The sequence below is a fragment of the Triticum urartu genome, chromosome 6A (genome assembly GCF_056163025.1).
Source record: "Triticum urartu cultivar PI428250 chromosome 6A, HENAU_Tu73, whole genome shotgun sequence".
NCBI classification, from domain to species: Eukaryota; Viridiplantae; Streptophyta; class Magnoliopsida; order Poales; family Poaceae; genus Triticum; species Triticum urartu.
Genome location: NC_141878.1, coordinates 49231370 through 49302123, shown reverse-complemented (window position 1 = coordinate 49302123; position 70754 = coordinate 49231370). Strand labels below are relative to the sequence as shown.

The following is a 70754-nucleotide window of genomic DNA, read 5'->3' as shown; positions in this document are numbered from 1 at the left end:
CAGAGAAGATTCAAATATTGTTCATAGATAGACTTGATCATAAACCCACAATTCATCGGTCTCAACAAACACACCGTAAAAACAAGATTACATCGAACAGATCTCCACAAGAGAGGGGGGAGAACATTGTATTGAGATCCAAAAAGAGAGAAGAAGCCATCTAGCTACTAACTATGGACCCGTAGGTCTGAGGTGAACTACTCACACTTCATCGGAGGGGCTATGGTGTTGATGTAGAAGCCCTCCGTGATCGATGCCCCCTCCGACGGAGCTCTGGAACAGGCCCCAAGATGGCATCTCGTGGATACAGAAAGTTTCGGTGGTGGAACTAGGGTTTCGGCTCCGTATCTCATCGTTTGGGGGTACGTAGGTATATATAGGAGGAAGGAGTATGTCGGTGGAGCAACAGGGGGCCCACGAGGGTGGAGGGCGCGCCTGGGGGGTAGGCGCGCCCCCTACCTTGTGGCTTCCTCTTTTGTGTCTTGACGTAGGGTCCAAGTCTCCTGGGTCTTGTTCGTTGAGAAAATCACGTTCCCGAAGGTTTCATTCCATTTGGACTCCGTTTGATATTCCTTTTCTTCGAAACCCTAAAACAGGCAAAAAAATAGCAATTCTGGGCTGGGCCTCCGGTTAATAGGTTAGTCCCAAAAATATTATAAAAGTGGATAATAAAGCCCAATAATGTCCAAAACAGTAGGTAATATAGCATGGAGCAATCAAAAATTATAGATACGTTGGAGACGTATCAACCGCAAGTCAACATCTCGCACATGCCATTTCCTCGGACGATCCTTGGTCAGTTGGTCCTCGAAGAAACAGAACTGCGTATCACTGTCTACTTCTGAAGCTGAGTACATTGTTGCTGGTTCTTGCTGTGCTCAACTACTATGGATGAAGCAAACTCTCAAGGACTACGGCATCAACGTGAAGAATGTGCCACTCTACTATGACAATGAGAGTGCCATCAAGATTGCTCATAACCCAGTTCAGCACTCGAAGACAAAGCACATTCAGATTTGTCATCATTTTCTTCATGATCATGTGTTGAAGGGTGACATCTCTATTGAGCATGTGAAGAAAACATAACCCATTACATTGTCTTCCTTGTCCAACGTCAACTCTTTAGCATGTCATATTTTAATTAGTGCTCACAATAATAAAAGATGTCCAAGATAGTATATTTATATGTGAAGACCTCTCTTTCTTTATTACTTCCTATTAATTGCAACGATGACCAAAACTATGTTTGTCAACTCTCAACAACTTTTATTCATAATACTCTTTATATGTGAGCTCATTACTCTCCATAAGATCTTTATGATCTCTTTTATTTCTTTTTATTCTTTTCTCTTTTCTTTTATTCACTCAAGATCATGGCAAAATAATCAAGCCCTTGACTCAACATTAATCTTTATTATATAGCTCACGGACTTGATTACATAGAGGGATCATAAAGCAAAACTCAAAACTAGATCATAATAAAAACTTTTATTCTACTAGATCAAGATATTACTAAAAGGACCGAACTAAGAAAAACGGTAAAGATAAAAGTGATGGTGATACGATACCGGGGCACTCCCCCAAGCTTGGCAGTTGCCAAGGGGAGTGCCCATACCCGATGATCAGTTCTTCTTTGTTGGTGAAGAAGGTGATGGTTTTGTTGATGGCGTAGGCTTCCTCCTTAATTTGCGCTTGAGGACAGAATTTTGGTCCCTTAGGTCCTCGATCTCCTGCTCCAGGCTCAGTATCTTTTTGCATAGTTCCTGCTTGTTTTCCTGCAAGAGGCGAAAAGGGATAAACTCAATCTTAGGTTTCTTTACTCTATCCGAGAGGCTTGACTTTTTGAACTCCACATGCATGTCCCTAGGTGGAGGTAATGGGACTTCATCTTCTTTTGAGCTCGTCTCCTCCCTTCCCTTGGGTTCATAGTCCTCTTCTTATTCCGTAGTCCAACCACAATGCTCCACATTCCCATAGACCTTAGGATCTGCAAGGTAGTCAGCCACATAGCTTTCTCCTTCCGAATCCTGGGACGACATGTTGCTCTAATCTGCAGCAGGACAGCTCGAAACAAAGACATAGGATATTTGCGTGATATAGGAGTCAAAACCTTTGGGAGATTATATAATGAATTTTTACCGACCAAAATACGTAACGTGCAAGAAAACGGAGTCCGGAGAGCACACGAGGTGCCCACAAGGCAGGGGGCGCGCCCTCCACCCTTGTGGAGCCCTCGTGTCCTTCCCAGGCTGCTTCTTATTTTTCTATTTTTCTAAATATTCCAAAACGGAGAAAAATTGCCATTAGAACTATTTTGGAGTCGGTTTACTTACCGTACCACATACCTATTCCTTTTCGGACTCTGAAATGTTCTGGAAAGTGTCCCTTATGTATTCCTCCGGGGTTACGGTTTCAATAACATTGGTTTCAACAGTTATAGGATTACCTGAGATATAATGTTTGATTCTTTGACCGTTCACCACCTTCGGATTTGTGCCTTCGAAGTTGTTGATTTTTATGGCACCGGAACGATAGACCTCCTCGATAACGTAAGGACCTTCCCATTTAGAGAGAAGATTTCCTACAAAAAATCTTAAACGGGAGTTGTATAGCAATACATAATCACCTACATTAAACTCATGCTTTTGTATTCTTTTGTCATGCCATCTTTTAACTTTTTCTTTAAACAATTTGGCATTCTCAGGCTTGGGTTCTCCATTCATCAAGTGAGCTAATGTCAAATAGCCTCATCTCACCGGCAAGTTTAAAATCATAGTTGAGCTCTTTAATAGCCCAATATGCCTTATGTTCTAGTTCGAGAGGTAAGTGACATGCTTTTCCATAAACCATTTTATACGGAGACATACCCATAGGATTTTTATATGCAGTTCTATAGGCCCCTAATGCATCATCAAGTTTCTTGGACCAATTCTTTCTAGATATATTAACAGTCTTTTACAAAATTAATTTGAGTTCTCATTACTCAATTCTACTTGACCACTAGACTGTGGGTGATAAGGAGATGCAATTCTATGATTAACATCATACTTAGCAAGCATTTTACGGAAAGTGCCATGAATAAAATGTGAACCACCATCAGTCATTAAATATCTAGGGACTCCAAACCTCGGAAAAACAACTTATTTAAGCATCTTAATAGAGGTCTTATGATCAGCACTACTAGTTGGAATAGCTTCTACCCACTTAGTAACGTAATCAACAGCAACTAAAATATGTGTATACCCATTAGAGGCAGGAAAATGTCCCATATAATCAAAGCCCCAAACATCAAATGGTTATGGTTCAATAACAAGTGAATAATTCATAGGAATTTCTTGACGTCTACTAATATTACCAATTCTTTGACATTCATCACAAGATACAACAAACTTACGGGCATCCTTGGAGAGAGTAGGCCAATAAAAACCGGATTGCAATACCTTATGTGCAGTTCTATCTCCAGCGTGGTGTCCTCCATAAGCTTCGGAGTGACACTTGCGTAGGATCTGTTCCTGTTCATGCTCGGGTACACAACGTCTAATAACACCATCTACTCCTTATTTATAAAGGTGTGGGTCATCCCAGAAGTAATGTCGTCAATCATAGAAAAACTTTTTCTTTTGCTGGTATGTGAAACTAGGTGGTATAAACTTAGCAACAATGTAATTAGCATAATCAGCATACCATGGAGCAGTGTGAGAAGCATTTATGACATTTAATTGTTCATCAGGAAAGCTATCATCAATAGGTAGTGGGTCATCAAGAACATTTTCTAACCTAGACAAGTTATCTGCAACGGGGTTCTCAGCTCCCTTTCTATCAATAATATGCAAATCAAATTCTTGTAGCAAGAGAACCCATCTAATAAGTCTAGGTTTAGCATCTTTCTTTTCCATAAGATATTTAATAGCAACATGATCCGTGTGAATAGTTACTTTAGAATCAACAATATAAGGTCTGAACTTATCACAAGCAAATACAACTGATAAGAATTCTTTTTTAGTAGTAGCATAATTTCTCTGGGCATTGTCTAGAGTTTTACTATCATATTGAATAACATTTAATTTCTTATCAACTCTTTGCCCTAGAACAACACCTACAGCATAATCAGTAGCATCACACATAATTTCAAAAGGTAAATTCTAATCAGGTGGCTGAACAATAGGTGCAGAGATCAATGCTTTCTTAAGTATTTCAAATGCTTCTACACAATCATTATCAAAGATGAATGGTATATCTTTTTGTAATAAATTAGTCAGAGGCCGAGAAATTTTTGAGAAATCCCTAATGAACCTCCTATAAAAACCGGCATGACCAAGGAAACTTCTTATACCTTTGATGTCCTTGGGACACGACATCTTTTCAATAGCATCAACTTTAGCTTTATCAACTTTAATGCCTCTTTCAGAAATTTTGTGCCCCAAGACAATACCTTCATTAACCATAAAGTGGAATTTCTCCCAATTCAAGACAAGGTTAGTTTCTTCACATCTCCGCAAAACTCAATCAAGGTTGCTTAAGCAATCATCAAAAGAGGATCCATAAACGGAGAAATCATCCATGAATACCTCACATATCTTTTCACAAAAATCAAAAAATATAGCCATCATGCATCTTTGAAAGGTAGCAGGTGCATTACATAAACCAAAAGGCATACGTCTGTAAGCAAAAGTACCGAAAGGGCAAGTAAAAGTGGTCTTAGATTGATCATCAGGTGATACAGGTATTTGAGAGAAACCAGAATAACCATCTAGAAAGCAAAAATGTGTATGTTTGGATAATCTTTCTAGCATTTGATCAATAAAAGGTAAGGGTAATGATCTTTTTAGTAGCCTCATTTAATTTGCGGGAATCAAATACCATCCTATAACCTGTAATAATTCTTTGCGGAATCAATTCATCTTTATCATTAGGAACGACAGTAATACCTCCCTTCTTAGGAACACAATGGACAGGACTTACCCACTGACTATCAGCAACGAGATAAATTATACCTGCCTCAAGGAGCTTTAGTATTTCTTTTCTTACCACTTCTTTCATCTTAGGATTCAGCCGTCGTTGGTGATCAATAACTGGTTTGGCCTCTTTCTCCAAATTTATTTTGTGTTTACATAGAGTGGGACTAATGCCCTTAAGATCATCAAGAGTATATCCAATAGCAGCACGGTGCTTCTTCAGAGTTTTCAATAATTTTCTTCCTCCTTCTCTGAAAGGTTAGCACTAATAATAACATGATATATCTTATTTTCATTAAGATAAGCATATTTAAGAGTATCAGGCAATGGTTTAAGCTCAAACACGGGATCACCCTTGGGTGGAGGAGGATCCCCTAGGATTTCAACAGGCAAGTTGTGTTTCAGAATAGGTCCCTGTTTAAAGAACACTTCATCTATTTCCCTTCTTTCATTCATAAACATATCATTTTCATGGTCTAGCAAATATTGTTCTAAAGGATCACTAGGAGGTACGACAATAGAACCAAGACCAATAATTTCATCTTTACTAGGCAATTCCTCTTCACGGTGTTGTCTACGAAATTTAGAAAAGTTGAACTCATGAGACATATCACCTAAACCAATAGTAACAACATCCTTTTTGCAGTCTATCCTAGCATTAATAGTGTTTAAGAAGGGTCTACCAAATATAATGGGACAAAGCTATCTTGTGGGGAACCAAGAACAAGAAAATCAGCAGGGTATTTAGTTTTCCCACACAATACTTCAACATCTCTAACAATCCCAATTGGTGAAATAGTATCTCTATTGGCAAGTTTAATTGTGACATCAATATCTTCTAACTCAGCAGGTGCAATATCATGTATAATTTCTCTGTATAAGTCAATAGGTATTGCACTAGCACTAGCACCCATATCACACAAGCCATGATAACAATGATCTCCTATTTTAACAGAAATAACAGGCATGCCTACCACAGGTCTATGTTTATCTTTAGCACAAGGTTTAGCAATTCTAGCAGTTTCATCACAGAAATAAATAACATGCCCATCAATATTATCAGCCAAGAGATCCTTAACAATAGCAATATTAGGTTCAACTTTAACTTGCTCAGGAGGTGTATAGGTTCTAATATTGCTTTTACGAACCACAATTGAAGCTTTAGCATGATCTTTTATCCTAACAGGAAAAGGTGGTTTCTCAACATAAGCAGTAGGAACAATAGGATCATTATAAGTGATAGTCTTTTCTTCAACTTTAATAGGTGCAGCTACTTTTACTTCTACGGGATGATGATATTTAAACCACTTCTCCTTAGGGAGATCAACATGAGTAGCAAAAGATTCACAGAAAGAAGCTACTATCTCAGAGTCAAGTCCATATTTAGTGCTAAATTTACGGAAAACATCGGTATCCATAAAAGATTTAACACAATCAAACTTAGGTGGCATACCTGAATCCTTACCTTCGTCGAGATCCCAATCTTCAGAGTTGCGTTTAATTATTTCCAATAAATCCCATTTGAATTCAATAGTCTTCATCATAAAAGAGCCAGCACAAGAAGTATCAAGCATGGTGCGATTGTTATCAGAAAGCCGAGCATAAATTTTTTGGATAATCATTTCTCTTGAGAGCTCATGATTGGGGCATGGATATAACATTGATTTAAGCCTCCCCCAAGCTTGAGCGATGCTTTCTCCTCCTCGAGGCCAAAAATTATATATATATATAATTGCGATCACGATGAACAAGATGCATAGGATAAAACTTCTGATGAAATTCCAATTTCAATTGTTTGTGGTTCCATGATCCCGTATCATCACATAGCCTATACCATGTCAATGCATCTCCCTCCAAAGATAAAGGGAAGACCTTCTTCTTGATAACATCATCGGGCATACCTGCAAGCTTAAATAATCCACAAACTTCATCCACATATATTAGGTGCTCATCAGGATGTAATGTTCCATCTCCTGCAAAAGGATTAGCTAGTAGTTTTTCTATCATACCCGAAGTAATTTCAAAGTAGACATTTTCATTTTCAGTAGGTTGAGTAGGTTGAGGAGCAAATCTTTGCTCTACTGGTCGGGGTGAAGATACCCCGAACAAGCCCCTCAAAGGATTACTTTCCATAGTAACAAGTGACAGTAAATTTCAGCACACTATATAAATTTTTCCTTACCAAATTCCACCTACCAAAGGCGCTTCACTCCCCGGCAACGGCGCCAGAAAAGATTCTTGATGACCCACAAGTATAGGGGATCTATCGTAGTCCTTTCGATAAGTAAGAGTGTCGAACCCAATGAGGAGCAGAAGGAAATGATAAGCGGTTTTCAGCAAGGTATTCTCTGCAAGCACTGAAATTATAGGTAATAGATAGTTTTGTGATAAGATAATTTGTAACGAGCAACAAGTAACAAAAGTAAATAAAGTGCAGAAAGGTGGCCCAATACTTTTTGTAGCAAAGGACAAGCCCGGGCAAACTCTTATATAGAGAAAAGCGCTCCCGAGGACACATGAGAATTATCGTCAAGCTAGTTTTCAGCACGTTCATATGGTTCGCGTTCGGTACTTTGATAATTTGATATGTGGGTGGACCGGTGCTTGGGTGCTGCCATTACTTGGACAAACATCCCACTTATGATTAACCTTATTGCAAGCATCTGCAACTACAACAAAAGTATTAAGGTAAATCTAACCATAGCATGAAACATATGCATCCAAATCAGCCCCTTACGAAGCAACCCATAAACTAGGGTTTTAAGCTTCTGTCACTCTAGCAACCCATCATCTACTTATTACTTCCCAATGCCTTCCTCTAGGCCCAAATAATGGTGAAGTGTCATGTGACGCCCGGGTAATCAAGCTACAGTAACCCTCTGGTAATGATGCCACGTCACCTCGATTATCGTTGATAATGTCACGTTAGTTCAAAACCGATCCGAATTCAAATTTGAATTTAAGTCTAACAATAAAAGTTTTCAAACATTAAAATAAAAATGTTTGGTTTGTACTAAATATTACAAAGGTAATTATGGTGCAACAAACCCATTTTTATAAAATGCCTAAGTAATTTAAAATGATTTAAAAACAGAAAAGAAAATAAATAAAAGAAAGAAAAAACAAAAGAGAAAAAAAGGAAAAGGATCCCCCCAGGCCAGCCGACCCAACAGGCTGGCCCATTCGGCCACACCGACCGGTCCAACCTCTCCCCTCCATAACCCCCCACCGGGGGGGAAACCTTAACCCATCCACCCCGTCACCCCCACTCACCACGCCTCTCCTCTCCCCTTCCCGATCCGATCTGGATCGGGGACGAGCCCACTCCCCCCCCCACCTCGCGACGCCAGCGCCCCAACCCAGTCGCCGGGCACCCCATCACCTCAACCCCGCGTTGGCCCCCCTCCTCTCTCCCGATCTGGGTCGGGATCTAGAGGAGGCCACCGCCGCCCGGAACCCCCTTCGCCGGACCACCTCGCCGGCCTGCTCCTCCACGACGACGCCGTCCTCGTCCCCCTCCACGACGGCCCTCCCCGACCTCCACCGAGCACATGCCCCGTTCCCTGCTCCTCGATGTGAGCTCCGCCTCGCTCCGGCCTCTTCTCTCTCCCTCGCTCCCTCGCCCCGCGCTCACTGCGTCGACGGCCGCGCCCCGGCGCCCCTGGACGCGCCCTAGCCGTCCACGCGCACGCGTCCGCGCACCCGCGCTGGTCTTGCCCCGCCCATGGCCGCGCCCCCGCGCTCCCTCTCGTCCTCTCCCCGCACCCGGCCACGCCCGATGTGTGCTCGTCGCGCAGGCACAAGCCCGTGCCGCCCGTGGCCCCCTGTCGACGCCCTGCGCCCCGTGCGCCCACGCCGGCGCCGTCCGCTGCTGCCGGCCCGCGTACGCCCCCCTGCTTCCCTGTCGTCCCGCGACCCCCCGCACCGGGCGGGTTCTGTCCCAGCTCCCGTGCACCGTCGCCATCCCCGTCCTCTGCCCGTTGGCGTCCGGCCTCGCCGTGGCCACCGGCCTCCCCTGCCATGACGACCTGTCGGGTCCGCCGCCCCGCGGCCCCCTAGGCATGTGCCCGCTCGGGCTATGCCTTGCGCCCGACGCCCGTTAGCAGCCACTAGCACCCAAAACCCGCAAGGCCCCTGTGGGCCAATGACATGGGGGCCCAACCCCAGAACGTTAAAAAAAGGGAATTAAATAAATAAATAAGTTAATAATGAAAATAATTAATTAATTAACTTAATTAATTCTAATTAAATTAACCAAATAAGATTAATTAACCTAATGATTAGTTAACCTAATTAACTACTGTTAATTAGCTAATTAATTAGTATGATAGTTGGGCCCACCCACTAATTAATTTTGATTAGATTAATTAAACTGTTTAATTAAAATGTGTCACTGACCAGTGGGACCCACTGGTCAGGTTGACCAAGTCAACTCTGTTGACTGCTGATGTCAGCATGACATCATGCTGATGTCATTAGTTCATTTTCGAATTAATTAATTAATTAATTAATTAAATTCCAGAAATTAATAAAATCTTTAGAAAATCATATCTTTTAATCCGTAACTCGGATGAAAATACTTTCTACATGAAAGTTGCTCAGAACGACGAGATGAATCCGAATATGCAGCCCGTTCGTCCGCCACGCACCCCTAACATATCAAACTCGCAACTTTCCCCCTCCGGCTCCTCTGCCCGAAAACGCGAAACACCGGGGATACTTTCCCGGATGTTTCCCTCCTTCACCGGTATCACCTCATACCGCTTTAGGGCACCTCTAACACCGATAGTGTCATGTCATGCATCGTTATGCATCTGTTTGCTCAAATATTTATTGTTTCTTCCCCCTCTTCTCTCGCTAGACACCGAGACCGACGCCGCTGCTACCCAGTACGACTACGGAGTTGTCGACCCCTCTCTCTTGCCAGAGCAACCAAGCAAGCCCCCCCTTTTGATCACCAGATATCGCCTACTCTTCTCTATACTGCTTGCATTAGAGTAGTGTAGCATGTTACAACTTTCCGTTATTCCTATCCTGATGCATAGCCTATCCTTGCTACTACTGTTGTTACCATTACCTGCTATCCTACTGCTTAGTATAGGATGTTAGTGTTCCATCAGTGGCCCTACACTCTTGTCCGTCTGCCATGCTATACTACTGGGTCGTGATCACTTCGGGAGGTGATCACGGGCATATACAATATACTTTACACAGTTACATTACCTGTGATATTGTTCGGAGATGGGGCTGAAGGGGCAGGTGGTTCCACCCAGGTAGTGGTGGGCCTGGGTTCCCGACGGCCCCCGACTGTTACTTTGTGGCGGAGCGATAGGGCAGGTTGAGACCACCTAGGAGAGAGGTGGGCCTGGCCCTGGTCGGTGTTCGCGGATACTTAACACGTTTAACGAGATCTTGGTATTTGATCTGAGTCTGGCTACTGGCCTATACGCACTAACCATCTACGCGGGGACAGTTATGGGCACTCGACGTCGTGGTATCAGCCGAAGCCTTCGTGACGTCAGCGACTGAGTGGCGCGCGCCAGATTGGACCGTAGGCCTGCTCTTGTATTAAGGGGGCTAGTTCTGCTTTCGGCCGTGTACGCAACGTGCAGGTGTGCAATGGGCGATGGGCCCAGACCCCTGCGCCATAGGATTTAGACCGGCGTGCTGACCTCTCTGTTGTGCCTAGGTAGGGCTGCGATGTGTTGATCTTCCGAGGCCGGGCATGACCCAGGAAAGTGTGTCCGGCCAAATGGGATCGAGCGTGTTGGGTTATGTGGTGCACCCCTGCAGGGAAGTTAATCTATTCGAATAGCCGTGATCTTCGGTAACAGGACGACTTGGAGTTGTACCTTGACCTTATGACAACTAGAACCGGATACTTAATAAAACACACCCTTCCAAGTGCCAGATACAGCCGGTGATCGCTCTCTCACAGGGCGACGAGGGGAGGATCATCGGTTAGGATTATGCTATACGATGCTACTTGATGCTACTTGGTGAACTTACCATCTACTCTCTCCTACATGCTGCAAGATGGAGGTGGCCAGAAGCGTAGTCTTCGACAGGATTAGTTATCCCCCTCTTATTCTGGCATTCTGCAGTTCAGTCCACATATGATACCCTTATTCCATTTGATACCCATGCATATGTAGTGTAGCTCCTTGCTTGCGAGTACTTTGGATGAGTACTCACGGTTGCTTTCTCCCCCTTTTTCCCCCTTTCCCTTTCTTTCTGGTTGTCGCAACCAGATGCTGGAGTCCAGGAGCCAGACGCCACCGTTGATGACGAATACTACTACTCGGGAGGTGCCTACTACTACGTGCAGCCCGCTGTCGACGACCAAGAGTAGTTTAGGAGGATCCCAGGCAGGAGGCATGCGCCTCTTTCGATCTGTATCCCAGTTTGTGCTAGCCTTCTTAAGGCAAACTTGTTTAACTTATGTCTGTACTCAGATATTGTTGCTTCTGTTGACTCGTCTATGATCGAGCTCTTGTATTCGAGCCTTCGAGGCCCTGGCTTGTAATATGATGCTTGGATGACTTTTTTTTATTTGTAGAGTTGTGTTGTGATATCTTCCCATGAGTCCCTGATCTTGATCGTACACGTTTGCGTGTATGATTAGTGTACGGTCAAATTGGGGGCGTCACATGTCATGTAGTCGACGTTCACATAACACCACTAGAGGAGAGACAACATACATCTCATCAAAATATCGAATGAATACCAAATTCACATGACTACTAATAGCAAGACTTCTCCCATGTCCTCAGGAACAAACGTAACTACTCACAAAGCATATTCATGTTCATAATCAGAGGGGTATTAATGTGCATATAGGATCTGAACATATGATCTTCCACCAAGTAAACCAACTAGCATCAACTACAAGGAGTAATCAACACTACTAGCAACCCACAGATACCAATCCCGGACTTGGAGACAAGAATTGGATACAAGAGATGAACTAGGATTTTGAGAGGAGATGGTGCTACCTCTTTAGCACTGCGTTGGTTTTTCCCGAAGAGGAAGGGATGATGCAGCAAAGTAGCGTAAGTATTTCCCTCAGTTTTTGAGAACCAAGGTATCAATCTAGTAGGAGGCTACGCGCAAGTCCCCCGTACTTGCACAAAACAAATAAATCCTCGCAACCAACGCAAATAGGGGTTGTCAATCCCTATGAGGCCACTTACGAGAGTGAGATCTGATAGATATGATAAAGATAATATTTTTGGTATTTTTATGATAAAGATGCAAAGTAAAATAAAGGAAAAGTAAATAGCAAAGTAGTAGGAGAACAATATGATGAAGATAGACCCGGGGGCCATAGGTTTCACTAGTGGCTTCCCTCGAGAGCATAAGTATTCTACGGTGGGTGAACAAATTACTGTTGAGCAATTGACAGAATTGAGCATAATTATGAGAATATCTAGGGATGATCATGTATATAGGCATCACGTCCGAAACAAGTAGACCGACTCCTGCCTACATCTACTACTATTACTCAACTCATCGACCGCTATCCAGCATGCATCTAGAGTATTAAGTTAAAGACAGAGTAACGCCTTAAGCAAGATGACATGATGTAGAGGGATAGACTCATGCAATATGAAGAAAACCCCATCTTGTTATCCTCGATAGCAACAATACAATACGTGCCTTGCTGCCCTTACTGTCACCGGGAAAGGACACCGCAAGATTGAACTCAAAGCTAAGCACTTCTCCCATTGCAAGAAATATCAATCTAGTAGGCCAAACCAAGCTGATAATTCGAAGAGACTTGCCAAGATAACCAATCATACATAAAAGAATTCAGAGAAGATTCAAATATTATTCATAGATAGACTTGATCATAAACCCACAATTCATCGGTCTCAACAAACACACCGCAAAAAGAAGATTGCATCGAATAGATCTCCACAATAGAGGGGGAGAACATTGTATTGAGATCCAAAAAGAGAGAAGAAGCCATCTAGCTACTAACTATGGACCCGTAGGTCTGAGATAAACTACTCACACTTCATCGGAGGGGCTATGGCGTTGATGTAGAAGCCCTCTGTGATCGATGCCCCCTCCGGCGGAGCTCCGGAACAGGCCCCAAGATGGGATCTCGTGGATACAGAAAGTTACGGCGGTGGAATTAGGGTGTTGGCTCCTGTTCTGATCGTTTGGGGGTACGTGGATATATATAGGAGGAAGAAGTACGTCGGTGGAGCAATAGGGGGCCCACGAGGGTGGGGCGCGCCTGGTAGGGTAGGGCGCGCCCCCTACCTCGTGGCCTCCTGTTACATGCCTTGATGTAGGGTCCAAGTCTCCTGAGTTGTACTCGATGAGTAAATCACGTTCCCGAAGGTTTCATTCCGTTTGGACTCCGTTTGATATTCCTTTTCTTCGAAACCCTAAAACAGGCAAAAACAGCAATTCTAGGTTGGGCCTCCGGTTAATAGGTTAGTCCCGAAAATAATATAAAAGTGTATAATAAAGCCCAATAATGTTTAAAACAGTAGATAATATAGCATGGAGCAATCAAAAATTATAGATACGTTGGAGACGTATCAAGCATCCCCAAGCTTAATTCCTGCTCATCCTCAAGTAGGTAAATGATAAAAACAGAATTTTTGATGCGGAGTGCTACTTGGCATAATTTTTAATGTAATTCTTCTTAATTGTGGTATGAATATTCAGATCCGAAAGATTCAAGACAAAAGTTCATATTGACATAAAAATAATAATATTTCAAGCATACTAACTAAGCAATTATGTCTTCTCAAAATAACATGGCCAAAGAAAGTTATCCCTACAAAATCATATAGTCTGGCTATGCTCCATCTTCACCACACAAAATATTTAAATCATGCACAACCCCGATGACAAGCCAAGCAATTGTTTCATACTTTTGACATTCTCAAAACTTTTTCAATTTTCATGCAATACATGAGCGTGAGCCATGGATATAGCAATATAGGTGGAATAGAGTGGTGGTTGTGGAGAAGACAAAAAGGGAGAAGATAGTCTCACATCAACTAGGCGTATCAACGGGCTATGGAGATGCCCATCAATAGATATCAATGTGAATGAGTAGGGATTGTCATGCAACGAATGCACTAGAGCTATAAGTATATGAAAGCTCAAAAAGAAACTAAGTGGGTGTGCATCCAACTTGCTTGCTCATGAAGACCTGGGGCATTTTGAGGAAGCCCATCATTGGAATATACAAGCCAAGTTCTATAATGAAAAATTCCCACTAGTATATGAAAGTGATAACATGAGAGACTCTCTACTATGAAGATCATGGTGCTACTTTGAAGCACAAGTGTGGTAAAAGGATAGTTGCATTGCCCCTTCTCTCTTTTTCTCTCATTTTTTTTATTTGGGCCTTTTCTCTTTTTTTATGGCCTCTTTTCTTTTATTTTTCGTCCGGAGTCTCATCCCGACTTGTGGGGGAATCATAGTCTCCATCATCCTTTCCTCACTGTGACAATGCTCTAAAAATGATGATCATCACACTTTTATTTTTCTTACAACTCAAGAATTACAACTCGATTCTTAGAACAAAATATGACTCTATATGAATGCCTCCAGCGGTGTACCGAGATATGCAATGATGCATGAGTGACATGTATGAAAGAATTATGAACGGTGGCCTTGCCACAAATACGATGTCGACTACATGATCATGCTAACCAATATGACAATGATGGAGTGTATCATAATAAATGGAATGGTGGAAAGTTGCATGGCAATATATCTCGGAATGGCTATGGAAATGCCATAATAGGTAGGTATGGTGGCTGTTTTGAGGAAGGTATATGGTGGGTGTATGATACCGGCGAAAGGTGCGCGGTATTAGAGAGGCTAGCAAAGGTGGAAGGGTGAGAGTGCGTATAATCCATGGACTCAACATTAGTCATAAAGAACTCATATACTTATTGCAAAAATCTACAAGTTATCAAAGCAAAGTATTAGGCGCATGCCCCTAGGGGATAGATTGGTAGGAAAAGACCATCGCTCGTCCCCGACCGCCACTCATAAGGAAGACAATCAAAAAATAAATCATGCTCCGACTTCATCACATAACGGTTCACCATACGTGCATGCTACGGGAATCACAAACCTCAACACAAGTATTTCTCAAATTCACGACTACTCAACTAGCACAACTTTAATATCACCATCTTCATATCTCAAAAACAATTATCAAATATCAAACTTATCATAGTATTCAACACACTCATAAGAAAGTTTTATTATTAATCTTGTATACCAAGCATATTAGGATTTTTAAGCAAATTACCATGCTATTTAAGACTCTCAAAATAATCTAAGTGAAGCATGAGAGAACAATAGTTTCTATAAAAAAAATCCACCACCGTGCTCTAAAAGATATAAGTGAAGCACTAGAGCAAAATTATATGACTCAAAAGATATAAGCGATAGAGTATTCTAACAAATTGCAAATTATGTATGGCTATCTCAAAAGGTGTGTACAGCAAGGATGATTGTGGTAAACTAACAAATAAATACTCAAATAATACAAGATGCTCCAAGAAAAACACATATCATGTGGCGAATAAAAATATAGCTCCAAGTAAAGTTACCGATAGAAGTAGACGAAAGAGGGGATGCCTTCCGGGGCATCCCCAAGCTTTGGATTTTAGGTGTCCTTAGATTATCTTGGGGGTGCCATGGGCATCCCAAAGCTTAGGCTCTTGCCACTCCTTGTTCCATAATCCATCAAATCTTTACCCAAAACTTGAAAACTTCACAACACAAAACTTAAAGTACAAAATCTCGTGAGCTCCGTTAGCGAAAGAAAACAAAAGACCACTTCAAGGTACTGTAATGAACTCATTATTTATTTATATTGGTGTTATACCTACTGTATTACAACTTCTCTATGGTTTATAAACTATTTTACTAGCCATAGATTCATCAAAATAAGCAAACAACACACGAAAAACAGAATCTGTCAAAAACAGAACAGTCTGTAGTAATCTGTAGCTAGCGCAAGATCTGGAACCCCAAAAATTCTAAAATAAATTTCTGGACGTGAGGAATTTACCTATTAATCATATGCAAAAATAATTAACTAAATATAACTTCCCAAATAAAAATGGCAGCAGTTCTCGTGAGCGCTAAAGTTTCTGTTTTTTACAGCAAGTTCAACAAGACTTTCCCCAAGTCCTCCCAACGGTTCTACTTGGCACAAACACTAATTAAACACAAAAAAACAACCAAAACAGAGTCTAGATAATTTATTTATTACTAAACAGGATCAAAAAGCAAGTAATAAAAATAAAATTGGGTTGCCTCCCAACAAGCGTTATCGTTTAACGCCCCTAGCTAGGCATAACAAGCAAGAATAGATCTAGGTATTGCCATATTTGGTAGGAAATTCTTCAATGAGGCATCTACCATCTTTAGGAATTTCTTTATTTTTATTGATTATCAAACTTTTAGGCACAAGATCGAAAAATTCATTTGTAGCAAATGGTTCCTTAATGATAGCAAAAAGATTGGGATGAACACTTATAGATTTGAGATCCGCATTTTCCTTACTAGAAGATTCACCCTTATTTTTAGGAACGTACATAAGCTTGGTAATTTTAGCGGAAGGACTTGGAGTATTCTTTACGGAAGAAAAAGCGGTTCCCGTGTTGGTAATAATATTCTCGAGTTTATCGATCCTAACGGAATCGTGATTTATTTTCTCATTAACTATGGGTTCCTTTTCTTTAATATCGTTCAAAGTAACTCCTACTTTAGATCCATATTGAGAGATTCGGCTGTGGATCTTTTTATCCAAATTTTCAATTAACTCTACGGTAGCAACTTTATTTTCAATAATCTCAAGCCTTTGCATTACATTCTCCAAAGTCAATATAGTTCCATTAACCAAGAGAGGGGGTGAGGCAAATAAATCTAACATAGCATTATAAGAATCAAAAGTATGGCTACCCAAAAAGTTCCCTCCGGTAATAGTATCAAGAACATAACGGTGCCAAGGAGTAATGCCTACATAAAAATTGCGAAGGAGAATGGTAGTAGATTGCTTCCTAGTAGATCTATTTTGAGTATTGCAAATTCTATACCAAGCATCTTTTAGATTTTCACCCTCCCTTTGCTTAAAATTTAGAATTTCATTCTCGAGAGACAACGGAGAAGATAAGGGACTAGCCATAACGACAAGCAAACAAACTAACACACAAGCAAACAAAGAGGCAAAACGGGCAAAAAGAGGCAAATAGAGAAAGAGAGGGAGGATAGAGAGAGAGGGCGAATAAAACAGCAAGGGTGAAGTGGGGGAGAGGAAAACGAGAGGCAAATGGCAAATAATGTAATGCGGGAGATAAGGGTATGTGATGGGTACTTGGTATGTTGACTTTTGCAAAGACCTCCCCGGCAACGGCGCCAGAAATCCTTCTTGCTACCTCTTTTAGCACTGCGTTGGTTTTCCTCGAAGAGGAAGGGATGATGCAGCAAAGTAGCATAAGTATTTCCCTCAGTTTTTGAGAACCAAGGTATCAATCCAGTATGATGCTATGCGCAAGTCCCTCGTACCTGCACAAAACAAATAAATCCTCGCAACCAACGCAAATAGGGGTTGTCAATCCCTATGAGGCCACTTACGAGAGTGAGATCTGATAGATATGATAAAGATAATATTTTTGGTATTTTTATGATAAAGATGCAAAGTAAAATAAAGGCAAAGTAAATAGCAAAGTAGTAGGAGAACAATATGTTGAAGATAGACCCGAGGGCCATAGGTTTCACTAGTGGCTTCTCTCGAGAGCATAAGTATTCTACGGTGGGTGAACAAATTACTGTTGAGCAATTGACAGAATTGAGCATAATTATGAGAATATCTAAGCATGATCATGTATATAGGCATCACATCCGAAACAAGTAGACTGACTCCTGCCTGCATCTACTACTATTACTCCACTCATCGACCGCTATCCAGCATGCATCTAGAGTATTAAGTTAAAAACAGAGTAACGCCTTAAGCAAGATGACATGATGTAGAGGGATAGACTCATGCAATATGAAGAAAACCCCATCTTGTTATCCTCGATGGCAACAATACAATACGTGCCTTGCTGCCCTTACTGTCACCGGGAAAGGACACCGCAAGATTGAACCCAAAGCTAAGCACTTCTCCCATTGCAAGAAATATCAATCTAGTAGGCCAAACCAAACTGATAATTCGAAGAGACTTGCATAGATAACCAATCATACATAAAAGAATTCAGAGAAGATTCAAATATTATTCATAGATAGACTTGATCATAAACCCACAATTCATCGATCTCAATAAACACACCGCAAAAAGAAGATTACATCGAATAGATCTCCACAAGAGAGGGGGAGAACATTGTATTGAGATCCAAAAAGAGAGAAGAAGCCATCTAGCTACTAACTATGGACCCGTAGGTCTGATAGAAACTACTCGCACTTCATCAGAGGGGCTATGGCGTTGATGTAAAAGCCCTCCGTGATCGATGCCCCCTCCGGCGGAGCTCCGGAACAGGCCCCAAGATGGGATCTCGTGGATACAGAAAGTTACGGCGGTGGAATTAGGGTTTTGGCTCCTGTTCTGATCGTTTGGGGGTACGTGGATATATAGGAGGAAGAAGTACATCGGTGGAGCAACAGGGGGCCCACGAGGGTGGGGCGCGCCCCCCTACCTCATGGCCTCCTGTTACGTGCCTTGACATAGGGTCCAAGTCTCCTGAGTTGTATTCGATGAGAAATCACGTCATTCCGTTTGGACTCCGTTTGATATTCCTTTTCTTCGAAACCCTAAAACAGGCAAAAAAACAACAATTCTGGGCTGGGCCTCCGGTTAATAGGTTAGTCCCAAAAATAATATAAAAGTGGATAATAAAGCCCAATAATGTTTAAAACAGTAGATAATATAGCATGGAGCAATCAAAAATTATAGATACATTGGAGACGTATCAGATGGTGCTGGTGAAGATGTTGATGGAGATTGACCCCCTCCCGATGAGAGGATTGTTGGTGATGACGATGGCAATGATTTTCCCCTCCCGGAGGGAATTTTCCCCGGCAGAACAGCTCTGCCGGAGCCCTAGATTGGTTCCGCCAAGGTTCCGCCTCATGGCGGCGGAGTCTCATCCCGAAAGCTCGCTTATGATTTTTTTTCTCGGACGAAAGACACCATATAGCAGAAGATGGGCATCGGAGGGCCACCAGGGAGCCCACGAGGCAGAGCGCCCAGGGGGGTAGGGTGCGCCCCCCACCCTCGTGGCTGGTGAGTGGCCCCCCTCTGGTACTTCTTGCGCTCCGTATTTTTTATATATTCTAGAAATAACTTCCGTGAAGTTTTAGGACTTTTGGAGCTGTGCAGAATAGGTCTATAATATTTGCTCCTTTTCCAGCCCAGAATCCCAGCTGCCGGCATTCTCCCTCTTTATGTAAACCTTGTAAAATAAGAGAGAATAGGCATAAGTATTGTGACATAATGTGTAATAACAGCCCATAATGCAATCAATATCAATATAAAAGCATGATGCAAAATGGACGTATCAATTTGCCTATATGATGAGTGAAAAATATCAAATGTCTATGATGGGAGAATTGAAATTCTTCTTAGGTCTTCAGATTTGTCAACAGCGCGATGGCATATTCATATCTCAGGAGAAATACCTCAAGGATGTACTAAGGAAATTCGACATGCAAGATTGCAAAGGAGTCAAAATCCCTATGCCCACAAATGACCATCTATGCACTAATGAAAATGGTATTGACTTCGATCAAAAGGTATACTGCTCCATGATTGGTTCTTTATTGTACCTATGTGCCTCTAGGCCAGATATTATGCTTACTGTTTGCATGTGTGCCCGATTTCAAGCTACATCGAAGGAATCACACCATAAGGTTGTGAAGCATATTCTTCGATATCTAGCTCACGCACCAACACTTGGATTATGGTACCCCAAGGGCTCGGCTTTTGATCTCATTGGATATTCAGACTCTGACTATGCTGGTGATCGTGTGGACCGCAAGTCAACATCTGGCACATGCCATTTCCTCGGACGATCCTTGGTCTGTTGGTCCTGGAAGAAACAGAACTGCGTATCACTGTCTACTGCTGAAGCTGAGTACATTGCTGCTGGTTCTTGCTATGCTCAACTAATATGGATGAAGCAAACTCTCAAGGACTACGGCGTCAACGTGAAGAATGTGCCACTCTACTGTGACAATGAGAGTGTCATCAAGATTGCTCATAACCCAGTTCAGCACTCGAAGACAAAGCACATTCAGATTCATTATCATTTTCTTCGTGATCATGTGTTGAAGGGCGACATTTCTATTGAGCATGTGAAGACTGAAGAACAGCTAGCCGATATCTTCACTAAGTCCTTGATGAGAAGAGATTTAGTAAGTTGCGGTGTGAGCTAAATATCCTAGAATCTTCGAATGTTCTTTGAAAAGGACACTCATCCTAACACTTATGCTAAATTGATGACTTAGATGTGCAACACATGAAGAAACGTTTTTCTTCAATCAATGAAGACTAACACTCTAAGTGTGAATAAATTAATGAAGAATTTGATTCTCAGAACCCTACGACAATTGTATGCGGTGTCTGAAATCATCATTCTTACACGGTGGGTCACGCCACCACCAAATGTTGAGAATCTTCAATTTGAGTTTTTTTCAGTGGTTCCAATTCTTCAACTTTGCATTGTCTTCACCTTTTCCGTCGTTTTTCTTCATTGGCTATATATATATATATAGGGTCGCGCTATTCGTCACCCTGGGTGAGAAATAGTTATTCTTCACCCCCTCGATTTTACCATCAATGCACCATAATTTTACATTCCGTAAGTTTTGTCTTATTTCCGACGAAAAAAGGGATCGTAAGAAAATATATAATCGCCGTAAAAAATATTTTATGTTATGTAAAATTACAAACGTAAAAACATAGTCTAAAATACACATAAACTGCAAATTTTCTTGTCTTATGACCTATATTTTTTATTTTCTTATGTCAAATTTTACGTAGTGAATCAATAGAAATGTACTATTTGAATTCCAAACGTAATTTAATTATGAAATGATCATAAGATTATCTCGGGTGAAGAATAACTTATTTTGCAACCCTGGATGATAAATAGTAACACTATATATATATATATATATATATATATGAGTTTATGTCCTCTACAACATTCACTTATAGCTATTTCTTTGTATTGCCTTTTCTGCTATGTGAATGTGATCGGACCCTTCTCCCTCTATGCTATACTCAACCCAATATATTCACAAATTCTTCATGTGCGTTCTATTTGAAACTCTTTCAAAATCTTCACTGTGTTCTTGTCAGCTGAAGAATTTGCGAACGGAACTTTTAACTTATCCTATCTAAATTTTTGGCTTTGCCGCTCAAATCGTTCCATATCCCACGACAACACTTATCTATTCACCCACAATCTCACACGATCTCCACTTCTCAGTACGTGGGTGACACATGTCAAGCGAATGAGAAGGGTCAGGGGCACATTCGTCCAATTTCTTAGGGCGAACAGTTTTTTCACCATGGATATAAATACCCCTTCCCTTCCTCACTTCACTTTTACTCCGCTCGTTCTCACTCCAGCTCAAGCTTCTCAAACCCTAGCGCCACCGCTACTTCATCGTCTCTGGTGAGGAAGAGCTTCACTACCTCGACCTCGTCGCCGTCGTACTCGCGCCGGCTGCAGATTTCTTCACTCCGCCGCCGCCGTAGCTGTCTTCCTCTGCCAAGTTAGGGCGTGGAAGATCTGAACTGACGAACTTCACATCTACACCTCTCAGTTCGTCGTGTTCTTCGTCCAGGGTAATTAAAAGTTACTTTACTACCCTCCTTGATTCGACAAATTTCTACAAAATCTTCAAAGGTGTTTATTCTTCAAATTCGTCACACACTGAACACCTCACATGTCATATGTTCTTGATTCATTTCTCTAAGCTATATTTTTCTTCAAGATTCCTCAATTGTGTGGATTTTCGATCTATACAACTCTGGAATCTAAGACAAAGAACGCTTAGTGAAATTCTTCAAGACTCATCTAGTCAAATTCCTCAAACTTGTTCTTTTTGAAAAACCTCTGAGAACGCATATGACCTCTCCATATTCCTCGCAACTATACTCTGTTCACAGGTACTCATGTCAGCTGCTGAATCACTAGGTTCTCATCAACTTAACTCATTTGCAGCGTTCCTCGAAGAAAAATTGCATACATCTTCAGAGAATTCCATTGTTCAAATTCCTCATCTGAAGAAAATGGCTGATGGAAAGAAGCCACAGAAAGGAGGAAAGAGGCCTGAGGTCAACACAGCGTTTGAAATCCCTGATGATATTTATGCTGGGTACTGCACACCCCCTGAGGAGGACAAAAATCAGCGCAAGGTGCGCATTCAAAAGATTGAGAGGAGATGGCCAGATGGGCAAGAGAGTGGAGGGAGTACAGGTATGTTACTCGCAAGTACATGAAGAAATTCGCTCTCAATCCTCCATGCCCAAGACCTCCATTGGCACCTGGCCAAGAAGCAGATCCCACCAGCCTCAAGCGCGGTGAGGATTATCCTCATGAATGGGCCAAGCGCCAGGCCAAGCTAGCCAAAGTAGCTAAGGAAGCAGTGAGGAAATTTAATGAAGATTCTGATGTTGCTGCTATCACTGCTGAGGCCTCTGCAAGCAAGCCAAAGAAGGCCATGCCAAAGAAGCCTTCTCACAAGCTAAGTGCTTCACCCTCAATGCCCTCACGGCCAAGTTCCTCAGCAATGCCCTCACGGCCAGACTCTTCAAAGCCCTCACGGCCAACTCCTCATGCTGCTCCCGCTCCAAAGTCCTCAGGTCCTCCGCCAAAGTCCTCAACTGCTCCGATCAAATCCTCAGTACCTGCGCATCTTGCCATGTGCCAAAGGACGACAGGCATCTCTATTGCCTCAGGAGCTTCTGCTAGTTCCTCAGTTGCACCAAATTCCTCAAGAGGCCCCTCTCTGCTGAAGAAAAAGGCCACTGCTGGACGAGGTTCTCGCCCAAGTCCTCACAAGAGGCAAGTCGCCTTCCAAGTGTCGTCCGATGAAGATGAAGCTGATGATGATGAACTTGCAGAAATCATCAGAGATAGGCAAGTCGGGGCCGCTAGAGCCAAGGGCACAAGTGTGCCTCTGCTTTTGGATCCAAAGTTGATCCTTGAGTACATTGATCTATGGGACAAGGACCCCAATACTCCTATGCCTGATTTCAAGCTGACTCCTGGCCAAAGTTATATGTTGACTCACTTCATTCAGGAAGAAAAATGGAAGTTTGAGAAGGCCAGGCAGATCAAGAAAGCGCAGTACAAGAAGGAGCGCTTCCTGAAGAAGAACGTTGTCTCTATGACAACTGAAGAACTTGTCACAATTCAATCAGAGATCAAGAAACTCAATGATGAATTTGACGCATACCGTTTTGACTGGCTTGGAGCCAAAGTCAGGTTTGTGAAATTGACTGAAAAGTTCACTTCCACTGTTGCAGCCCCAAAGCAACAAGAAAATCCTCAGGTTGAAGCATCTGCTCAGCCCACTGAAGAAAATGCCGGCACCGCTGATGACACTCAGGCTGCTGAAGAAAATGCTAATTTCAGGGCTGATGACTGCATTCCAGCCACTGAAGAAACTGCCAGGGCAACCACTAGTGTTGTGCATGAAGAAAGTGAAGACGTCAGGGCAACTGCATCAGTTGCGCCTGAAGAAATTCAACCAAATTCCTCTGCTCCTCCTGCGCCTACACCAACTCCGCTCCTTCCATCTGCATCAGATGTGAAGAAGACCAAGGCTGCAGAGCATGCAGCTGTGAAGAAAATGAAGGCATCAACTTCATCAGATTCTTCAGCCCCGAAGAAGATGAAGCCATTGACTAGCTCATTTGACAACCCAATTGATGCAGTTCCTATCTCAACCATGACATCAAAGGACCTTGTTCCTTTTGATGAAGAATATGTGATTCCAAGTGAATTAGATGATGACATTCCCTCAGCTGCTTCATCAGAACAGCTTGATGAAGAAATTGAAGTTGATGCAATCCCTTCAACACCAATTGTCTCCTCGCCCATGCCTCAGTTTACTGCTGAAGAGGCCGGCGTTGAAGAAGAAGATGCAGATGTGGACATTGGAAGCACTACTCCGGTGATGAATGATGACTTTTGGGAAAGTCAGCACCCCAACTCTCCTCTGTTCACACCTCTTCAACAAATTCCTCAGTCCCCTGTAGCTACTGAAGTACAAATGGGATCTGAAGAACCTCGTGCAACTCCGTCCATCCATGAAGAAATTCTAGCCACTAGTGCTGATGAAAATGTAAATGAAGAATTGAAGTCCCAGGCTGCCACTGAAGATGCATGTGGAACCTAAGATCGAGATCCCTGAGGTTGTGATGCAATTGACTGACACTCCTCACCCCAAGCCAAAGGATCCCTTCTCGAAGAAGCAAAAAATCAAGGCTGATGACTTCTTTGGCGAGCATGTATTCTTCACTGAGTACAATCCTTATGACTCTGCTCGTCTTAGGAGGAAGCACTTCTGGACTGCCAGCCAGGCCAATTTCTATTCTTCACTACTCTTCAACAAGGACAAAATCTTCTATCATGAGCATATTCCTCATGTGGACATGGAATCATTGCCTTGTTTCACTCCTGTGCTCGGTGTGCTCCATGACGCAGGCCTCCTTAACTTATGCTCTCACATTGTTGATTGGAATGAAGAGCTCATTCTTCAGTTCTATGCGACACTGCACATCACCGGGGATCCTGAAGACTCCAACACCTGGGTCTTGGACTGGATGACCGATAATACTCATTCTAAGGCATCGGCCTCTGAATTGCTTCACGCTGATGACCCACAAGTATAGGGGATCTATCGTAGTCCTTTCGATAAGTAAGAGTGTCGAACCCAACGAGGAGCAGAAGGAAATGATAAGCGGTTTCCAGCAAGGTATTCTCTGCAAGTACTGAAACAAGTGGTAACAGATAGTTTTGTGATAGGATAATTTGTAACGAGCAACAAGTAACAAAAGTAAATAAAGTACAGCAAGGTGGCCCAATCCTTTTTGTAGCAAAGGACAAGCCTGGACAAACTCTTATATAGAGAAAAGCGCTCCCGAGGACACATGGGAATATCATCAAGCTAGTTTTCATCACGCTCATATGATTCGCGTTCGGTACTTTGATAATTTGGTATGTGGGTGGACCGGTGCTTGGCTACTATCCTTACTTGGACAAGCATCCCACTTATGATTAACCTCTATTGCAAGCATCTGCAACTACAACAAAAGTATTAAGGTAAACCTAACCATAGCATGAAACATATGGATCCAAATCAGCCCCTTACGAAGCAACGCATAAATTAGGGTTTAAGCTTCTGTCACTCTAGCAACCCATCATCTACTTATCACTTCCCAATGCCTTCCTCTAGGTCCAAATAATGGTGAAGTGTCATGTAGTCGACGTTCACATAACAACACTAGAGGAGAGACAACATACATCTCATCAAAATATCGAACGAATACCAAATTCACATGACTACTAATAGCAAGACTTCTCCCATGTCCTCAGGAACAAACGTAACTACTCACAAAGCATAAACATGTTCATAATTAGAGGGGTATTAATATGCATATAGGATCTGAACATATGATCTTCCACCAAATAAACCAACTAGCATCAACTACAAGGAGTAATTAACACTACTAGCAACCCACAGGTACCAATCCCGGACTTGGAGACAAGAATTGGATACAAGAGATGAACTAGGATTTTGAGAGGAGATGGTGCTGATGAAGATATTGATGAAGATTGTCCTCTCCCGATGAGAGGAGCGTTGGTGATGACGATGGCGATGATTTCCCCCTCCGGGAGGGAAGTTTCCCCAGCAGAACAGCTCTGCCAGAGCCCTAGATTGGTTCCACCAAGATTCCGCCTCGTGGCGGCGGAGTTTTGTCCGAGAAGATGGCTTGTTATTTTTTTCCCATCGAAAGACTTCATATAGCAAAAGATGGCCACCGGAGAGCCACCAGGGGGGCCCACGAGGTAGGGGGCGCGCCCCCACCCTCCTGGGCAGGGTGTGGCCCCCCTGGTGAATCTCTTCCGCTGAGTATTTTTTATATATTCTGAAAACGTCTTCCGTGAAGTTTCAGGACTTTTGGAGCTGTGCAGAATATGTCTCTAATATTTGCTCCTTTTCCAGCCCAGAATCCCAGCTGCCGGCATTCTCCCTCTTTATGTAAACCTTGTAAAATAAGAGAGAATAGGCATAAGTATTGTGACGTAATGTGTAATAACAGCCCATAATGCAATAAATATCGATATAAAAGCATGATGCAAAATGGACGTATCACACGCCCTGCCCATCAGTCCACCCAGTGAAGGAGCTCGCTGCCTGTACCAAGAACCTAAACTCACCGCTCATTACATGCAAGTGTTAATGAAGCCTCTGAAGCCCAGTCAAGCCCCAAGGACCAAATTCCTCGTAAAGGACTTACTCTATGTGCCCAGAACAGTCTATCGTATTCTGACGAGGACAATGAATCCCATCAAAGGCCACGACTCATCTGATGAGAAAATAGTTGGCATCATGAAGAATCTGCTATTCAACATCATTCATAGCATTCCTATCAATTATTATGATTTCTTCATGAGGACTCTGGCAAATTTTGCACTCTCTCCGTTTGAGTTGAAGCCTTATGCTCCTTAGATTATGAGATTTCTCAGAATAAGGTCTTCACTCAACTACAAGGCTGATTTTCAGAATCACCTCAGCTACCTGCCTCCGATTGAAGTCCTCGAGCAGACCTGTACCTCAGCTGATGAAAAGGGCAATGCACCTCTGGTCATTGATGAAGGCATTCGTCCATTGGATGGTCAGTTTCGCAAAGCTGCATCTTACTCCACCAATGATGACTCTGCCACTCATGATTCTGCTGCAAATGCACCCAAGTCTACTCCTCAAGCCACGGCTCCATGTGTGATGACTGACCATGAGTTGCTTCTTAGTCTTCACCAGAAGGTGGATCGAAACCATAAATGGGTTAAGCGTCAGTTTGGTTCTATTCTTCACAACATGACTGCTACACATAATGCAGTGAAGAAAAACCATTACTACCTCCATGAAGTTTTTGGTCGCACCTGGGCTGTCCTATCACATCTGTATGGTGAAGAAGATCTGAAGAAAATGGGTCTCAAGGAAGATTTTGACTGGTCTGCACCTCCATCGAAGAAATTCAGGAAGGTCAAGGTTCCTTCTTTGGTGACCAGCTCATATTCTTCATCGCGCGAAACCGACGAGTATGAAGACTTGGACGACACTGCGGCAGGCCCTACAACAACAAATGACCCCAACAACGCTGGCGCTCCTCCGTCAACTTGATATTCTTCAGGGGCGTTAGTCCTCATTTTTCGATCCTTTTGGTCATTCGATGACAAAGGGGGAGAAATTTGAGTTAGTCTTCAAGCGGGTCTACCTATATGGGCGTTTTTTTTTCTAAATTACAACTCTCGTTCTTTTGAAGACTTTGCTGGATCGAGTTGTAATCTTAAACTCTATGGTGGCGTGATACTTTTGTTGTGTTTTCCTGCATGCTTATTCCTCGTTAATATTAATGCAAGCATGCTGAATTACATCAGTCACCATATTTCATCATGCATTTCAATTTCTTCATATTATACGTTAAATGCGTGTATGCATTACAAGATATAGGGGGAGATCTCCATGATTCTACTCTTCAAAGTGTGCATTGCTTCAAAAGCAAATTCCTCACTATGCACATCTTTAGGGGGAGTTCTTCTATATCTTGCAATCAAATCCCTCAATTCCAGTATTTACACGTCATATGTTTATCCCCGTTGAAAACTTCACCTATATTGTCATCAATCACCAAAAAGAGGGAGATTGTAAGTGCATCTAGTGCCCCTTAGTGATTTTGGTGTATTGAAGACTTATAGGTTAAGGGACTGATGCGTTTGTGAGTCTACACAGGTCTATAAGTCTATGAGGAGTTTGATATTTACAGAGAAAGTCGACCCCTAAAAATAAAGTTCTTCGATTGAAGACTTTGAAAGTGAAGAAATTGGTGTAATCCTGAAGACTTGGTATTCATTCGAGAAACATGGAGCATGAAGACTTTTGTTTTCGTAGTTTCATTTTCTCTTTCTTGAGTCATAGGAAACACCGTACTGTTAAAGCGGGTCAAGGAAATACTAAGGAAAAATTTCCATGTGATGCTCAACTCAAATCCTACACCTACCAATCCCTTTGAGTGAAGCCATTGGAAATCTCATACAGTTCAGTCATATTCTTCAGTAATAGAGACGAAGTTCTTCTGGTCTCTGAGGAATTTGTTCTGACTGAGGAGTTAGGAATTCGCTAGTGCGGATTGCCTACACAGTGAGGAACATGATAGCCCTGAGGAATTTGATACTCAAAATTCTGACCGTTGTTGTGCTATGAGCCAGCTGTCCCAAAGTATCTACCCACCTAACGGTCATACCATTGAAGGGCATCTATGTCTTATCATGTCGGGCTGCTCCCTAGGCTATAAATAGCTGCCCCCTATCCTCCGAGGACTTTGAGTGCTCCGAGAGAAACTGACACTTGTCACTTTCAGTTACAACCACTAGCTGGTTGGCTGCTCCGAGAGAAACTGACACTTGTCATTTGAGAGCATCCCATCCTCCAAGGACTTTGAGTGAAAATCATCAAGTGAGGAAAACCCAAACACCTACAAACCCAAAGTGATTGAGCATCACTGAAGAGATTGATCCTGCGTGGATCCGATGCTTGTTACCTTTGAAGACTGTGCATCTTTCAGACGGTTAGGCGTCATGGTCTAGAGCATCCAAGAGGAAATTGTGGATCACCGAGTGACCAAGCCTGTGAAGGTTTGGAAGTCACCTGAAGACTTACCACGAGTGATTGGGCGAGGTCTGTGTGACCTTAGCTCAAGGGGAATACGGTGAGGACTGAGTGTCCTGAGCTGCGTGTTCAGGACTGGGTGTCCGGGACTGTGTGTCCTCGGGTTTAAATACCTAGCCGCCCTAACCAGACGTACAACTGTCACAGCAGTTGGAACTGGTCTACCAAATCATTGTCTTCACCAAGCTACCTGGTTCCATTTTCTCAACCCTTCCATTTCCTCATTTCTGTGTTGTGTGCTTGTTCATGTCTGTTTGAAGACTTTGACTGAAGACTTTCTCTATTTCCTCAGTTCAATTTCTTCAGTCTGTTTGTCTTATCCTGTGTTTACGCTTTCTGTACTATGTGCTTGTTTTCATTTCATCATGAAGACCATGCTCATGCACTGTTATGTTTACTTCTGAGTACTTATTCCGCTGCAAGTAGTTCTTCACTCAGGAATTTCCTCACCCTGAAATTCCTCAGTAAAGAATTCATAAAAATCGCCTATTCACCCCCCCCCCCCTAGTCGATATAACGCACTTTCACGTATGCAACTAGGGCATGTAGAGGGGCGATGAGTTGACGGGGGAGGCAAAAGCATGACAATCGAGCGACCGTGGAGTAGCTGATCATTGCCTAAAATGACGATGATTTTTTTAATGAAATTCGACAAGAAGGCTTGTTATTTACAAATAAAAGTGTTGTACTATTCTTTCTAAACAACAAACTCTTTTGGAACAAGGGTCATCCTTCCGATTTTGCAATTGCAGCAAGTCTCTTATTGCAATGATGGGTGGTGAGCCGGAAATGCTCTACAACAAGGGCCCTTTCGTTCGTTCGTTCTATAATTTGATTTTCAATTGAATGAACTATAATTTGATTTTCAATTGAATGAACTACGAGAAATGACTTCAAACCTACACGTTTTTTTTACTTTTTTTTAACACAATACAACATATATGCTCACATACACAGCACATATGCATCTGTTTTTTCTTTTAAACGAAAGGGCTCAGGATGACAAAAATCTTCTCAATTTCTGTAGTTGGTGGAGTAATATACTAAATTTTGCCATATTAGTTTCGTTTTTAACCAGTTGATGACTACTTGTAGATATCGGTTGAAGAGAATTGGCGTGACAGCTTTGAAATCTTTTACCAACCAAAAAAGGTACAAGGTCATGGAAAAATACGACAGGCCGCTAGAAGAGTCACCATGGTGCACGACGGCTTTGACTGGCCCGTGACAAAAGAGTGGTCATAAGACAGTCATTGGGTTCATGGCAAAGTTCAACCCGGCTACGTACGCCGTGAGATTTTGTGTCGCGTTGAATAAATAAACCCAAAAAATTTGGGTACTCTGCACTCGGCACGAAAGCTTTCTCCATGTAGGCTCCACACTGCAATGCTGCCTGCCTACCCGGCACAGTTTCATACGTACTGCAATAAAGCCATTGCCGTAGATTTTCGTAATACTAGACTAGATAGAAAAAGCAAAGAGCTGCCGAAAGATATATAGCACCGCCGATGACCAGAAGACGCCTGTCAAAATCGGCTGCCGGACTGCTAACACGAGCGTATCTGAAACACGTCAACCGCAAAATGGCAGCTCCCTTCCTGCACCGCGCAGCTCAAACAAACCACCGGAGCCAGACGCGGTGCATCTCCAAAAGCGTGACGGACGCCGGCACACACGCCCACGCCAACAAAAGAAGAGGTTCGTTTCTCGTGTGGGCGGAATCTGGAAAAGAGCAAAGGTGAGGTTCTCGAACGGGCGGGCGTCGCCGGAGTCGCTTTCGAGATTCGGACGAGCAACGGGGCGCCATGACAGCAACACAACATGCTGGTAGGCATCGGCGCAGCAAAAGATGGAATTGGAATTGGAATCGGGTGTGGTGCAGGCCGCCTTCGGTGACGGCTTTGCTCGTGGCTGCCACCGGCCGCCGCCAGGGCCGTTGCTGTCAGTCTCGTGATGCCCACGCTTCACATTTCTTGGCGTTGAAAAGAGTTCAGGCCAGCAGGGGTTACAATAATAGCCTCATCCGCTTGTTCATGATTAAGGCCCCGTTGACGGGGATGGACTCTTGAGCTACCGGTCCTTGCTGACGAACTCCGTCTTCAGCGTCTCCTCCAGCTGGGAGAACAGCGATGTGAAGGTACCTGCAGAGAGAATACCGATGGTTTAGTGTCGTCGTCAATTTTCACCACAATAAAATCAGTTGGACCTTTGTTCATCGCCCGCGATCCACAGAAGCCATCAGTGCAATATGCATGACAGTTTTATCATAAGAAAGTGTTGTCCGCTCGTGCTCACAGCCGGAGCCACTGCTAGATTTGGATTCCAGAGGTCATGATTGGTGCAGGAATGAGTAAAATGAAATGCAGGTGCACCAGGAAGCATCGTGTAACCTATGCTGCCTTCATGCGGCCTGAATATGAGAAGTGACATCTTATTCGCCTCTGAGATCAGATCACCGATATGATCCTGTATGCCTGAATTTTTTCAATGGCAACGGCGGTCAATAACGAAGGAAACACCTCCAAAACCAACACGCCATGCATATGATCCGGGTCTACAGGCTCTGCCTCCTGCAGACCAGCCGCCCAACCTCTCACAATGGTCACTAGCACGTCCAATTGTCATCTATCATGTCTCCGTCGTGCCTTTAGCCACTACCAGCTGTCCAGAGCCAGCTAGGCATCAGTACCACTGCTACTGGATAGACAACTACTGCCAGGACAGTGCCATCACTACAGGAACCAACATAACTTTGCAAAGTAGCACATGCTAATGCTACAGCATTTTCCATGTCAGACTGTCACTTTGGTAGTTTGTTCGTTTTTGGCTTTGTGGGGTGTTTGTCCAGAAACTCCACACTACTCGGTAAATATCTCGGCTTGTGTGGTAAACTTGTATCGGGAACTCTCTGTCGTAACACAACGGAATCTAGGCTTGCACTTATGGAAGTGGTAAAAACTGAAACATAGAAACTATATATTCCCTCTGTCCAAATTACTAGTCGCAAAAATGGGTAGAAATGGATTTATCTAGAACTACGACAAGTAATTTCAGACGGAGGGAGTATAAGGTAAAGATAATATAAGCATGCGATGTATTGAAGCAACCCAAAAGGTGTCTGCATGTTTGTCTGAGAAAAGTGATATTTTTCACATAAAGAACAAAGGGTACCTGACAGTGACTTGTTCAATAATGAACCTTTGATTAACAGTGTGCCAGGCATCTGTTCAAACACCTACGTAGAAGTAAATTTATAAATTGTTTGTCAGGCAAAGTAGATATAGGTAGCATATGAGTAGTATACGATATGTAATCGACATACCGAAATACGGAAGGATGCTCCTGTAACAATGCTATGCACCTTTGTAGAGTTGTCTTCAACAGAACCAGGAAGGTCATCACAATCCAATGCTGCAGCCTGAGTCTGCTCATCTGGCAATGTAACCTAAACAGATATTTCATACAACAATTAGCAAGAGATTGACATACTAAGACTTCACTTAAGAAAATGACATATCAGTGTGGGTCTCTGTCATGATGTTATATGGAAAATGAATAGGTGGAAGATTAATAGGATTCTTACATCAATAGAAAATGACAGAGAATCGGTTTTACATGATAGATTAGATGCACAGAAAAAGGTCTCAGCTGACTTCAACACCTGAAACGCACCATTTCCACGTCGGAGACCCTGAAATTCATTATGCAGAGAGCGTACGTTAAAGCACAAAAGCTAAAGAGAAACTTAGTACTAGTAAACTAGCGATAACAAGAACTAAAACATAACTATAGGTTATTCTGTAAAGAATTGGTCAACAAGGACGAAGAAATGCTACAAACAACGATGAGATGTACTCCCTCCGTCCCAAAATAAGTGACTCAACTTTGTACTAGCTTTAGTACAAAGTTAGTGTAAAGTTGAGTCACTTATTTTGGGACGGAGGGAGTAACGTTTTAAGGCACACGAATTAATGCTATGTGTGATGTAGAGATCACACTCATGAGAACTAGAGAGGATAGTTGTCTCAAAGATGAAGTATCTCATTGGAGAACAGTAACCTTTATGACAGAGACCACTAAAACCAAAGTTATAGCAAACTGCACTTAGGAGCTATAAGCGACAAAGGTGCATGATCAAGGAAGGTGACATGATGCCCACCTGAAGCATGAAAGAATGGTGGACTTTTCCTGGTGTACTGGATCTTATAACATTTTTTCTCGGAGCAATGAACGACCATGCAAGGCCCCATCTCGCTGTTTGTCCTTGCACGAACTCAGTAGTTTTCACAACTGAGGCCCCAGCTTCACGGACTTTGGATGCTAATAGTTTTAGATTTGCTTTTCTGCCAACCATCGACGTAAACCACCTATAAAATTTCAAATAAATCATGAACAGAAAAAAAAATGACATAATACTATGGCCGCTGTAACATCAGATATGAATCACCTGAAAGAGTTCTTAAAAGAAACACTGTCTTCAATTATATGTGTTATAAAGGCTTGCTCGCCACCAGGGCAAGCCATCTCTTCAGCAGTTCCAGCACAAGAAGTTTTTGGGTTAAGGCCAGCTTCCTCCATACTCTCAAAGAATGGTGGATTGCACATACAGAAGTCAAAGTTCTCACTATCCTTCACAACACCCACAAAAATAGGTGCTATTGCCCTCACCACACTGTCCACTGGCTCTGGAATGTTCTCACTGACTGCTTCCTCAGCAACTGTTTCAGACTTCGAAGAGCAGGGTGCTTCATTTGCGTTTCTGATTTCAATTAGACCTGCTAGATGTGGGTTGCTCTCCACATTCCTCTTAGCCCATTCAAGTGCAACATCAGTCACATCTACAAGCAAAAATCCAACTGAGCATGGATCCATCTAATTTAGCTAAGTAGGTCACTAAGGGATTCCTAGATTATGCTTCATGGAACTTCTAGCACACAGGATAAAAGCATACCAGATCCAACAAAGCTCCAGCCCAGTAACGATGCTCCAAGGAGAGGGTAGATGCAATTGGCACCGGTGCCTATGTCAAAACCCCTCACTGTCTCACTTGAGTTGGACATTCGTGGTATGAGATCAGAAGAGAGAAGATCCTCAATCCAATGGATGTAGTTGGATCTGTTTGGAACAGTAGGGCAAAGCTGTCCATCCGGAATCCACCTGACAGTAGGAACGATATATATCATGCGAACATATTAAAATGTGATATTGCCCACTAACCATAGTGTGTGATAATTAGAAAAGAACACATGAGTGTTTCAAAAATAGAACATATGAGGACATAGTGTGCACGGACTATAAGCTTCAACATTTTTTTGAAAATCAAGTGATTCTTATTGTTAGCAAAAGTGGGAGCTGCCAGTTGTGCTAAACAGTAATTCTATTTGAACTTTAGTTATACAAATTTGATGCAGCAAACAATTCAAACATGAAAACAACATGTGATTATTTACTGAAATGTCTTAACAGAAATGATAAGTGGATCGATTTGGCGCAGCGCCACGAAAATACGACCTGTTGTATAGCGAGACCAAAGTAAGAATAAAGACATCTAGTTATGGCATATGATGTGCACGCTGAGCACCATTCTTTACATGGACTACTCTCTCTGCAGAAGTTCCCGGTGGAAGTGCTCATGAAGCTGAACAATAATGCAATGAGCAGCATATACTTACTTTGAAGATCCTTTTCGGCAGATTTTTGTTCCAACAAAAGGGCTTCGTTATGTGTTTACTGTTATTACTATGCAAGCACCGCAGCAAGATAAATCAAATGATCTCTTGGGGATTACGAAATGTTGTCTTGACATACAGCACTAATATGCACACAAAAACCTGATAAGCTCCAAGCCCTGAAGTCACTTCAGAACTTCCATCCCAAGAGCGACATGAGCAACTCATAAGACAACAGGTATGTCAGATTGCAGGTGAGTTTGATGCCGCAATTAGCTGAATTCAGGAGCGCCCTTGCAATCCTCCACCAGCACAACAGCAAAGAGATAAGCAGCTCAGCCGAACAGGAACAATCGGGAGTGGAGCAGCGCGGAATGCATCTTAGGGTTGAGGGGGAGGGGGCGGGAGGAGGAGGAGCAGGCTGCACGGACCAGTTGACGCCGTGGTCGTGGAGGAGGAGGACGCGCGTGAGCTCCCGCGTGGCGGCGAAGTCAGTGAAGTCGACGGACGCGCGGCCCCCGCCGGACACGGTGACGAAGGGGGCGAAGGAGGGGTAGAGCGACGCCAGCGCCGCGAAGTCCGGCGCCGCGGCGGCGTAGCGGTTGCGCGGGTGCATCACCGGCGGCGCGTCCGGGCCGTCGCGCCGCCGCCGCTTCCTCCCGCCGCCCATCCTGCGGAACCTCGTAGGCGGGCGCGGCGGGGGAGCTGGGGGCCGAGGGGAGAGCGCTGCGGCGGCTGGAGCGAGGGGCGGCGAGCGGGGAGGCAGTGGCACGACTCCGGAAGGAACGCCGTCAGCTCGCCGCGTGGGCCTGTCTTGGGCCTTTGGGCATCTCTTTTCCTTCAGGTCGTGCTGCCAAACAATGATGGGTCCATTTAGGGTCCACGTATTTTTTCCCCCCTCGTAAGGACAGCCCTAGCTCGAACACCGGGCGGACGGGGAGCGACATCGGAGCGTGGTGCAGACATGTCGCCGCTTCGATTCCTCGCCGCGGGGAGGCTGTCCTCACGCCGGATCCGCGCTGGAGAGTCGGCGAGGCGGCTCCTCCACCACTCCGTACGCCGCCGTCGTCTTCTTCTTCTCTCTAGCTGTCTCCCCCCGCATCTGCGCCCGCGTGGCCGGCTGATCCTGTTCCCTCCTCGATCTGCAGAGGAGCCGTGCGGACGGCGCCGGGGGATCTGGCTTCTCTGCCCGGTACGTAGGCACCTCACATACATGGACATTGTTCGTCACCATGCCCATGTAGAATCAAGATCCAATTCTACTTTTGCCCCTAAATTAATCTTATTGACCGACAACAGATTGGATGTTCTCCGTTCTCGACCTAGTCCTTGTCCAGTTTGATATTCCGTACTAGATTTTGATGCGACGAATTATTGCTTGAAAGCTGTCAGAGACACAGTGCGAGAGAAATAAAGCAATATAGTCCTACCATTAGTTCTGATCTTGCTTCCTGATTTTAAACAAGTTATTGACAATCTCTGCAGTTTGCCGATGGGAGGCAGCAACAAGCTGCGTGCTAGCGTTGCGGCGGTGGGGGCCTTATCTGCCACCTTGATCGGAGCAAAGCTGTATCTCAGAAAACAAAAACACAGAAAGCAACCGACATCTTCATCTTCATCTTCAGGTAGCAAACAACCGGACCTCAGTGTCCTTCTCCTGAGTAAATTGCACGAAACCACCATTTTAAAGGCTAGGTTTGCGAAAAACACTACGTTACAGTTCTATTGCAGAAAACACCGTATCTTGTGTAATCATTTTGCAAAAACCACTGATGGACGGATTGCGCTCGTTTGAGCGTGTTTATGACAGGTGAGCCCCATTTTTTGCTGACATGGCATAACGGTTTGGGGGAGATAGCGTTAGATGGGTTTTAAATCAAAAAAGCCCCCAACCTTCTTCCCGGTGCCCCAGGCCCTCCAACCGCGTCATGATGAAGCTCACCGCCTCCACCGTCGGATCCGCCAACATCCGCCTCCACCGCAGCCCTCTGCCCATGAACGCCGAGACTCCAGCCTCCTCTCGAGCTCGAGGGGCTCCCCGAGCACGCACGACCACGCGGCCTCTCCTCCTGAAGACCAGGGCCTCGTGCCCGAGCGCCGCTGCTCCCGTGCGCCTCCATGAGCTCGAGCTCCCTGCCTCGCCGGACCACCCCAACCTAGTTCCAAGCCAGGCGCCTGTCGCCCCCTCCTTCCCTTCTCCTTCCTACTGTCTCTCTCCCGCCCTAATTCTCTGCCCCTCTCTCTTTTCTTCACTAGGAGCACCCCACCGCTGCCGCATGACGAGTAGCCCCGTCGCTGGCCTCCCTTCCGATGTGCTATCGCCGGAGCTGGAACCCCACCTCCGGATCCATCCATCACCCGCCTTGCCTTTGACCTCGGCCGCCTGCCAAGTCGCAGGAGCAGCGCCGCCGCGCCTGCAAGACCTCGCCGCTGCCCCAAGCTAACAACGAGAGCTTGGGCCGCACGGAGAGCCTGGGCGGCGCCGCCCCAAGCCAGCTACATGTTTTATGCACGTGGAGGGCTGATTGCTTTTTTCTTTTTGTTTTAGGAGGATCTATGTAAAACTCTAGGGACTGGTTTGTAAATTCATGCTAAAACCTATCTAGCACGAAACGTTATGCCACATCAGCGAAAAGTGGACCCACTTGTCATAAACTCGCTCAAACAAGCCTAATCCGTCGATCAGTGGTTTTTTGCAAAATGATTACACAAGACATGGTATTTTCTGCAATAGAATTGTAACGTAGTGTTTTTTGCAAACCTAGTCTTTAAAATGGTGGTTTCGTGCAATTTACTCCCTTCTCCTTCAACTCCTTGTCAAATGTTACATGATCATATGACCATATGAATTCTGTCTTGCTCACAGGTTGGGAGCTGACCGACGAGAACGAGGCGACGCTCGAGGAGATGATCGCCGAGGAGCGGGACCTGGTGAAGGAGGCGGCCATGAAGGCGAGGTTCGAGGATTGGATGGTTGAGTATGACCGGAAGTACAAGAGCGAGGAGGAGAAGACGATGCGGTACAGGGAGTTCAAGCGCCATTGCAAGAACGCCGAGAGGGCCAACATGCTCTCGCGTGGAGGCGCCACGTTCGGACCGAACAATTCGACCGAGGAAGAGTGTCTCCGTCGCAGCAGAGGTGAGCGTGAGCCGACCTTCGCGCAGAGGTTGGGGTACCCGTACCGGCGCGCCGTCGAATGGTGGGTTCTGGGCAAGTAAAGGGTTCTTTGGGACGAACGGCGAATATGCATGGTTGTTTCAAGTTTTGTTATCGGTTTTAGTATCTTTTGCAATGGGGGGTAATGTGGATGTTCAGGTTTTATCAAGCTATAAAACAAGCGTCAAGTGAATGTAGTGTTATTGATTTGTTGACCTTCACTGACTCGAAATGTAACCTCTGAATTTCCGCACTCTTAACACCTCTTTCTGCACTCTTCCATGCATCCAAATCTTGGTACAGGAGACATAATAAACGGATCACATCACAACAGAACAAGTTAATTGCCGAAGCTAAAAAGAATTGCAAAGAGAACACTAACCGGTCCATGAGCTGAATAATTCTAAACATAGACCAAAACTGCATCAGAGATTTCACATGATACGATAAAACCAAATCCAACTAGATATATGGCCTAGAGTTCACAAGTTATGTACTGCTGCGGATTCTACACCGTTCCTGGGTAGAACTGGTAAAAAAAGAAAAATGAGGGCCAAAAGTGATTCATTCAGTAGGCATGTCAAGATAGTTACAGTACAGTGTTAATTACATGAGCTATATGATCAGGAACAGCAGAGCTCGAAATAGCTCCAGCTCCTATTCTACGAACAACAGCAACAATCTGATGTGCAACATTATTCTGGTCTCTTTTGGCTTTGAACAAACTGACAAAACTGGTATCAGACACACATGTAAAAAAGAACATGGAAGCCTTGTCACAATGGCAAATCAACTGAATAGCCACGAGATGCCAAATCAACTGACGCCCCACATCTTCTCACCCCTACTCAAAACTGAATCCTGTATATAAATGAAAAGATAACGTAAGAGTGGCGTATATGCAGAAGTAGAATGCTCAGTTACACTTTCATGCCGATGGAAATGAAGATACTGGAACAGACTTCAGTAAGATTGAAGGACACTCACTTTACAGGCGCAACTTATCTTAACATGAACTATGGGAAAAACTTTGAATATATTTCTGGCTTAATCTGACATATAACAAGAAAACATATATCTAAACAGCTCCCAAATGAAATGAGAATGCAGAAAATGCCATAAGCAGTTTCATGTCAAAGGAAAGGTGAAGTAAGGAATCATGGCATACACTAATAGACATGTGATGTACAGATTCTTTTTGAAAGAAAAAAAATACGTTATGTAAACATTGACGACTTCCCAGGAGCAAACAGAGGAATCACAACCAAAACTATAATGCAGGAACATCATACAATAGCCACTATGTTTATATAATGTAAAGAGATATCATAATGCAGTTATTCTGCATGATCAAGAATCGAGTGCGGAATAACATTAGTCCATAAGGGCAAGGACCTGCCCATCTAACGAACTCATAAAAAACATTACTGATTAGCACCGACTACTCTAAAACAAAAAGAGTGAAAATATGTATTCCTGCAGAACTTGAGTTGATGTTCAGACTTCAAAGCTAATCAACATGTGAAGATACTGTATCCCTACTCTGAATTAATTGATTCAAATATTTGCGCCACTGCCCAAAAGAGACCAGAACCAATCAACAAGTACACATGTCGTTTTACACTCACTGTTTATGCAACACAGCTAAACTAAAGCCTCCTTTGCCGACAAAATGGATAATATTGGTTTTAACTTGTGCCCCTTCCGGATGTGGTTCAGATTTTTTTTTCAAGCCTGAAATAATTTGGCACCCCTACAAACTGTTCTTCCTACATAATTCAGGAGTTTATTCTTCACAGCTTGCTTCCACAGTTTCGTTCCCACATACGAAGGCTAATTTCAGAAGATAAAGAGTATGGAAAGTGCCATCAGTTAGCTTACGTATATTAAATGCACAGAGGAACTTCAAAACTTTGAAAACTCCCTGATTGACCACATTACACTGGACTTCAACTACTTTAAGGTGCTCTGATATTGCAGCCGGTCTCTCCGCTGAACTGTAGCTTCCTTTCATTTTCATTTCTTGTTTTGGTCCCTATGGTAAGCAGGAACACCAACAAAGATGAATAATCGGTAATAACCTCAACAGTGTAGCAATTGCCCATTTCGAAGATTTATACCTTGTTGGTAAAGAGTTGAAGAGTGAGCTTCTCTAGAACTGGCGAGTGTTTCAGAATGCAAGCTAGTGCATCCAAGTCAGGAGCCTCGGACCAGTCCTCATTGAGTAATAAAGTCTTTAACTTGCTGAATGTAGGGCACTGTCTCAAATCTCTTCTGAAAACAAACTGAAAACAGAAATGTAAAATGATCAAGCAATCCTTAACCAGAACGTACGCAAATTTATGACCTAATGCACCCCAACGGATGGTAATGTATATATGTAATCCAGTTAATTGCCTAGCAACATTGTAGACAGTGCACCACAAAAAGAGGGGATAACAGAAGGAGTTGAAGAGTAGTGGTACCATACATTTTGAAATGCAGATACCAGCTCCAGATGTTTAGCACCCGAGAGAGCACCCAGGAGCACAGAATCACCACTGTCATCTTTATTGAAAGGAACAGAGTTCTCATCGGAGTCGTAATCGAAGCAGACATCGAAGTCGTCACTAAGATCAAGACGCGCGGTCTCCAGCAGCGCCATGTTCTCAAGAAAAGGGGTTGTGCCCCCAAATCTAAGCAGCACCAGAGAGACAAGGCCCGGAGCAGAGACATGGACCCAGCAATTGGAGTTGGAGCGGCAGCTTCTGAGGCTCAAATGCTTCAGGGAACGGGACGATATCCTGCCAACGCTGATGTCGCAGTGCTGCATATTCAGAACCTCCAGCGCCGGGCAGCCGGCGAGGTCAAGAAATTTCTGCTGCAGGCTGAGACCGTCGAGGTTCATCACCCGCAGGTGCTGGGAGACGAGGGGCAGGTTGTCGAGGTCGAGGTAGGAGGAGGCGCCGATGTGGAGGGTGAGGTCGCGGACCCTGCTCATGACGGCGAAGCGGGTCCAGAGGTTCACGTAGGCCTCGTCGTCGGCCACCGAGAACCGGTCGAACCTGATCTCGGCGGCGTCCAGGTCGGCGGCGCGGTCGCGCAGGACCAGCAGGTGGTCCATGAACTTGCGGAGGCCCTGGACGGCGTCCGCGCCGTCGAGGCCCACGACGCGCAGGCCCCTGGTGGATCTCCAGAGGTGGCGCCAGCGCCGGGCCAGCACGCACGTCCGCACGGCCGCCTGCGCCGGGAGGAAGGAGAGGACGTGCTGCAGGATGGGGTCCGGGAGCGCGCCGATGCGGTCCGCGCCGCGCACCGGCGGCGCCGCGCTCCCGTGCCTCCTCCCTTGAGGCATTCCGGAGGCGCTGCGGTGCGAGGCGGAGAATCGTCAGGACGGCGTGGCGGTGGTGGAGAGGACGGGGCGGGACTCGGGAGGGACGGATGGATACCTTGCGGTGGCGGCGGCTCGCCTCTGGCCGGCCGCCGGCAGGTCCGGCCGTCACGAGTCGGCAGACGGGCAGAGGCAGTGGCAGAGAAACGGGGAAAGGATGGATTTTTTTTTTTGAGGGAAGGGGAAAGGATGGATGGGACTGGCGTGTACTTTCTCGAAACTCGTGGGTGTCGGCGGTCATAAAATGGATCGGATATGCAAAATATCTGCGCATGCGCATGCTCATGCACCCGAGAGCACATGCTCTCGAGGCATCGGAAAAACATCTGTGCATACACACGCATTTTTTTTAAAGCTGAGACGCTTGCCCGGCCTTAAGAATGAGGCCCTTAAGTTTTACAGTTTACAACCGCTCGGCCGAACTTCATGAGAAAGGAGATAAAAGAAGACGACAAAGGAAATAAGTTTCGACACAAGGCACTAAGGTCTAGGGCCAGAACAAGCGACACAGCGCTGTTGGCACGCGAAATCGCCGCGCAACACTAGGATATTTGTCGTGCTTTTGTGACGACGAACGATTAGTTTACGAGCAAAGCAACAATGATTTCCTCGTTTTCGTGAAGGAGAACCGGCCGCTTTCCAGCGCAAAACGGCAAAGATCGCCAAACCCTAGGGCCGCTAGAGCTTGGCAGGAGGTAACAACAGAAAATAGACATACGTGAAAAAGTAGTTTGTATTGATAGATCGATTGCTCTCCTCCTCAATCGGCCACGGCCTTACATATATATGGCACGCTGGACTTGGCATACAAGATTACAACTCCGAAGCTAAAACCGATCAGGACGCCTTTCTTGATTCGGTTACCATGTAGCATACGTCTACAAAAAATATACTTGCCGATCTAAGTACGTAGCAAATCTAGGCCATATCCATCGTACATGCACTCTTGTATATATGAATAAAGTATTCCGGCCACGTCGCCATCACACTAAATATAATGGCTAAGCATATGTATAAATATCTTGAGCCCACAAAGAAAATGTTAAATATTCCGGCAACGTCGCAAATCAAACTGGATAATGGCCATCAGGACTAAGCATACTTCTTCATATACGTAGATATATATCACTTGCATGCATCACGCCCATGGTCCAATATAGCATATGATTCTTCTTAGGACTTGTATCTTCACCTTCCATGAAATTTTTTATGGAAACACTTTAACAATGCATTAACCGATCAACTTAATAAACCATTGATTTAATTTGGCTCATCACATACTAAGTAGCCAAATTATACCATCAACAAGCGCATTGCCATCGAGGTTAGCCACCGAGGTATAAAACTTCGGTCTCATCTCCTTAGTCATAACCGCGACAAGATGGGTGCCTCTCCAGGCAGTAGTATCTGTAGTTGGTTCCCGGAGTTGGCGACATGTAGCTCGCAGCTTGTTGATGTATGCTTCAAGATGTGATTGATCCTTCGTTCTCCTAGTAGCTTTCAAAGCTGCAATCACACAACGTTTCTATACACCACATCAGTCGGATGCTTGAAGATTTTCCGCTCAAATAATGCTTTATTACGGATGGTCCATAGTGACCAAGCAATTAATCGTCGTGAAAAGCCACCCAAGTTAAACGCCCCTCCTTGCCGATGGTGAACATCCACAAAAACCTTTCTGTTCCGGTTGTAATCCGTGGCCTCTCGAATCGCACTCCACTCATATTAAGCAACAATGCAACCGAACATGATGTGGTCGCTGCCTCATCTCCATTTCTATATGCACGTGCAAATTTTAAACACCTCCCTGGTGAAATTTTTGATCCACCTAGGCAACGAAGATGGCATTACCTATGTGTCGAAAATTGGCACAAAGACGAGCTATCAAATGAACTAGTACATTGGATTTTCTCTCGACGGACAATGTCACTCTTCCCCCACAAAAAATAAACTATGTCACTCTTGAGTCGAGGTTCGAGGTTCTACACATCGATGAAGTCGATCGGCAATCCACATCACATTGTTGCTGCCGATGGTCAGCAATTGAGAGATCTTATTCTTGACGCATTGTACTTCATCCGTCTCATAATATAAAAGCGTTTTTTACACTAGTCAGGAATAAAAGAGAGTGTGGAAACATTTACGAGGTTTGCCGGAATATATTTTTTGTCTTGTGAATACTGTTCCAAAGGGAAAACCATGGACCGCGTCCGAATTTCGGTACTCCTGCGGCGCTTCCCCGGAAAAGTGCGGAGAAACGGGAAGGGGGGTAAAAGAGGAAAAACGCAGCGCCCCGAGCTCGGTCGCGTCGTTTTTGCTGTGACTGACGCACGGTCGGGTACGCCGCCCATGGAGGAGGGCCTGCCGGAGGCGGGCGTCGCCGGCGGAGGCGCCCACGAGGGGGAGAATCTCACCTCCGGGAGGCCGCCCCCGGGCTTCGACGGGGTCCGCGTCAAGGCCATGCGGGGCGCCATCCAGGGACATCCTCTCGCCCACGAGTCCCACGTGCAGGTACCCTGCTGCGCTCTCCCTCGCGCGCCCCGCCGTCCTCCTCCTCTCGCCGCCGACCGGCTAGGGCTTTGATCGGGCTGATGCGTGCTTCCCGGCGCCTGCCTGCACAATTGGTTCTCGATTTAGGGCGCGATCCCACGCATTTGGACATTTTACTGCGCCAATTCCGCAATTAGGGTGACGAATTGTCAGAATGAGCTACTGAAATAGGAGAATTGGGAAAGAACAAATATTTCTTTTCAAGGGAAAAAAAGAACAAATAATTTTTGGTTCCCTGGTTAATTTGGATATGCATTGATGCTATCACATACTGTAAATGCCATGTGTATCTCTTTCTCTCACTGGATACAGAAAAACAGAGACCACACTTGAACTATTCAGGCATATATCCATGGTGCCCAAATGGATGACTAATTTGTCATCTCCCAATGTTATGCAGCCGCAGTTTATTGGGAGAGACGACTAATTTGTTGTCTCGCAATGCAGGGTGCCCCAATGGATGGTTACAGGAGCTCGCTGAACCAGGGAAACAACGGCGCATTTTGGGACGACCGTCAAGTCTGTACCCCAGCTGAGGAGCAGCAGTCGCCAGCTGAACGGTCTACTCGGTCCGTGAGATCAAGGGGCAGGAGAACAAAAAATTTCAGCGATAAGGAAGACAACATGTTGGTGTTGGCATGGCTGAATATCGGCATGGAAGTAGCACCAGGGAACGAGCAAGTTCGTTCTTACTGGCAGAGGATATATTGTTACTTCCACCGGAACAGGAACTTCGAGTCGGATCGCAATCAGAATTCCCTCACGCACCGTTGGTCTACCATTCAGGAACACGTTCAGAAATTCTGCTGGTGTTATGACCGGATTGGGTGTAAGAACAGGGTCACGGAGGAAGAAAGGGTATGCACCTATCGCTTTAATCTGCTTGTAACTTCACATGTTCCGTGCGATTTTGTTAAGACATATCTACATACTTGCGCAGATAGTTCAGGCGTTGGGAGTGTACAAATCAGAAGAGAAGAAAGCGTTTAGTTTCTTGCATTGTTGGAATACCTTACACGCCCATCAAAAGTGGACTGACAGGTTGTCTCAGAAAAAACAGAAGACAACCTCCAATTCAAGTCCGGGTACATTTGCTCATGGAACCAACTCAACTCGGCTTGATGATGAAGCGGAGGCTCGTAGTCCAAAAAATGAGGACTCGGGCTCGGACGACGGAGGGGACTGTGGGCATGAGCAGGTTCAGGCCCTGGAGTGCGCCCTCCAGGAGCAGCCTCTCGACCACAAGTCCCACCTTCAGGTATCCCATCCCCTGTCTCACCCTCTCTTGGGCACACTGCCATGCCCTCATCTCGCTGAATAGCTAGGGCTTTGACCAGGTTTTCTGATGCACAAGTTGATGCGAGCTTTATGGCGGTGCCTACCTGCACACTGAATTTTTTACTAGGACGTGCTCTTACACATTTGGACCTTTTTCGGCATTTGTTTTGCCCTTAGGGTGACGAATTTCTCTTACTGGTTCACATGACATCCTGGAAGGTGTGGAGTAGAGCTCACAAAGAAACAGGAGAATGCAAAATTTGCTTGGTTTTAATTAATTTGGATAAGAGTTGACGCAATCACACCAAGACCACGTGTCTCTCTCCCTTACTGGACACAAACAGAGATTATAATTGAACTATTCCTGCAAATATTCATGGCGCACTCTGTTATGCGGCAGCAAGAGAAGACTAATTTATTATTTTGCAATGCAGGTTGCCACAATGGATGGTTATACTTATAGGAGCTTGTTGAATCAGGGAAACAAGGAACCATTTTGGGATGACCGTCAACTTGGTAGTAGCTCAGCTGAGGAGCAACAATCGCCAATTGAACAAGCTATTCCGTCCATGCCAACAAACATCAAGAGAACAGAAAATTTCAGTGACAAGGAAGACTATATGTTGGTGTTGGCATGGCTAAATATCAGTATGGATGCAGCACAAGGGAATGAGCAGACTTGTTCTACTTATTGGCAGAGAATGCATTGTTACTTCCACGAGAACAGGAACTTCGAGTCAGATCGTAGTCAAAATTCTCTCTTGCACCGTTGGTCGACCATTCAAGAACACGTACAGAAGTTCTGTGGATGTTATGACCGTGTTGGGTGTAGAAGCGTAACGACAGAGAAAGATAAGGTATACACCTATCTCTTTAATCTGTAGTTACATTTGTTTTATGTAATTTTAACAAGACATATACTTGCACAGATTGTTCAGGCATTGGAAGTGTACAAGGCAGAAGAAAAGAAAGTGTTTGGTTTCTTGCATTGTTGGAATACCTTACAACTCCATAAAAAATGGACTGATATGTTATCTCAGAAAAAACAGAAGACGACACCCAATTCAAGTCCAGACACGTCCAACTCAAGTTGTCCTGATGGTGAAGCGGAGGTTCCTACTCCAGAAAATGAGCCTTTGGAAAGACCAATAGGTAGTATGGCGGAGAAAGAACAATTACAACCTTGTAAAAGTTCTGTCTCTCCAAATGATAATATTTACATGGAAGCGGCAGATCATCTGTGGTCAAATAAGAGAGTGGCGGAGAGCGTGAAAGAGCTCAAGGAAGATGAGCACTTTGAACAAGCATGTGCACTAGAAGAAGAGAGGATTGCAAATGGAAAAGGCATGATAGCACACAAGAGAAAAAAGCTTGAAGTAAAAGAAAGAGAGTTAGAATTCAAGAGAAAGAAGCTGGAAGTAAGGGAAAGAGAGTTAGAACTTCAGAGAAGGTTGGAAGATGGGAGAATAATGGATATGGATATTAGTGCTATGACTGGGCGACAACAACAGTTCTACATGAGCTTGCAGAATGAGATCATCGCTCGACGATGCAATAGCTCGAAATGAGCTGCTTCATTGTCTTGACTTCAATGTTATTTCGTTGTACGTAGTATTATCTTGTATGAACTTCTAGGTGGGTAGATGCTTTTGGTTGATGAAGTTATTGCCTGACTAGCTTAATGTCGATTGGTCTGATTGGTTGATAAATCTCTTGTATGCTTTTGGTTTTTCTGTTGTTCTGTTTTGTGACAGACTGATTGGTCTGAGCTTTGTGGTTGTTATCTACGCACTAGTGTTTTCCTTTTCAGTTAGTACAATGTTTGAAAAAATAACCGGGGGATATCAATAAGGTTCGTGCCTCTCGCACCAAATATGTGGTGGGATTGGCCGAAGGATGAGATCTAACTGAGCTTTGGGTTTGTGATTCTTTTTTCTCTTGAAGCGCTTTCCTGGAATATTTATGTTATCTGCACCAAAACCTTTCTCCTTGTCTCTGTTGTTAAAGTCATGAAAAGCTCTATGAACGTGGAGTGCAAGAATATCTGGTATGCCATACTGTTTTTGTGGAGTTGAGTTTAGATTGTTGAGCATCTGGAGTGATAACTTATCTTGTTGATCGAAGCATTAATCTATTTTGCAGGACTACCTTGGTTCTGTTGAGGAGCATGATCAGTCAGTGTCATGATGGTCACAATCTGATCTTTCAAAAATGAGGGATTTGTAAGAGTCTGCAGTCACTGCAGGGGGTCTACATGTGACTAAAAGGCAGCTAACTCTGGGAAGCCTACAGAGAATATGAGAGGGCTATTCTGACCATTGGTGATGGTGATGATGAGGAGAAGGCAATACAGATGATCCAGATTCCCAAATTCATTGTGTTCCCCCAAAATGTCTGTTTAAAGAATGGCCAGTGACCGAGATGTGCAATGCATGGAAGCGGTACGACTCTGAGGATCAACTGGGCGACATGGCTGGATCCGATGCTAACAAACTGCAAGGGTTTCTGGTATGTCGAAGTTACTTTATTATATCTGCCTAAGATTAACTTTGGATCTGTTGCATAGTTTCTTTGCAATCTATCAGAGCCCAACGTAATTACTCTCTGACGCCAGCAGCGTAAGAGCCTAATATCAGTGCCCAGTCCTGATGGGAAATGACAGCAGGACTACATTTAATATAATCACCACAGTCAACAAAACCAAAGTCTTTTCATGCTCCCCTTTGAGCTTTCAAAGTCCAACAAGGTCAAACAGTCATGGTATCAAGTGAATGGAGGGAATGTGAGTCTGGTTTTTAGGTTTTCTGGTGATCATTAGAGGGGTGGGTGATTTGAATTCTGAAGTTAATCAATGGATAGCAGGACTAACTCAATGCCCGATCTATTAAATTCAATTAATCGGTTTGTTAAAAACTGTGGGTAACACGGTGGAATAGAGGTAGCAAAGACTGAAGAACCAGCCAATGCTTTTTGTACCAGTAAAGATGGTAGGTCCTCCGACAACGTGTGTAATCAACCACCCCTAGCTTTGACCGTCAGTATGTTGATGACGAAGGAAGCACTGTAGTAAGTAATGAATAAATTGTTTCTTGGTCATCTGTCCCCTTCGCTGGACGGAGAATTTTCCGCATTATATGACAGTTTGGTGTGACACATGCAGGCAAATGGTGACAAACTGCTACTAACAGAAAGAAAAGAACAGTCATGCGGGAGCTACTACGTTTGAAGAGTATGAAATGCGTAACTTGACTCGAAGCCGGAAAGCAGTCCAGAGAACAGTTCAACCTTTGAAAAGTTCTCTCTGTCCGTTCCAGATGTCTTGCTTGAGGTTCTTCTTGGACCAACACCCAAAGGGCCTGTGTAGGACGACTTGCAAGTCTCAGCAGTAATTTATAGAAAGATCACAAAGAAGATGGATGCTGGTGTTACCAGGTGTCTTGGTCGTTAGATAATACCCAGAAGTAAGAAAACGATGGGATGTGTGCATTTTCCAAGTGACACAAGAAGCATTTTGGGGGTCAGTTGGACAAAGCCTCCAGCTGCAAAGCATGGTGTTCCTGTTCCAGCTACCAGCAAAGAAACCACAATGCTCTGCTTTGGAAACCATCATGCTCTGCTTTGAAGTTCACGAAAATGGGTTGAAAAACAAAACAGAATGATCGGAGCATTTCTGCCGGCTGGTCGAAGTCTAGCACATGTTTCTATTGTTGGGCTTAGGTTTGCCATCCGAGAAGAAGCAGCTGAAAATGCCTACAGAAATGCAAGCATAAAACAAAGACTTCAGGAACCATGCATGCATCTTGACTGCCTGCCAACCACAACCACCGTAATATTTTTCTCACCAAATGGCCTGTCAACCACGGCATGCATGACCCAGACCATATAAAATGATTCCCACTGTCTTCACTCTATAAAGGGAACATACTCCTACTGTCCTACACCATTGGAAGCCGCAGGCCAGCAGCAAAATGGTGGCTACTCCCATTCTGCACCACCTCCACATCCTCACGCTCCTCCTCATATGCTCCTGTTCCATGCACGCTTCAGCCAACACCACCAACAGCACCGTCCCCTGCCTCCCAGACCAAGCCTCAGCCCTCCTCCACCTCAAACATTCCTTCACCCATGCAAACCTACCGTCATGGCGAGCTGGAAAAGACTGCTGCCACTGGGAGAGTGTCGCCTGCGACGCAGCCTCCGGAAGGGTCATCTCCCTGAACCTCAGCGTCGTCGACGCGGCGATCCGCCGTGTCGACCCCGCACTCCTCAACCTCACCTCCCTCAAGATCCTGAGCCTCACCACCACACGCATTTCCGAGGGGCTCTCTTCGCTGAGCAAGCTCCCATCACTGAACACTCTGGAGCTTCACGGGTCGAGCTCCTGGGACCCGGTAGGTCCCGAGCTTTCTTCGGTTGGCGATATCAGGCAGCTGACATCTTTGCGCCTCGAGAGATATGATTTCTCTCGGTCACAACCCTCTTGGATCGGCAATCTGACGGGCTTGGTGTACCTGCGCATGAAGAGTTGCAGTTTCACTGGGACGGTGCCTGATCAGATTGGAACTCTTGCGAAGCTGACGCTGCTGGATTTTGAAAATTGCAACTACACCGGGCAACCGATGCCTTCATGGATCGGAAACCTTAACAGGTTGACAACATTGAGTATCCAAGGTTGCCGGCATTCTGGGTCGATTCCCTCGGCAATCGCAAACTTGACCCGGCTTGAAGTTTTACGGCTAGGGAACAACAGCCTTGTTGGTGAGATCCTAACTACAATCTCAGATAATGCTTCTTTTCGTTCCTAGCTAAATGCATATCATGGTTGACACAACTCTCATCTATTCAAATACACGGTACTGCTAAGAAAAGGAAATTACTCTGTTTTTCAACCTGAAACAATGAGGTCACCCCATGTATTTACAGAAAGAGTAAACATTTTTGCAGAAAAAACATCTTATTTTTTATACTCGACACTTTTTAGTTGTGTAGTACTTGCCTAACCACACCTCTAGCGAGTTCACATTTCACAATGAGCCACACTCCGGTTGTAGCTGAGCCACAATGAACCACACCTATGTATCCTGCCTCGGGTGTGTGTTGTTTGCGGTGAATTGTCGTTGGTCTTTGCTTTATATATAAACAATGGCGAAAACTTTTTTCGGTAGATCGAGCTATAGTTTGGTTAGGATGTTCTTTTGTGAAACTTTTTATGGCCATAACACTTTCGCTACTCACAGTGAAACTTAATTTCCAACTACTATAACCATAGTCTTCAGTAATTTACTTAGCTGAAAACTACCTTTTCCGAAAAGGAGGGTTTACCCCTGGCCTCTGCGTCAGACGATGCCCACACCATAGCTGAAAACCACATATTCTATTAAACTATCAATTGTACTATTTATCTGTAAATGTTGGTTAGCATGCACAGTTAAAAATGTGGTTATTTAATTTTTTGGGGCATTAGTAGTGTTATTTATGTTTATCCCTGCCTCTGCATTAGTAGCCTCTTGCAGAAATGTAGGGAAAGGCTGCGTACAATAGACCCAAAGTGGTCGGACTCTGCACAAGCAGAAGCTACGTGCACCGGGCTGCCCTATTAGTAGTGTTATTTAAGTTTGTTAGAAATATAGGCCGAATTAACTATAAAAGTATATGAACACAGTATCGCACCTAAAAGTCATGAAATATTTCAGAAATTAATGGATAATTTACTTCTTTTTAAAAAAACTGATTGCTATTTTGCCATAGATACATCAAGATATGTGTATTAATTTTCTTTTAAAAGCACTGGAACATATTTTGACTAGTACTCGCCCTTTTCATGCAGGGAAAATTCCACAATCGTTGTTCGCTTTTCCAGCATTGAAAGTGCTTTCCCTAAAGAACAATCAACTCTCTGGTCATCTTGAAGACATTCCTTCCCCTCTATATTCATCCTTGTCTACTGTCGAGATAAACGACAACCAGTTAACTGGCCATATACCCAAATCAATCCTTCAGCTTAAACATCTTGAATACCTCAACCTTGAATCAAATAGATTGTCAGGCACAATCAAACTAAGCTCTTTCTGGAGGTTGGAGAAACTCTTTTTTCTTAGTCTATCCAACAACAAGCTATCAATCGCCGACGAAGAAGGCGGTGACGTTTTAAAATCTCTTCCTAACATCTACCAGATACACCTTGCATCCTGCAACCTCACAAAATTTCCGGGTTCACTGAGATATCTAGATAAAGTTTCCGTTCTTGATCTTTCAAGTAATCAAATAAATGATGTTATACCAAGTTTGGTATGGGAGAACTGGAAGGACCAGCTTGAGAGTTTGAACTTCTCACGCAACATGTTCACGGCTTTGGAGAAGTTTCCTTCTCTTGTTCATATGCCACGCCTAACTGCTCTTGATCTCAGCTTTAATAGGCTTCAAGGCAGCATACCAATACCAGTAACTGCAATGCCTGGGAAAGTATTGGATTATTCAAACAATAACTTCTCTTCCATTCTTCCCGACTTTGGAAGATATATTAGAAGCTTCTACCTCAATTTGTCCAAGAATAAATTAAATGGTTATGTACCATCTTCCATCTGCAGTGCAAGCCATCTCAATATCTTGGACCTGTCTTACAACAATTTTAGTGGATCACTCCCATCATGTCTTATAGGAAGTGGGAAACTAGCCGTGTTGAAGTTGAGAGAAAATCAATTCAACGGGATGTTGCCTGAAAATATTAGAGAGGAATGCAAGTTTCGAACGATAGATTTGAACAGAAATCGAATTGAAGGTGAACTACCAAGATCACTGTCAAATTGTCAACAGTTAGAGCTTCTTGATGTTGGTAACAATCAGTTCCGCGGTTCTTTTCCATCTTGGTTGGGTATTCTTCCAAAGCTTCGCGTCCTTGTCTTACGGTCCAACCAGCTCAATGGAACAATAAGGGATCTTGATGGTGACCATGGAACCATCAACCAGTTCCCAAGTTTGCAAATACTCTGTTTGGCTTCCAACAGATTCTATGGACACCTGCCAAAAGGATGGTTCAATAAATTCAAAGCAATGATGGAAAATGTCAATGAGGAGGGACGAGTTTTAGGGTATTACACAAACACGGCACGTGGATTTTATCAAGACACTGTTACCATCACACTTAAGGGATCCGACCTTATTTTCACCAAGATTCTAACTACTTTCAAAGCAATCGATTTCTCAAATAACTCATTTGATGGTCCTATTCCAGAGTCAATTGGGAATCTTGTTTCGCTTCACGGGGTTAATATGTCGTCCAACAATTTCACGGGACAAATGCCATCTAGCCTCAGTAACTTGTCTCAGCTGGAATCGTTGGACCTCTCCTGGAACCGGATTTCAGGGGAAATCCCGCAAGTGCTGACCTCTCTAACCTCTCTTGCCTGGTTGAATCTTTCATACAACAACTTGGTTGGAAGAATACCGCAGGGCAACCAGTTCTTGTCATTCCCCAATAGTTCATTTGAAGGCAACGTGGGGCTATGTGGAAGTCCGCTCTCTAAACAATGTGAGACTACAAATTCAAGTGCATTGGACCCTCCTGAACCTTATAATTTGTGGCAGGATAAACTTGATGCCATCCTTCTCTTCACATTTGTTGGCCTGGGGTTTGGAGTGGGCTTTGCATCGGCAATTACGTTCCGAATGTTTTGTCACATTGAAGGATTGGACCGCAAGCGTTGGTAAATCCATGTGCTATACCGCTAAGCAAAACTATGTAGAGTAGTATTTTATAGAAAGTGCTTTTTAGGTAAACAGTACAAAGTACTTGTATGCTCCATTTCATTGTATGGATTGCAAAGATTGATGAATCAAATATGTGATGTCACTACGAATAATATGTAGTGTACACAATGTTGAAGCTGGAGGATCAAACTTTATTAATTACATGGCACTAAGGGCACAGAACATAGTACTAGGGTTAGAAACGAGTGAATTGCAAGAAACCACCACATTTGGGCTTATCTTGCAGAAAACAACGTGGTCGCTAATCATTTGCAAAAGCCACCGCGGATTCAGTAACAGTTTTGCAGATTACACTGAACATGTAATTCTGCGCGGTTGAGGGCGTTTCTGACATGGGGGGCCCAATATGCGTGACGTGGCGTAACGGACGCGCTGACGGCGCCGTTTGAGCGTACATCTTGTCGAGCCGGACCGGCCGACCGACGGCGCCCGACCAGACCAGATCTGCTCCGTCCTCTCCCTCCAGCTCCAATCCATGGCGACGACGAAACCTAGCGGTGTGGACGGCGGCGGGGGAGTTGCTGCCGGCGGGGATGCTCCGGGCGACGGTGCTGGAGATCCACCGGAGTTCTACGGGAGCTCCAATCCGTCGAGCGCGCTGCCTCTTCCCCAACCGCCGTCGCCGCCGAAGTCGTTGGAATACGCGGCGGCTACTGCGTTCGCCCAGTCGGTGAAGGCCAATCCAACGGGCAGCCACCATTTTGCCTCCTCCTTCGGCGGTGTGGAGTAAGTCATCCTCCTCCTCCTTTGTCATTTCCCCGATTGGTATTCTAGGGTTAGGGTTGTAGTGTTAGGGTTCTATGGTTGGTGTTCTTGGGTAGTTGTAGTACGGCTAAGGTTGTAGTGTTAGGGTTCTAGCATTAGGGTTAATGTTAGTTGTTAACTGAATTTTCAGTAAACTGTTAACTGTGTACTGAATTTATTGAACATTGTATATTGTTAACTGGATTTTTTGAAGACTGTTAAGTGGATTTTAACACTGTTAACTGAATTTCTGTTGCCAACAATTTTAACTCTGTTAACTGAATATTGTGAACACTGTTAACTGTTAACTGAATTTATTGATAATTGTATGTTGTTAACTGAATTTTGTTTACACTGTTAACTGGATTTTAACACTCTAAACTGAATTTCTGTTGCCACCAATGAGACCTCTTAACAATAATTGTGAACATCGTTAAATGCATTTTATCTGAATTTGTAGCTTGGATGATGAAGAATGGGAAGTGGGGTTCCATTTCCTAGACAGAGATAACTTGGAAAGAACAATCTGTTTATCAGACATAACCTTCTGGAATCTCATTGCCCTAATAGAGGTAGAAGGCTATAGTTCAAGGGATTTTATGTATTATGTTAGAGATCCAGGAGTTGGTGTGTGAGGAATGGAAGAATTAACTGATGATGACAAGGTGGAAGAAATGTTGGATGACATAGCTAGTAAAGGAAAGAATGTTGTTAACATTACAGTTATGAGAAGTGATGCACCTAGACCAGTTGATTTGAACATTGGTCATGCTTATGAAGAGCAGGTTCCTTTATCAGAAATAGGTGTACCAGTTGTCTATGAGGTAGACAATTCAGGAGTTCTTTTCCCCAGTCCAGTGAAACCCCAACCACAACCAGTCCAAGTAATGAACACACAGGAGAGCTCTTGTTTGTTGAAGCAAAAGGGCCCAAGTGAACCTGAGTTTGCTTTGGACAATGGTAATGAGAGGCATGAGTATTTCATGAAGACAGACCAAGAGCAAGAGCACATTGAGCAGATGATGGAGCAGAAAAGAAATGAAGAAATTCAGAGGTACAGGAGTAATATGATACAAAGAGAGAAGTACAAGGCAGCAAAAAGAAAACTCCCACAGCTGCTTGCTGAGGAGTTCACTGATAGTGAAAGTGAGGATGAAGATCTTGAAGATGAGGGCATATTGGCTAGGTTGGAGGCAATGAAGAGGCATAGGGATGATCCACTACATCACTTTGAAGGAGACATTGATGTAGAAGAGCTATATGGACCAGATGAGGAGGAGGAGAATGAAGGAAGAGATGAGGAGGAAGGACAAGAGGAGCTAGTAGATGAGGGCTTGAGAGGAGGAAGCAGTGTAGGAGGAAGCAGTTTAGGAGGTAGCAGCAGCACAGGAGGAAGTAAGAGGAGGGGGAAGGGGCCAACAACAAGATCCCATGCAAGTTTGGATCAAATCATAGAGCAATACTGGGCACCTTCATCTGATGAGGAGAGCAACCCAGGTGATTTAAGTCAAGAAGAGAATGATTGTGCTCAGCTTTCACCATTTAAGCTACCAAATGGTAGGAAGAGCAGGTCCAAAAAGAATAAAGTTAGGGTTTGGTATGATGAGGAGAGGAAAAACCCATAAGAACAATTTGTCAAGCAACTTTGTTTGCTAGATGTCCAGCAGTTCAGGAGGGCACTCCTAACATTTCACATCTCACAAAACAGGAACTACTCATTTCATAGGAATTGCTCAGAGAGTTATTGTAGTTTGCAGTACAGATGACTGTCCTTTTTTCATTGCTGCTTCCAAATTGCACATGAGAAGACATTTTGCATGAAGAAAATGAACTTGTACCACAACGGTCCTGCTGTTGGAGAGAGCACCAAGTCACTGCAAGATGGTTGGCACATGAGTGTGAGCAACAGTTAAGGTCTGACATAAACACACCAGTCCAGGCAATAATTGACAATTTGAAGAAAAAACATGGAATTGAAGTGTCCATTCACATGGCCTAGAGGGCAAGGAAAGCAGCTAAGAAAGTTGTCCAAGGAGATCAGAGGGCACAATACACTAGGATAAGGGATTACCTCCAAGCTGTGCTGGATACCAATCCTGGAAGTAGATGCATTGTGACAACAAAGCATTTAAAGCTTCATCCTAGCAAAAACCCTAGATTTCATGGCTTGTTCATGTGCCTCAATGCTTACAAAGAGGGCTTCCTAAATGGTTGCAGACCCTTCATAGGTACTTGCATAATTATTTTCCCAACATATTTGCCATTGCTTTTGTTTATGCTTGGTGCTAATGTGTTATGTTTGGTTGTAGGTGTTGATGGTTGCTTTGTTAAGTTGACAACAGGGCAACAAATATTGGCTGCAACTGGAAGAGATGGTAATAACAACATCTTTCCCATTGCATTTGCTATTGTTGACAAGGAGGACACTGCCAGCTGGTCCTGGTTTCTAACCCAGCTCAAGTATGCTCTTGGTGGTGAGTCAGGCAAGTATGGCAAGTACACTAACATATCTGATAGACAAAAGATACCTCATACATCATAATTCTTATTTTTACTGAAGTTTTACCATGCTTAGTACTGTCAAATAGTGTGTTGTTATACTATATTTTGAACACTAGTTATTTAAACGGGGCCTTCTTAAAGCCATAAACAATGTCTTCCCAAATTGCCCTCAAAGATACTGCCTTAGACATATTTATCAGAACTTTCAAACAGCTGGCTTTAGAGGTGAAGAGTTAAAGAAGTATATGGATCAGGCTAGTTATTCATATACTGAGCATGGTTTTGAACAAGCAATGGAAGGCATGAAAAGAGAGTGTGAGACAGCTTGGAAATGGCTTAGAAAGATACCCAAGCATACATGGGCTAGACATGCCATGGACAAGAATTGTAAAACTGATTTGGTTGTTAACAATATTAGTGAAGTGTTCAACAAAATGATACTTGATGTGAGAGGGAAACCAATTAAAACCATGGTTGATAGCATCAGAACAAAATTGCTAGTTAAGTTCAATGCCAATAGGACCAAGACTGAGACAGCCAAGTGGCAGATATGCCCAACATATGCTGAGAAGTTAGAAGAAGCAAAACACCATGCTAGATATTGTCAGTCAATCAAAGCAGGACCTGATCTATACCAGGTTAGCAGTGGAGAAAGCACATATGCAGTAAATCTGCAAGTGCACAGATGTGGGTGTAGCAAATGGGACATGACTGGTGTTCCTTGCAAGCATGGTGTTTCTGCAATTAACAAGGCAAAACTTCATCTAGAAGATTTTGTTAGTGATTTCATCAAGAAACCAATGTACCAAGCAGCCTACAATCCAATTGTGTATCCTGTGCCTGGGCCTGATCTATGGCCAAATATTGGGACCCCTGACATAGAGCCACCAGTTTTCAGAGACAAGCCAGGAAAGAAGCAGACTAAGAATCAGTTTGAGAAGCCAGCTCCCAAAGGTACTTCAAGGATGGCAACAATAACCTGCAGCAATTGCAACTTGACAGAGCATAGGTACACTAGCTGCCACAAAAATCTGAAGCCAGCCCTAGCAATGAGAAGGAACCAACACCAGGTTAAATCTTATTTATATATGTTGTCACTGCAGGTTAAATCTTGTGTATATTTAATACTATGTTCTAATCTGTCTATATGTTCTCACTGCAGGAAAACAGGAGAGTTGATGCACCAATGGCAGCTCCATCTGCTCCACCAGCAGCACGGGCAAGAACTCCTGCTGCAACCAGTGCAACACCAAGGACAGTGTAACACCCTCGATGCGACTATATCTCCCACGTGTCGAGGCACGACTTAGAGGCATAATCGCATTGAAGGCATATGTCGCAAGTTAGGCAATCTTCACAACATCCCATGTAATATATAGATAATAAAAGGGAAGATAACATAGTTGGCTTACACTCGCCACGTCAATCAAGGTACATAAATAACATTACATCATTCAAACACTCATGGCCCGACTACGGCGCCAAAATAAAAGATAACCCAACATGCGACACGGTCCCGATCGTCCCCAACAGGGCACCACTACTGATCATCAGGAAAGGAAACATAGTATCATTGAGAGTCCTCGTCGAACTCCCACTTGAGCTCAAGCGCGTCACCTGGAGCGGAATCATCAGGCCCTGCATCTGGTGTAATAGTAATCTGTGAGCCATAGGGACTCAGCAATCTCGCACCCTCGCGATCAAGACTATTTAAGCTTAATAGGTAAGGCAAGGTAAATATGAGGAGTTGCAGCAAGCGACTAGCAAATATGGTGGCTATCCTGTTCGCAAAAGAGAGCGAGAAGAGGAGGCAAAGCGCGAGCGAGAAACCAGAGGACAACCTGCGGCAAGCATTACTCCAACACCGTGTTCACTTCCCGGACTCCGCCGAGAAGAGACCATCACGGTAACTCACACTATTGATTTATTTTAATTAAGTTAAGGTTCAAGTTATCTACAACCGGACATTAACAAATTCCCATCTGCCCATAACCGCGGGCATGGCTTTCGAAAGTTCAAATCCCTGCAAGGGAGTCCCAACTTAGCCCATGACAAGCTCTCACGGTCAACGAAGGAATAGACCTCCTCCCGAGACGTTCCGATCAGACTCGGTATCCCGGTTCTTCAAGACAACTCCGACAATGGTAAAACAAATCCAGCAACACCACCCGCTGTGCCGAAAAATCCCGATAGGAGCTGCACATATCTCGTTCTCAAGGCACACCGGATAAGCTAAGCATACGGGAGCCAACGTAACCCAGGTTGCCAAGGGACGGCCCCGCACGGTGCTCTAGGTTGGACCAACACTCAGAGGAGCACTGGCCCGGGGGGTTTAAAATAAGATGACCCTTGAGTCCGCGAAACCCAAGGGAAAAGGCTAGGTGGCAAATGGTAAAGCCAAGGTTGGGCATTGCTGGAGGAGTTTTATTCAAAACGGACTGTCAAGGGGTTCCCATTATAACCCAACCGCGTAAGGAACGCAAAATCCGGGAACATAACACCGATATGACGGAAACTAGGGCGGCAAGAGTGGAACAAAACACTAGGCGTGAGGCCGAACCTTCCACCCTTTACCAAGTATATAGATGCATTAAGATAACAAGATAATATAATGATATCCCAACAAGTAAATAATGTTCCAACAAGGAACGGTCTCCAATCTTCACCTGCAACTAGCAACGCTATAAGAGGGGCTGAGCAAAGCGGTAACATAGCCAATCAACGGTTTTCTAGGACATGGTGGGTTAGAGGTTGACATGGCAATTTGGGAGGCTTGAAAGCAAGTGGTAGGCATCGTAGCATTGGCATAGCAAAAGAGCGAGCATCTAGCATAGCAAAGATAGTAGTGATTTCGAGGGTATGATCATCTTGCCTACAAAGTTGTCAGAGTTGACTGGATCCTCGAAAGCAAACTCAATGGGCTCCTCGTTAGCGAACTCGTCTCCCGGCTCTACCCAAACAAGACAAACAAGCAAACGGAACACAATCAACCACGTGCAAAGCTCAAACAATACGATGGAAGGATGGTATGCTATGCGGGATGCGATGCGGGATGCGATGCGGGATGCATATGCAAGATGTGAAAAGGAATGCATGAACCTGGCCTCAACTTGGAAATCCAAGTGTTCCACTGGAAAGATGAGATGAAATCGCTTGAAAATGATATAAAGAACGCCGGAATCGGAGTTACGGTTTGGAAATGGCAAGCAATTCAAATATGGCCATGTTCTGCGATTTACAGCAAGTAGCCATCTAAATGCAATGAGATGAACATGCTACAGCACCCAAACATGGCATAAAAATACATGGCAGGGATGCACTCAAGATGCTTAACAAAAGTCTAGCACTGAGCTACGGCCAATTCATCCATTAACAGGTTCAAACAAGCATGGCAAAAATGCATATGGTAAACAAATCTCAGACTTAGTGAAATTAACACTTGTCTGGAATTTCAGATCAGATAGCACTCTTCGGAGCAACAAAAACTATATGCTACAGGACCTGAACATGGCAAAGTAAAGCATGGCATGGAGCTACTCAAAGAGCTTAACAAAAGTCCATTAGTGACCTTGAGCCAAAAGGGATCAGAAAATACATTTGCAAGCATGTGAACATGGCAAAAACATAATCAGTTCTCAGACTTAGTGAAAACTGGAGCATGCTGAAAACAGATATCAAGTAGGCATGTTTACGAGCTCGATGCACTCACTACGGAGCAAGTCATGACAAGCTAAGTATACATCCATCAAGAATACATAAAATTCAAGCTAGACATGGCAAGAACAATAGCATAGCATGCACGGATCAACTACAACATCATCGGCAAAATCGCTAACAAGTAGACAATCTGCCCAGATTCACGAAGTAGCAAAAGTAGAGCTCGATTAACTCAAGCTAGGGTGCTCCATAATTGCAAACAAAGACATGGATGGATAGAGCACTACAATATTAACAAAACATCCTTACTGATCATCCTCAAAAGAGGCACGGATCACTAGGAAACAACATGAACATATGACCATATGAGATAAACAGCTCAAGGACTTAGTGGAAATGCTAAGTCCCTGAAATCAGCATTACCAAGTGCCTCACTTTGCAAGCTTGTGCTAGTCGTCACACACATCACAAAAATACATGGGTTGCACCTTTGGAAAGATGGCAAAACCCTTAAAAAAACATATGTAGAGCTCATGGGCATATCATGTACACAATAATCATGGCAAAAATGACAAATATCTAAATGGAGCAGCAGATCTGACAATTAACTCAAGTAGCACTCTTCTAACAGCATTTCGGGCATCAAGATGAACTCAAATGAAAATGATGCAATGAGATGAAATGATATGCTCTCTGAGACGAACATTTTGATATGCTATATGCCCAAAACGGAGTTACGGATGAGGAGTTACGACATGATGAACAGGAGCAAAAAAATTAGGGTTTCAAGAAAAAAAGTCAACCGTCCCAATTTTCTCAGATCTAGATCTGGCTGGGGGTACTGTTCACGCGCGGATGTCGAGGTCGCCGGAGCTTCGCCGAAGACGTCGCCGTGGAGGAGGTCGGAGAGGGACTTGAGGGGAGGAGAGGCCGGCCGATGAGGGAGCTTGCCGGGGCGGCGTGGTGCGGTGGAACGGCGAGGCGGAGGGGCGGCGGACGAGGTCGTCGGGCGGCGAGAGGCGGGGCGCCGGGCGGAGAAAGGCGGCGGTCGGGCGCCGTGGAGGAGGAAGACGACGGCTCGCGGGGAGGGCGCCTCTGGCCCGAGCGAATCGCGGGGAGGGCCGGCTTCGGGCCGGCGGGCCTTCGCGGCGATGGCGGGGACGGCCTGCCATGTGGCGCGCGGTGACAGGCTGGGTGCGGCGGCGCGGACGTGTCCGGTCCGATCCGGACGCATCCGGCGGCGGGAGGAGGACAAACGCTAGGGTTAGGGTGGTTTGATCCGGGAATTTCGGGGGAGATGCCTATTTATACATAGGAGGAGCTAGGAGAGTCCAAATGAGGTGCGGTTTTTGGCCACGCGATCGTGATCGAACGCTCTAGATGATGGAGAGGGTTATGGTGGGTTTTGGGCCAAATTGGAGGGGTGTTGGGCTGCAACACATACGAGGCCTTTTCGGTCCCTCGGTTAACCGTTGGAGTATCAAACGAAGTCCAAATGATACGGAACTTGACAGGCGGTCTACCGGTAGTAAACCAAGGCCGCTTGGCAAGTCTCGGTCCAATCCGGAAATGTTTAAACCCCACACACGAAAGAAAAGTAGAAATGACCACCGGAGGAGAACGAAGCGCCGGAATGCAAAACGGACAACGGGGAAAAAGCTCGAATGCATGATATGAACATGTATGCAAATGCAATGCACATGATGACATGATATGAGATGCATGACAACGATAACAACACACGAAGACAAAGACCCGAACCCGAGAAAATAAAATAACTTAAAGCCGGAAACGGCAAGAGTTGGAATACATATTGGGAAAGTCATATCCGGGGTGTTACAACACTCCACCACTACGAAAGGATCTCGTCCCGAGATCTAGGACTGAAAGAACGCCGGGTACTCAGAACGGAGGTGATCCTCGCGTTCCCAGGTAGCTTCACGGTCGGAATGGTGTGACCACTTGACTTTGAGGAATTTGATTGACTTGTTGCGAGTCTTGCGTTCAGTCTCTTCAAGAATAGCCACGGGGTGCTCACAATAGGAGAGATCTTCTTGGAGCTCAATGTCCTCGAAGTTGACGGTGCGGTCAGGAGTCTTGAAGCACTTTCGGAGCTGAGAGACATGGAACACATCATGGACATTTGCAAAGTTTGAAGGAAGCTCGAGTTGATAGGCGAGATCGCCTCTCTTGCTGACAATCTTGAAAGGTCCCACGTATCTAGGGGCAAGCTTCCCTTTGATACCGAAGCGGTGAGTACCTTTCATAGGAGAGACGCGGAGGTAAACATGATCTCCGATCTCGAAAGCCAAATCACGGTGCTTACTGTCATAGTAGCTCTTCTGGCGGGATTGGGCTGCTTTGAGGTTATCTCGATTGACTTTGCACATTTCCTCTGCCTCTGTGATTAAGTCATTACCCAAAAGCTGACGTTCATCAGTTTTAGACCAGTTGAGAGGGGTACGGCACTTCCTGCCATACAGAATTTCAAATGGGGCCTTGCCCGAACTTGCTTGAAAACTGTTGTTGTAGGAGAATTCAGCATAAGGAAGACAATCCTCCCACTTCATGCCGAAGGAGATCACACAAGCCCTGAGCATATCTTCAAGAATCTGATTGATACGCTCGACTTGACCGCTAGTTTGAGGATGGAAAGCTGTGCTGAAGCGGATGTTGGTGCCCATGGCCTTCTGAAAAGAATCCCAAAACTTGGAGGTAAAGATGCTGCCACGGTCTGAAGAGATCACTTGAGGAATACCGTGCAGAGAGACAATTCGAGAGGTATAGAGTTCCGCCAATTGAGCTGCAGTGATTGACTCTTTGATAGACAGAAAATGAGCCACTTTGGTGAGTTTGTCGATGACAACGAATATAGCATCATTGCCACGCTTGGACTTTGGAAACCCAGTCACGAAGTCCATCTCAATGTGGTCAAACTTCCATTCTGGAATGGCAAGAGGTTGGAGGAGACCAGCTGGCCTTTGGTGTTCTGCCTTCACTCTTCTGCAGACATCGCACTCATTCACGAACTGAGCAATCTCGCGCTTCATTCGAGTCCACCAATAAGCCTGCTTGAGGTCCTGATACATCTTCGTGCTCCCAGGGTGGATGGAGAGGAGAGAATTGTGAGCCTCGTTCATGATCACTTTACGGAGGTCACCTTTGGGTACAACAATAAAATCCTCGAAGAAGAGAGTGTCCTTGTCATCAAGGCGGTAGCACTTGTACTTGGGTTGACTCTTGGCAATCCCAACCTTCACCTTTTTCACCATAGCATCAAGAAGTTGGGCTTGGCGAATCTGGTCTTCCAAGGTAGGAGAGACTTGAAGGTTGGCGAGGAAACCTTGAGGAACAACTTGCAGATTAAGTTTGCGGAAAGCTTCACAAAGCTCGGGTTGATAAGGCTTGAGAATCAGACTGTTGCAATAAGCCTTTCTGCTCAATGCGTCAGCAATCACATTGGCCTTGCCTGGAGTATACTCGATACTCAGATTATACTCTTGAATCATTTCGACCCATCGAGTCTGCCTGAGGTTGAGATTAGGCTGAGTGAAGATGTACTTGAGACTCTTGTGGTCAGTGAAGATGCCCACTTTTCTTCCCAATAAGAGATGTCTCCAAGTCAAAAGAGCATGCACAACTGCCGCCAACTCGAGATCATGAGTGGGGTAGTTCTTCTCATTGGGCTTCAACTGGCGAGAGGTATAAGCAACAACTTTCTTCTCTTGCATCAACACTGCGCCAAGACCTTGGAGAGAGGCATCACAAAAGACCTCATACGGTTTGGATTCATCAGGCGGAGTCAGAACTGGAGCAGTGACCAATTTCTCTTTCAAAGTGTTGAAAGCAATGTCACACTCCGGAGACCAAATGTACTTGACGTGCTTCTGGAGAAGATTTGAGAGAGGCTTCGCGATCTTAGAAAAGTTTTCAACAAATCTTCGGCAATAGCTTGCGAGACCGAGGAAGCTACGGAGTTGCTTCACGTTCTGAGGAGGTTCCCAATTCACAATTGCAGACACCTTCTCAGGATTCACCGCAATGCCCTTGGCAGAGATGATATGACCAAGATAAAGAACCTCATCGAGCCAAAATTCGCACTTGGAGAACTTGGCGTAGAACTGGTGTTCCCTCAACTTATCGAGTACCAAACGCAAGTGCTTGGAATGATCTTCCTTGTTCTTCGAGAAAACCAGAATGTCGTCGAGATAGACCAAAACGAAGTCATTGGTGTAGGCGTTGAAGATGAAGTTCATCATGCGAGAGAACGTCGGAGGAGCGTTGACGAGGCCAAAAGACATGACAGTGTATTCATATGAACCATAGCTTGTTCTGAAAGCCGTCTTGGGAATATCTTGCTCACGGATTCGAATCTGATGATAACCCATACGGAGATCAAGCTTGGAGAATACTTGGGCACCTTTGAGTTGTTCGAACAGCTCGTTGATGTTGGGAAGTGGATATTTGTTCTTGATGGTCTTCTTGTTCAATGGACGGTAATCAACACAAAGTCGGTCCGTTCCATCCTTCTTCTTCACAAAAAGAACACCACAACCCCACGGAGAAGAACTAGGCCGGATGAGACCCATTCTCTCTTGAATATCGAGTTGCTTCTTCAGCTCCTTCAACTCTTCAGGTCCGAGCTTGTAAGGACGCTTGCACACAGGTTCCGTACCGGGCTCAAGATCAATAACGAATTCAACTGGCCGGTGCGGAGGCATTCCTGGAAGCTCTTCTGGAAATACGTCTTGATATTCGCAAACGACTGGAATTTGCGAGATAGCATCCAGTTCACCCTTCCCATTGAGAGAAAATAGACAGATGGTATCGTCATTCGCGGCAAAGACAATTACATCCTCAGACGAATGAGTCAATTGAATCTGCCTGGCTGCACAATCAAGCTGAGCCTTGTGCTTAGAAAGCCAATCCATCCCGAGAATAAGATCAATATCCGAGTTACCAAGAACCATTGGGGAAGCCAGAAACTTAAAATCACCCATCATGATAGAAATATCCGGGACTATTGAAGTAGCCCTCATAGACTTAGCTGGAGAAACCACTCCCATAGGTTTACCCAACATTTGTGAAACGAAGTCATGCTTGGAAACAAATGATCTTGACATGAAACAATGCGATGCACCAGTGTCAAAAAGAACTTTTGCGGGAAAAGAGTTAACTGGAAAGTTACCCATGATGACATCTGATGAGTCCTCTGCCTGAGCTGCATTCAGCAAGTTGACCTTGGCGTTCTTGGGGTTATGCTTGACCACAGCTATACTTGCCGATCTCACAGGAGGAGGAGGAGGGAGACGCCTCTGGTTGAAGCACTTGTTGGCATAGTGACCCTTCTGTTGGCACTTGTTGCACGTGACCTCTGAAAGCGGACGGTGGTACGGAGCACTCGATCTTGGAGCTTGAGACGAAGTCTTTTTCTAAAAGCCAGGGTTGTGTGGGTGGGAAGATCCACTGCCACCTTTGCTCTTCTGCTGATACGGCTGACGGAACGGAGGAGGAGGAAGTCAATACTTCTGCTGCTTGGCCACTTGAGTAGAGGAAGAAGGAGTAGCATCTCTGACTCGCTTCTTGGAAGCATCACACCTCAATTGAGCGCCTCTTGCTTCAGTGCCATGTTGTAGAACTCATCGTATCTCAAGGGCTCAAAGAGAACAAGAGCTAGCTGGATTTCTTCTCTGAGACCACCCCTGAACTGGTATATCATGCTCTTCTCATCAGGGACGTCCTGCTTGGCAAAGCGGGCGAGCTTCTAAAACAACTTGTTGTAGTCATAGACAGACAAAGAGCCTTGCTTCAGGTTGCGGAATTCCTCATGCTTGCTTTCAACCATGCTCTGAGGGATATGGTGAGCTCTGAAATCTTGACGGAATTCATCCCAAGTAATCGCACGTCCACCTCTGGAATCCTTGTACTGCTGGAACCATTCTGTAGCTTGATCTTTGAGTTGGAAAGAAGCGAACTTGACAAAGTCCTCAGGCCTGGCGTTACTGCACTCGAAATGCTTGCACAGATCCACGAGCCAATCGTCAGCATCGGTTGCCTCAACACAATTGCTGAAAGTCTTTGGCCCGTTAGCAAGGAACTGGTTGAGTGTAGCAAACTGATTCTGATTGTTGCATTGGTTCCCTTGGTTGCCTTGATTGCGCTCTTGAAGAATTTGCATGATCAACTGTGTGTTTGCATTGGTTGCGGCCATCACAGCTTGCCATGCCTCCGGAGGAGGTGGAGGTGGTGGCGGATCTTGATTCTGATTCTGATTGGTGCTCTTAGCGGGAGCCATCCTGAAGAGGTTGACCACCGTTAGCACATAGACAGATAAATGAAGCTGAATCCAATGGAATGAAAATTGCAACATATAGTCTTCACATCCGAACAAAATGAACGAATGCATTCCTCTTGAAATGGTCACATATCCATAAATTGAGAAGCCACGTAGAATTTAGGTAGAGAAATAAATCAACAAGGTACGGATCAAGAATGAATAATCGGTAAGAAATCCTAATCTCAAACCAAATATCCGTGGAAGAAGAACTAGAGCTACGAGAATTCCCACCTATGAAACTCCCGAACCTTTCCGGTTATGCAATCAGGTGTTGGGGATACAGGGGAAGCATAATATCTCACCCAAATCTAGCAAATCCTACATCCAGCTGTATCCATCCTTCAACACATAACCGAGAAAAACTTCGGAAACCATCTACCTCAACCTTCGAAAAGCATCCGTTATACAAGTTATGCGATACTCCCGAACTCCCGCCCCAGTAATGGGTGGTGTCGAGGTTATCTCACCAATGAACTGCATAAAAGAGATTTTCGATGTCGGCGTACTAAACTCAGGTATTCCAGAACTGCATTGATAAAATTATGACGACAACACCTCAAAGCTCAACTCCCCGGGACACTTCCACAAAACCCCTGACAGGAGGCACCAAGACAATGTTCTCATCATAAAACCATCGGAACGATTCCAAGATACCCGCGTGATCCTAAAAAAAAATTAGTGAAATTTGAGAAGAGAAGAGTCAAAACTCTACGTCAGGATGCCTTACCAGAGCGATGAGGAGACTGGGAAGTAAAAAAGAATTCCTAAACTCTCCGATATATAATTCCTAAATGACTCAAAACATTTTTCTAGACACAACTCGGCCGCTAAAAACGATCAAGCAATGGGGCTCCTAAGGTCGGGGAAGGCTCTGATACCAACTTGTAACACCCTCGATGCGACTATATCTCCCACGTGTCGAGGCACGACTTAGAGGCATAATCGCATTGAAGGCATATGTCGCAAGTTAGGCAATCTTCACAACATCCCATGTAATATATAGATAATAAAAGGGAAGATAACATAGTTGGCTTACACTCGCCACATCAATCAAGGTACATAAATAACATTACATCATTCAAACACTCATGGCCCGACTACGGCGCCAAAATAAAAGATAACCCAACATGCGACACGGTCCCGATCGTCCCCAACAGGGCACCACTACTGATCATCAGGAAAGGAAACATAGTATCGTTGAGAGTCCTCGTTGAACTCCCACTTGAGCTCAAGCGCGTCACCTGGAGCGGAATCATCAGGCCCTGCATCTGGTGTAATAGTAATCTGTGAGCCATAGGGACTCAGCAATCTCGCACCCTCGCGATCAAGACTATTTAAGCTTAATAGGTAAGGCAAGGTAAATATGAGGAGCTGCAGCAAGCGACTAGCAAATATGGTGGCTATCTTGTTCGCAAAAGAGAGCGAGAAGAGGAGGCAAAGCGCGAGCGAGAAACTAGAGGACAACCTGCGGCAAGCATTACTCCAACACCGTGTTCACTTCCCGGACTCCGCCGAGAAGAGACCATCACGGTAACTCAAACTGTTGATTCATTTTAATTAAGTTAAGGTTCAAGTTATCTACAACCGGACATTAACAAATTCCCATCTGCCCATAACCGCGGGCACGGCTTTTGAAAGTTCAAATCCCTGCAGGGGAGTCCCAACTTAGCCCATGACAAGCTCTCACGGTTAACGAAGGAATAGACCTCCTCCCGAGACGTTCCGATCAGACTCGGTATCCCGATTCTTCAAGACAACTCCGACAATGGTAAAACAAATCCAGCAACACCACCCGCTGTGCCGACAAATCCCGATAGGAGCTGCACATATCTCGTTCTCAAGGCACACCGGATAAGCTAAGCGTACGGGAGCCAACGTAACCCAGGTTGCCAAGGGACGGCCCCGCACGGTGCTCTAGGTTGGACCAACACTCAGAGGAGCACTGGCCCGGGGGGTTTAAAATAAGATGACCCTTGAGTCTGCGAAACCCAAGGGAAAAGGCTAGGTGGCAAATGGTAAAACCAAGGTTGGGCATTGCTGGAGGAGTTTTATTCAAAACGGACTGTCAAGGGGTTCCCATTATAACCCAACCGCGTAAGGAACGCAAAATCCGGGAACATAACACCGATATGACGGAAACTAGGGCGGCAAGAGTGGAACAAAACACTAGGCGTGAGGCCGAACCTTCCACCCTTTACCAAGTATATAGATGCATTAAGATAACAAGATAATATAATGATATCCCAACAAGTAAATAATGTTCCAACAAGGAACGGTCTCCAATCTTCACCTGCAACTAGCAACGCTATAAGAGGGGCTGAGCAAAGCGATAACATAGCCAATCAACGGTTTGCTAGGACATGGTGGGTTAGAGGTCGACATGGCAATTTGGGAGGCTTGAAAGCAAGTGGTAGGCATCGTAGCATTGGCATAGCAAAAGAGCGAGCATCTAGCATAGCAAAGATAGTAGTGATTTCGAGGGTATGATCATCTTGCCTGCAAAGTTGTCAGAGTTGACTGGATCCTCAAAAGCAAACTCAACGGGCTCCTCGTTAGCGAACTCGTCTCCCGGCTCTACCCAAACAATACAAACAAGCAAACGGAACACAATCAACCACGTGCAAAGCTCAAACAATATGATGCAAGGATGGTATGCTATGCGGGATGCGATGCGGGTGTTGGGGAACGTTGCAGAAAACAAAAATTTTCCTACGGTTTCACCAAGATCCATCTAGGAGTTCATCTAGCAACGAGTGATTAGATGCATCTACGTACCTTGTAGATCACGAGCGGAAGCATTCAAGGAACGGGGATGATGTAGTCGAACACGACGTGATTCAAATCACCGATGATCTTAGCACCGAACGGACGGTGCCTCCGCGTTCAACACACGTACGGAACGGATGACGTCTCCTCCTTTCTTGATCCAGCAAGGGGGAAAGAGAGGTTGATGAAGATCCAGCAGCACGACGGCGTGGTGGTGGATGCAGGGCGTCACAGTAGCAGGGCTTCGCCTATACTACGAGAGAGAGACGTAACGGGGAGAGAGGAAGCACCAAAAACTGAGGTATGAAGTCCCTCCTCTCCCCCACTATATATAGGAGGGCCAAGGGGGGGTGGTGCGCAGCCTAGGAGATCCAATCTCCTAGGTGCGGCGGCCAAGGGAGGGTTTCCCTCCCCCCCAAGGCACCTCGGGGTGCCTTCCACCACTTGGACTCCTCCTTGGTGGAAACCCTAGGCGCATGGGCCTATAGGGGCTGGTGCCCTTGGCCCAGATAGGCCAAGGCGCACCCCCTACAGCCCATGTGGCCCCCCCGGGACAGGTGGCCCCACCCGGTGGGCCCCGGGACCCCTCCGGTGGTCCCGGTACAATACCGATAACCCCGAAACTTGTCCCGATGGCCGAAACAACACTTCCTATATATAATTCTTTACCTCCGGACCATTCCGGAACTCCTCGTGACGTCCGGGATCTCATCCGGGAATCCGAACAACATTCGGGTTACTGCATATACATATCTTCACAACCCTAGCGTCACCGAACCTTAAGTGTGTAGACCCTGCGGGTTCGGGAGACAAGCAGACATGACCGAGACGACTCTCCAGTCAATAACCAACAGCGGGATCTGGATACCCATGTTGGCTCCCACATGCTCCACGATGATCTCATCGGATGAACCACGATGTCGAGGATTAATCAACCCCGTATACAATTCCCTTTGTCAATCGGTATGTTACTTGCCCGAGACTCGATCGTCGGTATCCCAATACCTTGTTCAATCTCGTTACCGGCAAGTCACTTTACTCGTACCGTAATGCATGATCCCGTGATCAACCACTTGGTCACCTTGAGCTCATAATGATGATGCATTACCGAGTGGGCCCAGTGATACCTCTCTGTTATATGGAGTGACAAATCCCAGTCTCGATCCGTGTCAACCCAACAGACACTTTCGGAGATACCTGTAGTGCACCTTTATAGTCACCCAGTTACGTTGTGACGTTTGATACACCCAAAGCACTCCTACGGTATCCGGGAGTTACACGATCTCATGGTCAAAGGAAAAGATACTTGACATTGGAAAAGCTCTAGCAAACGAACTACACGATCTTTGTGCTATGCTTAGGATTGGGTCTTGTCCATCACATCATTCTCCTAATGATGTGATCCCGTTATCAATGACATCCAATGTCCATAGCCAGGAAATCATGACTATCTGTTGATCAACGAGCTAGTCAACTAGAGGCTTACTAGGGACATATTATGGTCTATGTATTCACACGTGTATTACGATTTCCGGATAATACAGTTATAGCATGAATAAAGACAATTATCATGAACAAAGAAATATAATAATAATGCTTTTATTATTGCCTCTAGGGCATATTTCCAACAGTCTCCCACTTGCACTAGAGTCAATAATCTAGTTACATTGTGATGAATCGAACACCCATGGAATTCTGGTGTTGATCATGTTTTTCCCTAGGGAGAGGTTTAGTCAACGGATCTGCTATATTCAGGTCCGTATGTACTTTACAAATCTCTATGTCTCCATTTTGAACATTTTCACGAATGGAGTTGAAGCGACGCTTTATGTGCCTTGTCTTCTTGTGAAACCTGGGCTCCTTGGCAAGTGCAATAGCTCCAGTGTTGTCACAAAAGAGTTTGATTGGCCCCGACGCATTGGGTATGACTCCTAGGTCGGTGATGAACTCCTTCACCCATATTGCTTCATGTGCTGCCTCCGAGGCTGCCATGTACTCCGCTTCACATGTAGATCCCGCCACGACGCTCTGTTTGCAGCTG

General features: G+C 44.7%; 5 protein-coding genes across 7 annotated transcripts; 3 read left to right on the top strand and 2 right to left on the bottom strand.

Moving 5' to 3' along the window:
• Positions 1–30378: 30378 nt before the first annotated feature.
• Positions 30379–35407, bottom strand: FIO1 (methyltransferase). Of its 2 annotated transcripts, XM_048681550.2 has the most exons (8): positions 35017–35407; positions 33868–34073; positions 33364–33754; positions 33076–33283; positions 32500–32607; positions 32239–32361; positions 32088–32151; positions 30379–31057 (listed from the first exon to the last, which is right to left on the bottom strand). In XM_048681550.2, exons 1-8 carry the CDS (start codon positions 35253–35255, stop codon positions 30987–30989), a joined length of 1410 nt encoding a protein of 469 aa, XP_048537507.2. In that variant the 5' UTR covers positions 35256–35407; the 3' UTR covers positions 30379–30986. The 2 variants fall into 2 exon arrangements, 1 of the variants encoding a protein (XP_048537507.2); XR_007287224.2 differs by lacking the exon at positions 30379–31057 and having other exon boundaries at positions 32532–32607.
• A 7-nt stretch (positions 35408–35414) lies between these two features.
• On the top strand, positions 35415–38018 carry LOC125516065 (uncharacterized). Its single transcript, XM_048681552.2, has 4 exons — positions 35415–35639; positions 35734–35777; positions 36071–36210; positions 37452–38018. Exons 1-4 carry the CDS (start codon positions 35550–35552, stop codon positions 37802–37804), a joined length of 627 nt encoding a protein of 208 aa, XP_048537509.1. The 5' UTR covers positions 35415–35549; the 3' UTR covers positions 37805–38018.
• A 271-nt stretch (positions 38019–38289) lies between these two features.
• LOC125516063 (MEIOTIC F-BOX protein MOF) lies at positions 38290–41328 on the bottom strand. Its single transcript, XM_048681551.2, has 5 exons — positions 41171–41328; positions 40213–41086; positions 39863–40027; positions 39624–39777; positions 38290–38603 (listed from the first exon to the last, which is right to left on the bottom strand). Exons 2-5 carry the CDS (start codon positions 41074–41076, stop codon positions 38587–38589), a joined length of 1200 nt encoding a protein of 399 aa, XP_048537508.1. The 5' UTR covers positions 41077–41086; positions 41171–41328; the 3' UTR covers positions 38290–38586.
• Positions 41329–43397: 2069 nt separating this feature from the next.
• LOC125512926 (uncharacterized) lies at positions 43398–46613 on the top strand. The gene is made up of 5 exons (XM_048677988.2): positions 43398–43623; positions 44110–44520; positions 44603–44920; positions 45375–45797; positions 45870–46613. The coding sequence occupies exons 1-5, from the start codon at positions 43462–43464 to the stop codon at positions 46506–46508; spliced, it is 1953 nt and encodes a 650-aa protein (XP_048533945.2). The 5' UTR covers positions 43398–43461; the 3' UTR covers positions 46509–46613.
• A 245-nt stretch (positions 46614–46858) lies between these two features.
• LOC125512924 (receptor like protein 22) lies at positions 46859–53671 on the top strand. Of its 2 annotated transcripts, XM_048677987.2 has the most exons (4): positions 46859–46987; positions 47083–47448; positions 48101–49698; positions 50768–53670. In XM_048677987.2, the coding sequence occupies exons 3-4, from the start codon at positions 48909–48911 to the stop codon at positions 52645–52647; spliced, it is 2670 nt and encodes an 889-aa protein (XP_048533944.2). In that variant the 5' UTR covers positions 46859–46987; positions 47083–47448; positions 48101–48908; the 3' UTR covers positions 52648–53670. The 2 variants fall into 2 exon arrangements, with proteins under 2 accessions (XP_048533944.2, XP_087387352.1); XM_087531226.1 differs by lacking the exons at positions 46859–46987; positions 47083–47448 and having other exon boundaries at positions 48863–49698; positions 50768–53671.
• Positions 53672–70754: the final 17083 nt, after the last annotated feature.

Bases quoted from the DNA above. Each gene is read 5' to 3' on its own strand.
- LOC125512926 (XM_048677988.2), top strand. From the start codon at position 43,462: ATGGAGGAGGGCCTGCCGGAGGCGGGCGTCGCCGGCGGAGGCGCCCAC. The intron at 44,921-45,374 runs GTATCCCATCCC...TTTGCAATGCAG, and splicing joins ACCACAAGTCCCACCTTCAG to GTTGCCACAATGGATGGTTA. The intron at 45,798-45,869 runs GTATACACCTAT...ATACTTGCACAG, and splicing joins TAACGACAGAGAAAGATAAG to ATTGTTCAGGCATTGGAAGT.
- LOC125512924 (XM_087531226.1), top strand. From the start codon at position 48,909: ATGGTGGCTACTCCCATTCTGCACCACCTCCACATCCTCACGCTCCTC. The intron at 49,699-50,767 runs GTGAGATCCTAA...CTTTTCATGCAG, and splicing joins AGGGAACAACAGCCTTGTTG to GGAAAATTCCACAATCGTTG.
- FIO1 (XM_048681550.2), bottom strand. From the start codon at position 35,255: ATGGGCGGCGGGAGGAAGCGGCGGCGGCGCGACGGCCCGGACGCGCCG. The intron at 34,074-35,016 runs GTCCGTGCAGCC...TCCTACTGTCAG, and splicing joins CACGACCACGGCGTCAACTG to GTGGATTCCGGATGGACAGC. The intron at 32,152-32,238 runs GTATGTCGATTA...ACTTCTACGTAG, and splicing joins GAGCATCCTTCCGTATTTCG to GTGTTTGAACAGATGCCTGG.
- LOC125516063 (XM_048681551.2), bottom strand. From the start codon at position 41,076: ATGCCTCAAGGGAGGAGGCACGGGAGCGCGGCGCCGCCGGTGCGCGGC. The intron at 40,028-40,212 runs GTATGGTACCAC...TTCTGTTTTCAG, and splicing joins TGGTATCTGCATTTCAAAAT to TTTGTTTTCAGAAGAGATTT. The intron at 39,778-39,862 runs GTATAAATCTTC...TGCTTACCATAG, and splicing joins TTCAACTCTTTACCAACAAG to GGACCAAAACAAGAAATGAA.
- LOC125516065 (XM_048681552.2), top strand. From the start codon at position 35,550: ATGTCGCCGCTTCGATTCCTCGCCGCGGGGAGGCTGTCCTCACGCCGG. The intron at 35,640-35,733 runs GTACGCCGCCGT...CTCGATCTGCAG, and splicing joins GGCGGCTCCTCCACCACTCC to AGGAGCCGTGCGGACGGCGC. The intron at 35,778-36,070 runs GTACGTAGGCAC...CAATCTCTGCAG, and splicing joins GGATCTGGCTTCTCTGCCCG to TTTGCCGATGGGAGGCAGCA.